At 38.0% G+C, this 72,089-nt stretch overlaps 1 protein-coding gene across 1 annotated transcript; it reads right to left on the bottom strand.

Moving 5' to 3' along the window:
• Window positions 1-18,944: 18,944 nt before the first annotated feature.
• On the bottom strand, window positions 18,945-43,501 carry Gm20903 (predicted gene, 20903). The gene is made up of 9 exons (XM_030251607.1): window positions 43,384-43,501; window positions 37,982-38,048; window positions 37,292-37,326; window positions 30,214-30,280; window positions 29,603-29,637; window positions 22,338-22,455; window positions 21,472-21,571; window positions 19,334-19,432; window positions 18,945-18,974 (listed from the first exon to the last, which is right to left on the bottom strand). The coding sequence occupies exons 1-9, from the start codon at window positions 43,499-43,501 to the stop codon at window positions 18,945-18,947; spliced, it is 669 nt and encodes a 222-aa protein (XP_030107467.1).
• Between the last annotated feature and the right edge of the window lie 28,588 nt (window positions 43,502-72,089).

Below are 72,089 nucleotides of genomic sequence, written 5' to 3'. Positions count from 1 at the left end.
CAAAAGCAATCCTTAGAGGCACTTACAAAAAAGCTATATTAAGGGAAAGCACACAGATCCATTTACCGACTAAAGCAAGGACATTGGAACATTCATTATACAGGTTACCATGAATACAGGAGACTAAGTTTCCGTGAAGTTTTCGCCTCGGGACCATGTCTAGGCTTTTCGGCCTGTCAGGTGGGTCACTACTGGTGTGTTTGTAGCAGTAGCTGAAATCAAGGCATTTGGAGGAAAATGGATGGAAGGAGAGTCTTTTGTTAGGTGAGTTAACACAGATTTGGAATAAGGTAATTAACATAGTTTTGCTCTCATACGGGTTTGAGGCCATTTTTATATAATTTCGTGCATGTGTGAGGTTGAGTGATAGTATTCTCTTGCAGAAAGAGAGAAAACCTAATATATTACTTATCATAATGAACATAAAGGGGAGTTAGCAATTGCTGTATTATTGCTGTGATCAACCACTATTACCAAGGCAACTAGTAGAAGGAAAGCTTTTTTTGTCTTATCATTCCAGAGGGATAAGACTTTATCATGATGCCACAACTCTTCCCTGCAGCAAAGCTGGTGCTCCAGAACTCCTCCCACATACAGAGATATCTTGACTACTAGGAGGTCTGTCATAGCCAAGCTCACAGATGAGATACCGCTTGCCACAATACTGTGCCTACCTGGGACCTCAAGGGGCCCAGTGAAAGCAAACCATATCTGTCTTGCCCTGGTAGAGATACATTTTCCTTCTGGCCGAAAACTCGGCCTGGGCCAGAGCCACTGCTCCAGATCCAGTCCCACAACCATCGACAACTTTGATTCCTGGAAGCTCCACCACAACCAGTTCACAATCAGCTCGTTGGAGGAACAGGATCCAGTCAGAAACAATAAGGCCAGTAAAAATCTGAGATAAACAAATGGTGAGAGGCAAATATAAAAATTGCAAAAGACCCAAAAAACACTGAAAGTTTAAAAAAATCAAGAAAACCAAAAAAAGAAAATATATATATATATATACATACATATATATATATATATATATGTATATGTATATGTATATGTATATGTATATGTATATATATATATATGACCCTAAAGCCCTAACAAAATATACCAAATTTCTAAAAAATAAAATAAAATAAACAATGACAAACAAACAAACAAAACAAAAGCCTTAAAAAATAGAAATTAAAAAAAAAAATCCTAAAATCCTTTAAAAGCCCTAAAAGACCCTAATACCCTAAAATACTTTAAAATTCAAAAGAAATCAAGAAACATCCATCCCTCTCCAAATATAGACCTCAAGAAAACCCTAAAATCCCAAAAAATCCAGAAATATTTTTAAATCATAAAAAACTAAAACCCTACATAAAATCCCTGTCATTCAAGCCCCCCATCCTAAAAACTCTAAAATACTTAAAACTCCCTAAAAGACTCCTAAAATCTTAAAAAAGAAAACCCTAAAACACTTTAGAATCTTTAACCAAACACTAAAAGAGACCTAAAAAGCTTTTAAAATAACCTAAAATACTTTATATTTATCTATCTACCTATCTACCTTTCTACCTATCATCTACCTACCTACCTACCTAACTACCTACCTACCTACCTATCTTATCTATGTATCTTATCTTATCTTATCTTATCTATCTATATCTATCTATCTATCTATCTATCTGTCTGTCTATCTATCTATCTATCTATCTATCTATCTATCTATCTATCTATCTATCTATCTACCTACCTACCTATCTATCTATCTATATACTTTTTACGGTTTTTCAAGACAGTGTTTCTCTGTGTAATTCTGCCTGTCCTGGAAATCACTTTTTAGACAAGGCTGGCCTTGAAATCAGAAATCTGCCTGCCTCTGCCTGCCATATGCTGGGATTAAAGCCATTGGACATCACAGAAAGGAGACCTGAAAATACTTAAACAAACAAACAAAACAAAAAATAAAACAAAAATACAAAACAAAACAAAACAAAACAAACAAACAAACAAAAAAACAGGAACTCTAAAAAGACCATTAAAAATTCTAAAAACACTTTAAAAATGCCCTAAAATTCCCCAAAATCTCAAGAACCCTAAAAAGACCTTAAAAATTGTAAAAGCAAAAAATAAAAAACAAAAAAAAAAACAAAAAACAAAACAAACAACAACAACAACAACAACAACAACAACAACATGTCTTTAAAAAGTTGCCTGAAACACTGAGGAAACCCTAAAATTATTTTTTATATGAAAGAACCTTAAAAAAAAATCCTAAAAGACATAATTAAAACTTTACAAACCCTAAAGAAAAATCTAAAATTCTAAAGAGAACTCAAGAAGTCTTACTAAAAAAACAAATGAAACAAAGAAACAAAATATAAAACAAACTAATGAAAAAAAAAAAACCTAAAACTCTAAAATAACCTTAAAAAAAATAGAACCCCAAAAAAGACACTAAAAACCGCAATGCCCAAAAACCCTGTGTACTGTGGCATGAGAATAGGCACACACGAATATATTAAATGAACAAATGAATTTGAATAAATAAATACAAATATTTTGACTTTAGGCCATGTTTCTGCTATAAGCATTAAAGTTGGCAAAATCAGAGCTGGCAAGAAGGCTCAGCAAGTCAAATTTCTTTTTTTGCTCCCTGGCATCTGGATTTCAAGGACTGAATCCATATGGGAGAAAGGTAGAATTTCACTGAGTTATTCTTATACACAATAAACAAGCAAAAATAATCAATCTGTAATAATTAAGGCCAAATGTTGGCTATTGCATTAACTGTGGTGGAATTAGAACTGGTTATGCTATAAATGTTGCTGAATTCCAAATTGGTTGATGAATGAGTTTTACTGGGATTCCTTACAGGAATAAGTGTGAGGGGTTACTTACAGGAGCAGAAATGACTCAGGGACAGCTGCACCACCAAACCCACCCCACTATGGTCCACAAAAACGGGAACCTGGAGAATAGAGCAGACAGCTCAACAGGTTGGAGAGAATCCTTTCAATGTAGCTCAGTGGATCTAAACCTCTTCCAGGCAAGGTAGCTCCAGCTCCCTCTTGTTTCTGCTTCTTTCAGACAACTAGTCTCAACTTCACCAAGACTCTGTAAGACCCCCAAAGCTGGGCCTCCACTCAAGTCCCAGGATGAGCTGCCCAGCACCCCAAAGACTCAAGAGAAAACCACACCTAATGCAAACTGCAAGAGGTTTTATTATCAGGTAGCTGAGGAGGAACTCCTTCTGCCATGCAGGGCAGGGGAGTTTGACCCTGAGCAGTAACATTACAGGACTTTAACAGCTAGCTGAGGAATTGGAAGAAGTTGGAAGGAGAGTTGGCTATAGGTGGAGGTATAGTGGGGGAGTAGTCTGCACCTCCTCTCTATATCCATATCTTTGTAGGTCTTCCTACAATTATCGCATCTCTGGCTGTAAGGCACAGAAACAAAAAGCCTTTTGCTGGCAATAGAATACAAAGAGCTTCTTTCTGATGTTTATTTAGAGATCAAGGGAAAAAAAAAAGGTTGGGAAATGTCCAGGGGCTCTTCCTTCCAGGGATAAATGCTATAAGACAGGGTCTCACATACCCTACTCCTTCTAGTAAATAGTTCTAATATTAGAACTAGGAAAATTAAACCTCTGGCCCAGCTGTCAAATAAAGCCAACATGAGGTCACATCTTCAGAATTTGTTACATTGAGAGCCCCAGAAGCGCTTTAATGAGACTAAAGAGTTTCTCACCAGAGGTGGGATGGAGGGAGGAGGTTCAGTTCCTGAGCCAAGGCCAGTTAGTGCAAGCAGGGCTGGGTCAGTGGGCCTCGGTGGGGCCAATAGGAGGAGCCAGACACAGGCTGGAGGAGCAGCAGCAGAGCTTGTCACAAGCACCAGTTAGGGTCCTTTTCGTCTGGGTTTATGGTTGTTAGAAAGGTGGTGTCAGGCCAGGATAGGATGCTCTATTTGAAATTGATGTGGTCCCATTGTGGTTCCTGGTACCTATGTATTGTTTGTTTGTTTGTTTGTGTGTGTGTGTCTGTGTGTGTGTCTGTGTGTCTGTGTGTCTTTGTTTGATTTTTTTTCAGCAATTCCCAGGAATCATTTTTGATCAGTTATAGGGCCTTCAAGTGAGCTGGCAGGGGTTGGGAAAAAGGAACACCAGGTCAAACATTCTCCCTTCTTCATTAGGTCTCCCATGGAGGAGTTCAAAGGGTGTAAGTATAAATTTCCCTGGGAACAAGGCGAAGGTTAGGAGTGTTGTCCAATCTTTTCTGCTGGTCTCTAAAGCCAATCTAGTTAAGGTTTACTTTAATGTTCTCTTTATCTGCTCTACCTGTCCTGAAATCTGGGGTCTATAAGCAATTGTCTTATCTGAGCAACGAAGGAGGGGATGTTGTCTGATGAAATTACCTTAGGGATGTCAAATATTGGGAAAATTTCCTCTAATATCTTCTTTACCATGACATTGGTGGTCTCCTTCTTAGTGTGGAAGGCTTCCATTCACCCTGAAAAAGTGTCTAAAAAAAACTAATAAATATTTATTACTGTACTTGGCTGGATTAACGTCAGTAAAATTTATTGCCCAGTATGCCCCTAGCAGGTCACCTCTTAGCTGCTTTCCCGGGGCGAAGCCTGAATTTTAACTGTTAGCAACAGAGTATTCTCGGAAGACTGACAAGGGAATAAAACACCCAGTTCTAAGAGCCTTTTGAGGTGAGGTCTGATGCCCTTGAAGGCCTCTTTGTTCATGGGGTATTATCATATCCCAATAGGAGTCGCACCAGCTTTGAGCATCACAACGATGGGGGCACCCTTTTTGTCATTTTTATACCTGCAGTCTCGGGCCAGGCTTGAGGATATCTCTCTAACCAGTTCCCTTCTAGAACTTTTCTCTAACAGGTTTGAGGCTCACTTTATCTATATTAGTTTTCTGATTTTCAAGCTAAAATTATAGAGATGGTGGAATCCAAGAGACTGAAGTTCCTTCTGAAAAGAAACTTATGTGGGCTTTTATTTTGATAGTAAGTCAATCCCCAACAATGGGGTGGAGCATTCAGGAATGATGAGAAAGTAATGAGTTACTTGGCTTCTTCTTAAATCAACTTTATTATCAGTGGTCCAAGAGTATGGATTCTGACAAGTAGCCACTATTACTACAGTTTTCTTGTTCTTCAATTTCCCCAGTGGCTCTTTCAGGACTAAAAATTCTGCTCTGGTATCAACAAGGAAATATGTTGTGGTCGCCTCCACAGTTAGGATTACCCTAGGCTCGGGGAGGGGGGCCTGAGGCCCATCTGCCCTAGGCATTGTCATCTGGGTTAAGGACCTTGGGAGGACTGATATCTATTTTTTTTTGGGGGGGGCGGTCTTTTGCCCAGTGTCCATTTTTTTTTATTGGTCCTTATCTAGAGGTGGTTGCGAAGGTCCTCTGGAGTTTTGACATCTTCTTGGTGCTGTGTTACCCAGGTACACTGTCTGCCTACATCCTCCTCCCTTTCTATAATATTCCTTATCACCTGGAATTATGTCTAAAACCCTAGTTAAATTTCTTACAGCCTTCTATCTCGTATAATTTATCTTTTTTCAGACTCTCTCTTTACTCTTTCTCTTTTTTCTTCTCCAGTCTCTCTCTTATAGTACACTTTCTCTGTCTCCTTAACCAGATCTTTCAAAGATAATATTTGCAGACTCTATAGACACTGTAACCTTTTAATGTCAGAAGCAGACTGGCCAATGAAAGCCATGTCCATCTCTGCCTGCTGGCCCTCTGATGTAGGGTCAAAGTGAGTGTAAGGCCTGTATGGTTCTAAGAGGTGCTCAAAAAAACACTGCTGGGTGCTACTTTTCCTCTTGTAGGATCCCTCTTACCTTGGCCAAATTAGAGGGGCACCTGCCAGCTCCTTTCAGCCCTGTTACTAGAGCCCAGAGGAAAACTGTCAACTGCCCCCTACTGTGAGGACTTTCAGGGTCCCAGTCAGGACTTGTCAATGGCAAGCCTGCATCTATTTCATTCAGAAGATGTGACAGCCATTCATTGACCCCTAGCATGTTCTTTCTGGCCTCCAGCAGTATCTTTTTTTTCTCCTCTGTGGTGAAAAGAATGCTCAAATTCTGTTGACAGTTATCCCTAGTGGGCTGATGAGAGAACATGAGAGATTACATTAGATGAGTATGGCTAGAGGGATTTCCAGAAAAGGGGGCATGATATGCCTTCAAATTATAGGATCAGTAGAGGAAAATGGCCAGTACTAAAGGGACTGCAGTTGTCTGGGTTCTGATGGAGGAGGGCCGTAAGTATATAAAGGCAGCACTGTGCAGTCTGTTTCCTCTAGGTTCCGAGCTCAACAGCCTCAGGTTCCAGCTGCTGGTCCCACCCCCACATCTCCAGCGGCACCTCAGACATGTTGAGAGGTCTGGGAGGGGACGAGTTGGGGATATGGTGGTAGGGTGTTATGCCATTGTGGAGGTTCTTCTAACTCTGGATATATCTTTGTGGGAGCCAGGGTTGCAGTTCAGACTCCACTATTTTTATCTCAGTTTTTTTTTTTCTCTGAGTGGCAGAGAGTTAGGTCTCAGGAGTCTGGCTTTTTCCACTGAACTCAAGGTTTCAACAAGGATGGGGGGGATCCTTGGCTAAATTTTTTTAGATGAGATTCTATGGCACTTGATTTGGTTGAGACCCTGGTCCCCTCTGCCTAAACAACATTTTTAAGGGCAGAAATCACAATCAAATCAAGAGTGTCCTCTGGTGTTAAACCAACACCAAAAGCGTGCCATTCCCTAGAGCAGAAAGTTCTTCAAAATCTCTTTCTGACATCTACAGACGGGTTGTGAATCCTAGTCTTAATTTCAGTCCAAATCACAAGACTCATACGAGGGGAGTGCTAAGAGTCTGTCTCATTGTCAGAGTCACATTCAGGGAGACAAACAAGATATACACACAATAAATTACGATAACTGCAACCAGTACCCAATCAGACAGCCGAGTAAGCACACTCTTAACTTTGCACCCAGTAACAGAAACAGATGACTGAGTGAGCACACTCTCACTTGGCACCCAGTAACAGAAATGGATTGCTGAGTGAGCACCTTTCAATTGGCACACAGTAACAGAAACAGATGGTTGAGTGAGCACCACTCAATTAGCACCTAGTAACAGAAACAGACGGGTGAGTGAGCACAGTCTCAATTGGCTCCCCGATGGGAAATACCCAGGCATCCCTGGAGCTCCCTCAGACCTTCTGGGATGTCTCCCAGGTTGGCAGGCAGTTACTCCTGACACGTCTGTCAGTAACACTCCCCTCCATCCCAGACAGGGAATTTGTTGCTCTCATGTGCACAGGCTACTGTAAACTAAGAATACAAAATTCAAAAAAAGCCTGCAGACAAAGACATAGACAAAGACATAGACAAAGGCAGGATCTTACCTCTCAGCGGGGATTTCTGAGAACTGGGGTAGGCCACAAATCTCAGCAAATGAGCACCCACATGTAAGACCACCAAAAGCTGGGCCTCCACTCAAGTCCTAGGATGAGCTGGCCAGCACCCCAAAGACTCAAGAGAAAACCCCCCCTGATGCCAAATTCAAGAGTTTTTACTAAATCTAGCTGAGGACAAACTCCTTCTGCCTTGCAGGGCAGAGGAGTTTGACCCTGAGCAGTAAGAACAGGGGGTTTTAACAGCTAGATGAAGAATTGGGAGGAGTTGGGAGAAGAGTTCGGAGGAGATGGGGAGAGTTGGGAGGAGTTGGGAGTAAACTTGGCTATGGGTGGGGAGTAGTCTGCATATCCTCTCTATCTCCATATCCCTATAGGTCTTCCTACAATTATCACATCTCTGGCTGTAAGGCACAGAAACAAAAAGGCTTTTTGCTGGCTATAGAGAACAAAGAGCTTCTTTCTGAATGTATTTTAGAGATTAGGGAAAACAAGGTTGGGGATTGTCCAGGGTTTTACCTTCCAGGGAGAAATGCTCTAAGCCTTGGCCTCATATTTCTCTTTTGTACCTCATCTTTCTGCATATGAGAGGGACTCTCAGCTTTTATTCCTTTCTCTGGCAGGGAGAAGCCTACTGACTTTTGTCAGTTTGAGGGACTCCTTGAAGCTCTTTGAAGGTGTTTGCCTTCCTGCTTAAAGAGCTTCCTGGATTTCTTTTGAGTTGTTTATCTCTCTGCTTAAGGAGCTTCCTGTAGGGTGGAAGGTTTCAATCCTCTGAAGATACTATTATACAAATGTATATTAAGGGCTTTTGGAGTTATAGTAGTAATAAATTCAATGTTTCTTGTATTGTACAGTTAATAATTTTATGTCACAAAATAATATTATACTAATAATTATTTAAACTGTGTCTTATACTGCTAATATGGTTTCACATATACATGGGAGTTTGGTAGCCTCAGGACTCTGTCCAGGTAGCTGGATCATGTTAATGAATTTTACACTCAGATTGCCATTCATTTTATTTTTAGTTGCCAATTTCAAGGGCACACCATTTACTTTGCGACTACCAGTACTTTAGATTTTTTTTTTTTATTTTCATGACAGGGTTTCTGTGTATACCCCCAGCTGTCCTGAAACACACTTTGAACAGCAGCCTGGCCTCGAACTCAAAAATCTGCCTGCCTCTGCCTCCAAAGTGCTGGGATTAAAGTCGAGTGCCACCACCACCTGGCTAGTACTTTAGATTTCTAAATGGTCCCCTCTGGTAAGTTGGAACAGGAAGAAAATTGTACAGCTAGTCCCCAAAACACACAATCCTGATTAGGTGAGAAAAAGTATAATCGAGGCTGTGTACCCAACATATCCAGTATAGCCCACAAAGGGCATGGTACCTGATACCTGCATTGACATTTTTTTTTCGGTCCTGTCAGAGATTAGAGAAACTAGACAAGGATTAGATGTTTTGTTCAAAGTGGTTTGGGAATCCACACCATTGAATTTCCCAAGTGACTGCATTAAAGAATGTTTGGCCCAGGCATGTGGGGCTTCCAGCTGAAGTTTAAATCACCCTTCCATTAGGTAGGTCAGTTTTCCCCAACAACTTAAGTATTAGTTCAATTTTGGTTTTGGTTTTGTCCAGGATCTCATTATGTAGGTCAGAGTAATCTGGAACACACTGTGTAAACCAGGCTAGCCTCAAAATCACAGAGGATTCTGACTCTGGAGTGCTTAGGTTTAAACACATGTGCTATTACCACTCCTAGTCCCAATAATTGAAGTTTTAGTGAGTCAAGATTTGTAGCAGGACCGGGGAACCTTGTCTCATACAAAGGATTACAGGAATCCAGTTCTTTTTTTTTTTTTTTATCTATCCAGGCCATAGTTCTTCCATGTTAGTTTTTTCACATGCATGGACAAAATACACCCTTAGCTACTGGACTCTAGTGTCTACCAGGATGCCGCACATGCACACTGTAGTGAAGTCTGCTTGGCAGTCCAAGAGCCCTGGAAGCACTCATGAGTCAAAGAGTTTCAAAATGAACTCAACTCCTGGAGCTTTGGCATTCTCATAACCCACATATTCATACCCTATCCCCTTGTTAGTCTGGTGTACAGATCCATGTGCTCTCTTTTAGTAATATCTTATTATAAGTGCCTTTTAAGATTGATTTCTGACATAGCTAAGCCTTTGCCAGTGTTCCAATGTCCTAGAAAGTCCTTGAGCTGACCATGGGTTTGGAATTCAATGTTGCCTATTCAGTGACATTCAGAATTGCCTTTGGTATTACACTATCACTTAGAATAAAAGCCAAATCACTCCCACATACAGGAATTTACAATGGTTTAGGCAGTAGATCTGGCTGTGGTTTTAGGGTAATGAGATGGTTAGCTAGAGCCAAACTCCCTAATTAGAAATATGACTTGGGTGTGAAAGCCATTGCCCTAGGAGTGTAAGACCTCACACCTGGCTTCTAAGACTTTAGGTGACCTTAGATAGGGCTGACTTTGTCTCAGTTGTTTTATTGACCAGTTCCTGCCTGTCTTTGTGTTTACATTCCTCTGTTTTGTGTAAGAGCCATTAAGCACCCAGTAACCTCATTTGTACTTTGCCAATGTGTCACCTAACTTCCCTATTTTCTTGTGTATAAAAAGTTTGATGCTCAATTTGACAAATGACATTCAGATAGTACACAATCTCACGTGTTCATCTTTCTGTCATTCGCAGACTCTTTGCCCATCTCGGACTAGTGACTCTTTCCATGCAGAAAGAGGGACCCAGAGGGTCTGTGGCAACAGGACCAAAAACAGATTTCTTGCTATGGGAGCAATGAGAAATGGGCTAATTTTTATTTCCTCATGAAAAGAATGGAAGATCTGGATGTCACTTAATGCATGATAGAAACTCTCTTGACATTTAACACAGACCCTGTGATCGTGCCCTTTCCAATCTGCCAGCCAGTATTCTGTCAGGGGTTTCTTAAGTTAGTGATATTGAAATTAGAATGTTTCCAGGTCCCTAGTTGACAGTCTGATGCAGAAGGCTCCTTTTGAAGGAGCACCATTTTTGCACTTGTAGTGCCAGGTTGTTCATAAGATGTGCTTCCAGTAGGAAATGTAAAAATGGGCTTTAGATGTTGGGAGCCGCCCCCACATTCGCCGTCACAAGATGGCGCTGACATCCTGTGTTCTAAGTGGTAAACAAATAATCTGCGCATGTGCCAAGGGTATTTTACGACTACTTGTACTCTGCCTTTCCCGTGAACGTCAGCTCGGCCATGGGCTGCAGCCAATCAGGGAGTGATGCGTCCTAGGCGAAATATAACTCTCCTAAATAGGGAAGGGGTTTCAGTTTCATTATTGGGGTGGCTTTCGCTTTTGGGGCTGGTGGTTTCCGCCATTCTCTCTCGCTGGCATCTCTCTGGCTCTGCGCGCCCTGCGCTCTCTCGCTGCCTTAAGATGTAAACAATAGAGCGTGCTCTGCGCTTTGGCGCGCCGGAGCTCTGGCTCCTAAAGATGTAAGATTATTGAAGGGGCTTTCGCTTTTGGGGCTGGGGGTTTGCGCTCCTAGCTCCTGAAGATGTAAGCAATAAAGTTTTGCCGCAGAAGATTCTGGTCTGTTGTGTTCTTCCTGGCCGGGCGTGCGAACGCTATTAAGAATTGGTGCCGAAACCCGGGACGAGAGAAATCCGGGACGAGAAAAAATCCGGGAAGAAAAAACCCGGGAGGAAACTCGGGACGGGAGTTTCACCGGCGCAAGGAAGATCCCTCATTCCAGAACCAGAACTGCGGGTCGCGGTAATAAAGGTTCCCGTAAAGCAGACTGTTGAGAAGGATTCAACTGCATGAATTCAGAACTTTTCAGCTGGGGAACGGCGGTAACCCGTAAGTATAGCTTTACAAGGTACGCCTGGCCTTGAACTTTCTAAGGAAATTCAAGACAGTTTATCAGAAGTAAAGTGGAAAATAGCTTTATAAGATATGTTTGGCCTTGAACTTTCTCTAGTGTTAGAAGCCCTTTTGTTCCTTTTCACATGTTATCAGGTGATTAAGATAGGGCTGAAAATTCTGGATGAAATTCAGGACAATCTATCAGAAGTAAAGCGGGGAGAGAGAATAGGAGCAAAGAGAAAATATGGTACACAAAATAAGTATACAGGCCTTTCCAAGGGTCTTGAACCCAAGGAAAAGTTAAGGTCAGGTAAGAATACCTGGGGAGAGATTAGAAGGAAGGAGAAGGAAAAAGAAAAGAAAAAAGATCAATTAGAGGAGCCAGTTCTTAGTAGTTCTGAATCAGATGAAAAGGCTATTAGGGCCTGGAAGGCGCTCTCCCGAGCAGGTGAAGCCACTGGACAATAATGACAGAGGCAGGCTCTTGCAGCCTACAAGGTCTTATTGTCCACCCTGGAGTTGTAGATCAGGATTGTAAAGGGGAACTTCAGGTTCTCTGTTCTTGTCCTCAAGTTGTCTTTTCTATATCACAAAGGGACAGAATAGCTCAACTAATAATTTTGCCAAGCCTACATGGCTGTTTTTTCTTCCTCTGGTATTCCTAGAGCTGCAAGAGGGATTAGTTCTACTGGAAATGATTCTGATTACTTAATAATGCCTTTAGATTGTTGTCAAATTTTATCTACTCACGTAGGGGTAAACCCTCGTGGCGTCAGGCCATTACAGGTCTGACAAATGGATGTCACGCATATTTCCTCCTTTGAGAGAAATCAATATTTACATGTTTAGATAAAAAGAGATCACCTCCATACCTTAAATGATTTTCAAAAGCTGTTGGGAGATATTAATTGGCTCAGACCTTTTTTAAAGATTCCTTCTGCTGAGTTAAGGCCTTTGTTTGGTATTTTAGAAGGAGATCCTCATATCTCCTCCCCTAGGACTCTTACTCTAGCTGCTAACCAGGCCTTACAAAAGGTGGAAAAAGCCTTACAGAATGCACAATTACAACGTATTGAGGATTCGCAGCCTTTCAGTTTGTGTGTCTTTAAGACAGCACAATTGCCAACCGCAATTTTGTGGCAGAATGGGCCATTGTTGTGGATCCATCCAAACGTATCCCCAGCTAAAAAATGGGATTGTGGTATATACTGATGGATCAAAAACTGGCATAGGTGCCTATGTGGCTAATGGTAAAGTGGTATCCAAACAATATAATGGAAATTCACCTCAAGTGGTAGAATGTTTAGTGGTTTTAGAAGTTTTAAAAACCTTTTTAGAACCCCTTAATATTGTGTCAGATTCCTGTTATGTGGTTAATGCAGTAAATCTTTTAGAAGTGGCTGGAGTGATTAAGCCTTCCAGTAGAGTTGCCAATATTTTTCAGCAGATACAATTAGTTTTGTTATCTAGAAGATTTCCTGTTTATATTACTCATGTTAGAGCCCATTCAGGCCTACCTGGCCCCATGGCTCTGGGAAATGATTTGGCAGATAAGGCCACTAAAGTGGTGGCTGCTGCCCTATCATCCCCGGTAGAGGCTGCAAGAAATTTTCATAACAATTTTCATGTGACGGCTGAAACATTACTCAGTCGTTTCTCCTTGACAAGAAAAGAAGCCCGTGACATTGTTACTCAATGTCAAAGCTGCTGTGAGTTCTTGCCAGTTCCTCATGTGGGAATTAACCCACGCGGTATTCGACCTCTACAGGTCTGGCAAATGGATGTTACACATGTTTCTTCCTTTGGAAAACTTCAATATCTCCATGTGTCCATTGACACATGTTCTGGCATCATGTTTGCTTCTCTGTTAACCGGAGAAAAAGCCTCACATGTGATTCAACATTGCCTTGAGGCATGGAGTGCTTGGGGGAAACCCAAACTCCTTAAGACTGATAATGGACCAGCTTATACGTCTCAAAAATTCCAGCAATTCTGCCGTCAGATGGACGTAACCCACCTGACTGGACTTCCATACAACCCTCAAGGACAGGGTATTGTTGAGCGTGCGCATCGCACCCTCAAAGCCTATCTTATAAAACAAAAGAGGGGAATTGAAGAGATTTTACCCCGAGCACCAAGAGTGTCTGTGTCTATGGCACTCTTTACACTCAATTTTTTAAATATTGATGCTCATGGCCATACTGCGGCTGAACGTCATTGTACAGAGCCAGATAGGCCCAATGAGATGGTTAAATGGAAAAATGTCCTTGATAATAAATGGTATGGCCCGGATCCTATTTTGATAAGATCCAGGGGAGCTATCTGTGTTTTCCCACAGAATGAAGACAACCCATTTTGGATACCAGAAAGACTCACCCGAAAAATCCAGACTGACCAAGGGAATACTAATGTCCCTCGTCTTGGTGATGTCCAGGGCGTCAATAATAAAGAGAGAGCAGCGTTGGGGGATAATGTCGACATTTCCACTCCCAATGACGGTGATGTATAATGCTCAAGTATTCTCCTGCTTTTTTACCACTAACTAGGAACTGGGTGTAGCCTTGATTCAGACAGCCTTGGCTCTGTCTGGACAGGTCCAGACGACTGACACCATTAACACTTTGTCAGCCTCAGTGACTACAGTCATAGATAAACAGGCCTCAGCTAATCTCAAGATACAGTGAGGTCTCATGCTGGTTAATCAACTCATAGATCTTGTCTAGGAACAACTAGATGTATTATGGCAAATAGCTCAGCTGGGGTGTAAACAAAAGTTTCCGGGATTGTGTGTTACTTCCATTCAGTATGTTAAATTTACTAGGGCAGCTAATTTGTCAAAAAGTCTTTTTCAGTATATGTTACAGAATTGGACGGCTGAATTTGAACAGATCCTTCGGGAATTGAGACTTCAGGTCAACTCCACGCGCTTGGACCTGTCCCTGACCAAAGGATTACCCAATTGGATCTCCTCAGCATTTTCTTTTTTTAAAGAATGGGTGGGATTGATATTATTTGGAGATACACTTTGCTGTGGATTAGTGTTGCTTCTTTGATTGGTCTGTAAGCTTAAGGCCCAAACTAGGAGAGACAAGGTGGTTATTGCCCAGGCGCTTGCAGCTCTAGAACATGGTGCTCCCCCTGATATATGGTTATCTATGCTTAGGCAATAGGTCGCTGGCCACTCAGCTCTTATATCCCATGAGGCTAGTCTCATTGCACGGGATAGAGTGAGTGTGCTTCAGCAGCCCGAGAGAGTTGCACGGCTAAGCACTGCAATAGAAGGGCTCTGCGGCATAAAATGAGCCTATTCTAGGGAGACATGTCATCTTTCAAGAAGGTTGAGTGTTCAAGTGTCCTTCCCCCAGGAAAAAACAACACGGGACCAGACCAGGACCCCTCTGGGTGATGAGCCTGGGAGGAGGTTATGTGTACGGCTCCTTTACCTACACACTGGGGATTTGACCTCTATCTCCACTCTCATTAATATGGGTGGCCTATTTGCTCTTATTAAAAGGAAAGGGGGAGATGTTGGGAGCCGCCCCCACATTCGCCGTCACAAGATGGCGCTGACATCCTGTGTTCTAAGTGGTAAACAAATAATCTGCGCATGTGCCAAGGGTATTTTACGACTACTTGTACTCTGCCTTTCCCGTGAACGTCAGCTCGGCCATGGGCTGCAGCCAATCAGGGAGTGATGCGTCCTAGGTGAAATATAACTCTCCTAAATAGGGAAGGGGTTTCAGTTTCATTATTGGGGTGGCTTTCGCTTTTGGGGCTGGGGGTTTCCGCCATTCTCTCTCGCTGGCATCTCTCTGGCTCTGCGCGCCCTGCGCTCTCTCGCTGCCTTAAGATGTAAACAATAGAGCGCGCTCTGCGCTTTGGCGCGCCGGAGCTCTGGCTCCTAAAGATGTAAGATTATTGAAGGGGCTTTCGCTTTTGGGGCTGGGGGTTTGCGCTCCTAGCTCCTGAAGATGTAAGCAATAAAGTTTTGCCGCAGAAGATTCTGGTCTGTTGTGTTCTTCCTGGCCGGGCGTGCGAACGCTATTAAGATTTAGGGGTACATCTGGCCAGAGTTGAAGGATGTTCACATATATAGTTATCATTTAGCCTGTATGCCCACTCTGAGTGCTACCACTGACTCAATGAAGTTGATCAGCCATAATCTAGGTTTGCAGAGACATATAAAATTATTGACACTGGTTGTCCTAGGTTAGAGAATAGTAACTTTTGGATCATTTGTCCCTGTCCTAAGGGATGGCTCTGGTCGTCTTGTCATTCCACTGTTGGGGAAAACTGCATATCAAAAAATAATGTCTCCCATGTTGGTAGATGGAGTATGTGATTTTTTTTATACTTGAAAAGTGGATGTGACAAATGAAGCTGGGTCCAAGTAAATCCTTATCCCAAATGAGTCAGACAAATACAGTAGATAACAGAATTAGCAGGCTGGGCCCACAAAGCAGGGGAAGATCAGTCCAAGCAAGTAGTTAAAAAAAAAATCTGTTCATGCTGTAGGCAGCCAGCACCTAAAAGATGGTGCTGGTCTCCGGTACACCATCGCAGTAAACAACACCACTGAGCAGGTGCTAGACCAAATCTGGCACCAACCCCTCCTGAGTGGGTGCATGCAAATTAACATGTCTGCAGACTGACCAACCCTAGCAGGACGCATAGCCCTCCCCAGTGCTGGGGTGTATTTAAGCAGTCCTCCCTGGGTTCCTGGGGTTCCTGTAGCATTGAGGCATTCCTGCTCTTAAGCTGTTGAAAAGAATTCAACTGTGTTGAATTCTCTTTACCAGGAAGAGGTAGGCGAAACATCACCCCAGCAATTGTGTTCCTCTTTTCTTGCCTTTGGGAGGGCCTCAGCAAACCTAGCCCTTTCTGAGCTTCCTAAAACTTGGAAGTTTTATTTGCTTCTGAGTTGTAGGATCCTCCATCCTCCTTATAGGAAAAAATGTATGAGAATTTTGCTTCCTATAAAAACCCAGCAATGTTATATGTGTAGTTTTTTTTTTTATTTTGTTTTGTTTTAATCTCATGTCTGTCCCCAGCTGCAGATAGTTTTTGTTTGAAATTCTAGTGATTCTTGAGAGTGAATAAAAGAAAGAGCTCCTGAGAGGACCTAGGGCAGATGCTGCTCCTGCTGCACCTGCTTTTGTTATCACAGGATTAAATGAGCAATGCTCTTGTCAATGGAGCAAGTTTGTGGATTTATTTGTGTCAAAGGGCACTGATGGACATACATTGTTGCAAGGAGAAAAACAAGTGCATAATTTAGCATTCTTAGTGATTAGGTAAGGTAAGGTTATCTGAATTTATCTGAAGGCCAAGCCAAATGAAATGTTGTTTTGATTCCTTTTTGGGAATACAAAAATCCATGTCTCAAACTAATATTTATAGATTTTGTCAGTTGCTTTTAATGTGTTAGTGTTATGAAATATTACATGGCAAGGGAATACATTTGCTGGACCCATGCATGTTGTGACCTTCAGAAATTACACCACGGAACAGACCTGGTATAAAGGGAATGATTGGGAGAGGGTAGAGGAGTGAGGGAATGGGGGAGGTATAGAGGCATAGAGGCAGAAACAAAACCATTAGGTCAGAAAAATGTGGGGCAAAGAACAGATAGAGGGCTAGCTGAAAACAAAGAGAGAGACAGAGCTATAGAAACAAGAACAATGGGAACAGAGAGGTTGGGCCTAGAACAGAGAGAGGGGGCTAATCAGTCCTTTTATCCTGCCTTGAAGTTAGCAGTTTAGTTTCTTTCAAGAAAGAAATATACTTTCTATGAATTTTGTAAGTTAACAGGAAATATTTTCATCTCTGAGAGCAATGTTAATTTTAAAGTGTTTATAGGAAATTTTTGTGGGACTACATTCTTAAGAACAATATAAGCCAGGTATGTTGTCACATACCTGTAATAATACCTACATGGAATGCTGAGATCACCTGGAACCTAAACATTCTAGAACTTCTTGGACAATACACAACATACTATGTGCCTATTTCAAAAATGAAATGAAGTGAAATAAAATCAACCCAATGTACCTTCTTTATTTGTATCTCTTACCTTTGGAAACTTATAAGATAATGAATCAAAAAATAAATAAATTTCAATTATCTGTATGAATGAAAACAATTTTAAATGTTAAGAAGGTTAAAAAAATCACTACAGTGATGGGGAGGAAAGAGCCTGGGTGGGAAATGGGACAAGAAGGTGAACATGATCTGGTATTATGTGTGTGGGGAACATAACTGAAGTGCTGAGGAAAAGCAAAAAGAATGGAAACAGGCAACTTTTTGAGGTAGGAGGTGAGAAAACCCTCGGTTATATCAGAGACCTGGGAGGTGAGAGACCCTAAGGACTCAAAGGGAGGGACCTTAGAAGAAATGCCCTACAGTGGGGAGAGGGAACTTGTAGAGTCCTCCTCCAGTGGAGGGACAGGACATCAAGTGGAAAGATTGAGTTACCATCCCACAGTAAAAAGCTCTAACCAGAATTGTTCCTGTCTGAAAGAACTGCAAGGAAAAAACATGGAGAAAAGCCTAAAGAAAAGGAGATCCAGTGACAAGACCAAATTGTGATAAAGCTCAAGGAGAGGCATCAAGGCCTGACACTATTACTGATGCTATTCTGTGCTCACAAAAAATGGGCTTATCATGACTGCTCTCTGAAAGACCAAACCAGCAGGTGAAAGAGTCAGATGCTCAAATTTATATGCAACAAATAGACAGAAGCTGGGAACCCCTGTGGATGAATTGGGGAAAAGCTGGAAGAAGCTGAGGAAGAGGTCTACCCGGTAGGAGGACCAACAATCTCAAATAACCTGGACCTCCCAGGATGTCTCAGACACTGTGCCAGCAACCAGGCTTCATACACCAGATGATATAAAGCCACCAACACATATACAGAAAAGGACTGCCAGGTCTGGACTCAGTCAGATGAGGTCCATCTAATCCTCAAGGGACTTCAGGCCCCAGGGAGCAGGGAGGTCTGGTGGAGAGGGGACAGGATGGTGGGGACATACTCTTGGAGATGGGGATTGTGGGCTTGGGGCCCTGGGAGCATGGGGGCATATAGGCAGGAGATATGGGGTGTGGAACATTAAGAGGGGGAACTAGGAGAAGAATAAAATCTCGACTTTAAAAAAAGTATAAGAATAAATTTTAAATAATTCAACTATATTAGTGTGTGGAATTTCAGTCCACGGGACTATATACCATTCACATATTCATTTAGATTTCCTTTGGAAGTTAATATAAAGATGCACTTACACTTAAACAAGAAAATGATTAAAGATATTTAAAAATAAAGAAGTTCTATTTTAACTCTAAAGGTATAACTGCTAGTTAACTTTGTAATCACATCACTGGGATTAACTTCCTTCTCAGAATCATCAGAATAACAAGGATTAAAGAAACTTTAAAACTCTGTTTCATAGGAAACAAAAAAGTTAGAGATTTTTTTATTTGTTTTATATATATACCAGCAAGTGAAAATTTTTCATGCTTCATTTTTCTGAAGATGGGAAAGTAGAAGAGTACTTCAGATTATTCTCCATGATGGCTCTTTCAAACATAGACATTTTTTTTTCTCAGTTCACCATCTACACCAAAAAGCATATCTTAGTTCTTGGTCCCCAAGTTCATCAAAACCTAAAACAGAAAAGTACCTCTTATTAAATAAATTCCCAAGGATACAAATATGAAAGATTCTGTGCAGATGATGTATAGGGTAAAGGTTAAGGTCAGGATTAGGATTAGGGTTAGTGTTAGGGTTATGTTTAATAAAGCAGGATAATTATAGTGTTATTAAAGTATGAGGTACATCTGAGGTCAAATTCCCATTTTATTATTTTATATCTTTAATAATTCATACAAAGCCATTAGGATTTTATGGATAATAGCAGTCATTTCAGTAAGAAATAATTCAAAATAATAAGTAGTTAAAACTTTATGATTATTAAAACATATTTAGATTCCTAAGGTCATTTTATGGACCATGTGCAACATACCTCCATGGACTTCTCATGCATTTCTTTAACTGCTTCCAGGGTCTGGTTCTGACTACATTTGGACAGTTTCAATGCTTGTTGTTCTTTTTGACAACTATTCTACAAATGTAAAAGGAAAACATTAGTATAACAATTCTGTTTATTTTTGTTGTTACTGCCATGCAACATGCATGGTAGTCTAACAATAAAACACTAAATGTATATCTAATACTAAAACATTTATGTGAGCAAAAATAATTCTATATGAAAGTTAAAAGGAATAGTTTTCCAACTGATTTAAAATTTTAACAACTATTTTGACTAAATATATATATATATTTACAATAATATGAAATAACATTATGCTACCAATTGTGGGGTAGGAATTTTTTTTAATGTGAAAGAGTTTTTCATAATGCACAGACTGGCCTTAGCCTCCCAAGTTCTTATGTTTATAGGCATGCACCATGTATACATGAACTCGGTAAAATCCTAGTCTTGGAAGCTTAGATTGGTTTTCTCTAGATTCCAATCTCAAGCAACATATAGAAGTAGTAACATAAAGTTCTCATTGTATTCTTTAGGGTTGCGCACAACCATGATAATTTGCATTTAAAAAAAATTAAGACAAGCCCTTTACACCTTTTCACCTTGGGCTACTACAATCCTGTTTTGCCCTTTATTCACTGTGATCAATTTTTTACCTCACATTTGCACTCAAATCATCATAATTAAGTAAAATTACCTCTAATTTGCAATGCTTATCTTTAAAAAAAGTGCACCTGCATACATTTGGAGACAAAGGGTTAATATTGGGTGTCATCTTTGATTTCACAGTACTGTTTCAGAGACAGAATCTCACTAAACCTAGAGCTCATCATTTATGCTACACCTGGTGGCTACAAAGATCTGGAGATCTTCTTTTCTCTGAACTAAATCTGAGATTGGTTGTTTTAAAATGCTCACAACCACACCAACTTTTTTTTGTTGTTGTGGTGGTGGTTTGTTTTTAGTGTTGCTAGTTTGTTGTTGTTTATTTTGTTGTTGTTGGTGGTGGTGTGGGCATTCATCCCAATGCAGGGAATATAAGCTAGGGTCTCCATGCCTACACGGGAGAAAGATTACCAATTAAACCATCTTCCAGCCCTGTAAATCAATCTTATTGGGCCCACATGCAGCATATGACACATTTAGGGATCTTTTCTTCTTTAAAACTTTCCTTCACTCATGGTAGTTTTCTTTCTACCAGTGGTTCTCTTCCTTTACTGGCTCCCTCTCACCAGCTGCCATATGCAGAATTACAAATTTTGAAGTACCCTGCTGTTCTGTCTTTAGACTCCTTATTTACAGGGATGATCACTTTCCCTTGAAATGTCATCCAGAGTCCAATGTTTAAAAACTGTCTTCAATTGGAGTATTTATTATTTATCTTTAGTTCCTATCTCTTTCCAGAACTGACTCATAATGGCAGGTTCCTCAATGCCTTCTGAGGCAAGAATGAATTTGCTGTTCCTTTCAAATTGAATACTTTCCAAACTATTAACCAGTAAATAAAATAAAATGGTTAATATGATTATCGTTGTCTCAGATCTTACTTGGAAACCAGGTGATGACTCTACAGGTAGAGTAATGGAGACGTGATCTAAAATTGTTTGCTGATATTCTTCCACAGGAAAATTCTTCCAGGGCTGTTGAGATTGTTTGTTTCCATCCTCTGTTGTTACTAAATCTTTACTAAATTTAGGACTGTAAGAACTGATTTACCAAATTGAGTTGGTTTTTTAATATAAACAACAGAGTCCAGGTGAAACCAATAAATAAGCTTTCTCTCTTCTTTGAACTCTGATATATTGTGGTTTTTTTGTTTTTTTTTTGTTTTTTGTTTTTTTTTTTTTTGTAGTCACTGGTAATCATCTCTTGATCTTTCTGCAAATGTCTGCCTCTTGAAAATTTATGATCTGGTATACCATAAAATGCCTAGTCGTTTTCATTGATATAGTATGCAATCAATAGTTTATATCTCAGTAAGACTAGAACAGAAGCAAGGATAGATAGATAATGGAACTTAATTTAGTTTCATATGCTCAACTCAAGGCTAGTTGTTCCATTCCTACTTAGTAATACTAGGTTAAATATTAAGTTTTTTTTATGGTACCAACCACTGATTTTTCTTTTTCTTCATTGAATTTCTGTACATCCATATCAGACTTCTGAAATGTAGTTATATACTGCTCACAAAATTTGTTGTTGATGTTCTTCCTGTAAAGCACAGTAACAAAAGCAGGCACATTTCATACCAATATGAAAATGAACACTCAGAACAAATTCAATTGAACATTTCATACTATAAAAAGAAAAATAGCAGTATAAAATATCTAATGGGAAATCATTATAGATTTTTCTGCTAACATATTATCAGAGAGGTTTTCATTTACGTTTTAGCTTTTCAAAATTAAAGAAATATAAACACACACAACACACACGTAACACACACACACACACACACACACACATATATATATATATATATATATATATATATACATGTACAAAATTTAATTATATTTCAATGTGGTTTTTTTTCATTATTTTCTACCAAATATAAGTTCTAATTTATTTTTCATACATTGCCTTAGTAAAGACAGTGCAAAACATGTCAACTAAAATATACAAATTGTCTGCATATGTAATTGTAGTTGTTCCTTTTGAATATTGTTAAACATAATAATCCATAAATTACATTCCTAAGACTATGTGCAAGACTTCTGTATTTCCACAATGAATGTAAATTAAAATTTAAATCTCATTAACATTGACTTAAAGCAGAAAATAAAATTTTCATAGATTTCTATGAATTAGATTTAGTTTGCTTGAAGGCATGATGTTATAGGGTTAACTGTTTAGACAAAATCAAAGCCACACATTTTTAATAAAGAATCAGACATGATATAATTTTTTTTAAACTTCAGCCACATATAATTTTTAAAATGATACACATTTGACCCTACAAATATAACAACTCTACCTCTCTCGTTCGTTCGTTTTGCAAAATCTTTCTAATTTCTGGTTGCTGCCTTTGAAAGATTCTTTGACATAAGTTTCCATCCATTTTCTCTTTATGTGAAGCGTCTTATAAATGTCATCTATATTAAAAATAAAGAGTCATTTTGAAGAAAAATTAGATGATTCCATGTATTCAAGTAAAAATAGATATAGATAAATTTCATTCAATAATGCTATGGAAACTTAAAATTAAATGATAGATATCACAAACATGCTTCATACTTTAGAATACTTAGGGTTTGGTATGTTCAGATGAAGGATGTTCAACCTGTAAAGTCTACAGAAATGTTCCACAACATAGAAAAAAACAGTCCATGTATTTTAGATAAGAAATATCTAATCTTATCTGAATTTTAATTTCTGTAAGGAAAATAATTTTGAGCTTCAAGAACAGTTTTCAAAAGAACAAATGCACAAAACAAAGGATCAAAAGTATACTTAATTCTTCATAAGGAAACACTTTTAATAAAGGCTAATTCTTTTCCAAATCTAAAAAAGATGATGCAACTGAAAGAACAAACTTGACTGTGGAACTGTTAGACCCATTGTTTAAAATATTCAATTAAAATAAGAGGGCAACCGGTCATATTGGTTCCCATGTTAATCCTAGTATTCTGGAGGAAAAGGCAGAGAGATATTTGTGTGTTCCAGGTTAACCTGGTCAACATACTGAGTTCCAGGACAGACAGAGCTACAAATGAGACCCTGTCAGAATCAAACCTGCGTTTGATTCCTAGCACCTACATAATGTGCACAAATATCTCCAACTCCAGTTCCAGGGGATGTGATGCCCTGTTCTAAATTCTGCATGCACCAGGTACATATGTATATGACTCACAGACATACTTATAGGCAAAATACCTATATAAATAAAAATAGATAAAAATGTTAAAATCTATGTTTAAAACAATGATCTCCAAGTTTTTTTTTAATCAAAATAAAATTATTTCTAAAGTGAATTGGTAATTATATTTCAGAACATATCCTTTAAAAAAACACTTGAAGAAAATTATGGTAGGAACTTTTGATCAGTAACTGCTGCAGTTCATGAAAATTGTAATGCTTCAGAAAATGTTTAGTACCTTTCTAGCATGCACAGTTAGCTTTCAGTAACTAGGATGAAGCTATATTTCGGTGTACATGTTTAATATTCTCACCATACATAGTACTAGACAAAATCAGATTATTAAATGATTATTCTGCCTCCTCTAAATAGAGCAAATCCTTCAGTTGAAAAAAAATAATTTGGTAAAATGGGTAACTTGAAAGAAGCAAAATATTATTTTTTAAAAATATAATATTGTTTCATGGGGGTAGAGATATGGCTCAGCAGTTAAGAGTACTTCCTGTTCTTTGCAAAGGACATAGGTTTGGTGTCTAGTACTCATATGGTGGCTCACAACTATCTGACTCCAGTTCCAGGTATCTGAAATAATCAACTGATATCTGAACAACAGGTACACATGTGGTGCACATATATAACTGTAAGCAAAACACTAATACACATAAATAAGTCCAAAAATAGGTATTAGGAGCATTGTTTAGTAAGCCATGTAAAGATGTTTTTATTTGTGTGTATGATCCTAGTATTGGAAGCTTAAGCAGGAGATTTCCAGTGTAAAGACTGCATAGGTTAAATAGGAAAATGCAGGCCAGCCTGAACTACATAATGACACCATATCTCAAAGACAAGTTACTGTCTTCTGAGAAAGCTCACTTAGCATTCAGTTACATATAATTTAAAACAGATACTTTAGAATCTGAGTATCATTCTCTCATTGTTTAGTAAGTTGTCTAACACTTACAGTTACATAATTCATTTCATAAAAAGAAAAAGAAAAACAATGAAGGGATTGGAGAGATGATTCAGCAGTTAAGAGCACTGGTTCCCTTCCAGCTTTCTGAGATTGGAGTACCAAAACCCACAAGGTGGCTCACTACCTATAACTTCAGTTTCAGGGGATTCAAGGCCTTCATCTGGCTTCCTCAGGTACAAGACACACTAGTTGTGCACATACACACGTGAAAGAAAGAAAAAAAAAACAATAACCATAACATAAAATTTAAAAATAAGTTATAAGGGTTACATTAAAGAATTCAGTTTTGCACTGTGCCATATAAAGAAGGAAGCACAGAAGACTCCTAGAAAAGAAACTGACAATATAAAATTAGCACTGGATCAATGAAAATATGTTTCATGTACAGAATTTTGTATACATATCACTTAGCTATGAGTACATGGAACTGTGAAATTGTTTACATCTATTTTTTTTTCCTTTTAAAATTCCTTCAAAGCTGTTACAAAAAAGCCTCAGTAGTCAAGAGGGCCTACTGTGAAAAGAGGAGGTTCACAAAGTACTTTTTTTTTTGTTTTTTAAGGTAAGTAATGTTACTTCATGCTTATCAAAGGATAATTCATCAAAGATGAACTCACAATTCTGAATATCTATGCTCCAAATACAAGGGCAACCAAATTCATAAAGAAATTTTACTAGAACTCAAAGTACATATTGTACCCCATATAATAATAGTGAGAAACTTCAACACCCCACTCTGAGCAACGCAGAGGTCCTGGAAAAAAGAAATGAAAAAGAGACACTGTGAAACTAATGAGAAGTTATGAAACAATCGGATTCATCAGATACATATATATGTATCTGTCACACACACACAGACACACACATCCAAACATGCACACATATATTGAAGCAAATTCACACACAGTTCTCACTAGATGAAGAGAAATTATTTGAAAAAAAATCAACAAACCTTCATGATAATAGTCTTGGATAGATTAAGAATTTTAAGCACATACCTAAATATAGAAGCAAACCAGAAGCCAACATCAAATTAAATGGAAAGAAACTTGATGCAATCCCACTAAAATAAGACAAGACAGGACTAGACAAGGCTTCTTACTCTTTCCCTACCAATTCACTATAGTACTACAAGTTCTAGACAGAGCAACTAGAAAACAAAAATTGGTCAAAGGAATAAAAATTGGAAAGGAATAAATCAAAATATCACTATTAGCAGATAATAAAATAGTATACTTAAGTGACCACAAAAATTCCATCAGAGAACCCATAAACCTGAAAAACAACTTCAGCAAAGTGGCTAGATATACAATTAACTCAAACAAAACAGTACCTTTCTTCTACTCAAAAGATAAACAGGATGAAAGGCAATTATGGAAACAACACCTTTCAAAAGTCACAAATTATAGTTCCTTGATGTGACTCAAACCAAGCAGGTGAAAGATTTCTATGACAAGAACTTCAAGTCTCTGAAGAAAGAAACTGAAAAATCTCAGAAGATGGAAAGGTCTCCCATGGTCATAGATTAAGTTAGTAAAAATGGCTGTCTTCCCAAAAGCAATCTACAGATTCCATGCACTCTCCATCAAAATTTAAACTCAATTCTTCGTAGAGACAGAAAGAGCAATATGCAAAACCATTCGGAATATCAAAACTCCAGAATATCCCAAAACTATTCTCAACAATAAAAGAACTTCAGGGGGAATCATCCCTGACCTTAAGCTGTATTATGCAGAAATAGTGATAAAAATGTATGGTAATGGTACAGAGACAATGCCTTCATGAAATGGAGAGATCTAAAATATATCATCCTGTGTGATCTCAAAGGAAAAAAAACATGGTATGCACTCACTGATAAGTGGATATTATCCTAAAAGCTCAGAATACCCAAAATGTAATTCACAGACCACATGAAGCTGAAGAAGAAGGAAGACAAAAGTGTAGGTGTTTCAGTCCTTCTTAGAATGGGGAACATACTATTCCTGATAGGAAATGTGGAGATCAGGGCAGAGACTTAAGGAATGACCATCCAGATTCTGTCCAACCTTTGGATCCATCCCATATACAGAAACCAGGCACAGTCACTATTGTGGATACCAACAAGTGCTTGCTGATAGGAGCATAATATGACTGTCTCCTGAGAGGCTCTGCCAGGGCTTGGCAAAAACAGAGGCTGATGCTCACAGCCAACAATCAGACTGATCATGGGGTCCCCAGGGGAGCAGTTAGAGGAAGAACTGAAGGAGCTGAAGGGGTTTGCAACCTTACAGGAAGAACAACAATATGAACCGAGCAGACAGACCAGAGCACTCAGGGACTAAGCCACCAAACAAAGAGGGGCACCCATGACTCTAGCGGCATATAGAGCAGAGGATGGTATTGTCAGACATCAGTGGGAGGAGAGGTCCTTGGTCCTGTGAAAGCTCCATGCCCCAGTGTAGGCAAATGCCAGGGTAGGGAGGTGGAGTATGTGGGTGAGGGAACAGGCTCATAGAAACAAAGCAAGTGTCAAATGGAATAGGGATACCTGGGATTAAACCAGGAAATGGCTGATATTTGAAATGTAAATAAATACACACACACTCACACACACACACACACACACACACACACACACACACAGATGGCTTTAACTGTGTCTTCAGGTGGGTTTACATCTAATCACAGGATGATCTAAATTTTTCCCATTCCTGCTAGTTTTTTGATAAATTAGAGTAAATGTGTCTGCATCTCAATCTCCAAATAAAATCATAGTTGCTCTTATCACAACCAAGCTCCTCAACCTTTTTCATCACAATACAAATCTAAGACAAATCTTAAATATAAAATTCTTCCTGGCTGGACAAATATTTTACTGCTACAGCAAGAAGCTCTGGTTTCAATCTTCAGGAATGAAAAATAAAAACCCCCAAAATTTAGATATAAAAAATAAAGAAGGCATGATTCCTCGGGCCCCATTACATTTCTGAGGCTGAGGACTTCAGGTACAAGGCCAGTCCAGGCTGCAATTGAGGTTTCAGACAATCCTGAGATATAGAGCTAGAGGTTACTTTCCTAAACCAAAACAACAAATAAATAAAGACAGCCTGGTCTGAATTATGTCTGAATTCCCAGCACTTCTGAGGCTGAGAGAAGCCTCTAGTATTTGAGGCAGTTTGGAACCTATTATTTCGGCAATGTGGCATTTTCACAACACGTTAAAATGTAGACTGGTCTTCAGTTTCTTTTTAATAAATTCCTGGTGGGAAGCAGTTGCACAGAAGAGGGTTTTGTCTGTTTCATCCACTAAGTGAAGTCCAGTTTACTCACACCTCACATCCCCAGTCCCCAAGAATACTTTCAGGGTCTCCATTTCCTTGGCCTTCCTGATTTCTGCTAGGAGCTAGTCTGTTCAAACTCTTGCACTTACAGTGAAGTTCTCAGTTTTTCTCAGCAGAGGCCTAAGTGGGAAAGGTCGATTGTGAACCTGGAAGTAGCAACTTCCTGAGTCCAGTGAGGGTCACCTAATCTCATTACTCCTGAAGAAACACCTCCAAATCTCCACCTTCATCCCCACCCAGACCCCTAGCTGAACCAGGATTAACCAACAGACAATTGACTACCTCCACTGAGACTTCATCCTACCATGATTCCTCAAGAATTTTGCTTCCTCAAGAAATCTTTGTAGCCACCATACTGGGTAACAGGGTTTGAACAGCAGGAAAATAATCTCAGCCAAGCCCATTGCTGATTGGCTGTGTTTGCACATGAGTACTAAGGGTAAGAGAGGCTCTTTCAGTCATCTGTGATTAAAGTTTCAAAAAGCGGGTAGTATTTTAACTTCCACTACTACCCAGAGGCTTTCCATTTTCTAAGTTTGCAATACTAACTTGAAAGTTAAAATAAAATGAACTCCAAAGACGACTCTCCTACTTTGTTTCAGATGAAGGGACTGTTCTGTGTAACTCTAAATTGTTTTTTTTTGTTTGTTTGTTTGTTTGTTTTGTTTTTTTGTTTCTTTTTTTTTTTGGTTTTTTTTTAAACTAAAGTGTTTTTGCATGTTTGTATTTATATAACATGTATGACTAGTTCCCCTAGAAACTAGAATAGGATGCCAAAATCCCTGGATCTAGAATTAAAAATGATTTTGAGAATTATGTGGGTTCTAGGAACTAAACCTTGGTTCTGTACAAAAGCAACAAGTGTTCTTAATTTCTAAGCCATCTTTCCATTCCTATCCTGTGTGTGTTTTAAGGTGTGCTGGACCATTTCTCACGATAGATGTTTAATTTTACTATATAATGGAGAGTATAAAAAATGACTTTGTTAATGTTGTCTATTTCCAGAAACAGAAAAACAAACAAACAAACAAACAAAACAGCAACAAAAAAACCATAATTTTAATGGATTGTGTAAATCATAAATAGTTTCAGGATAAAAATGGAGTGTATACATTTCAGTATATGGGTGCATAAGGAGGCCAGATATAGACATCTGTTTTATTCTCAATTATATTCCAAATTTCTTTTTCATTTTCAGTTTTTTTTTTCAAGTCAGGGTTTATCTGTATAGCTCTGGTTAACCAGGAACTCACCCTGTATACCAGGGTGGCATCAAAATCAAAAATCTCCCTGCCTCTGCCTCCCAACGTCTGGGATTAAGGCATGTGCCACCACTGACTGACCCAACTTAAAACTTGAGATAGGTTCTCTCTGAATATGCAGCTAACCAATGCCACTACCTCGGCTAGCCAGCAAGCTGTCTCCACCTACTCAGCACTGGTTGGCAGCCTGCATTTTAGAAGTGGATTCTAGGCCCCCACTTTTATTTTCAAGAAAAACATTTTACTAAAACAGCCATCTCTCTAGCCACTCTTCAAGGTTTGTTCTGTTGCTATAGACACTGCAATTTTTTGTTTGTTTGTTTTTTGTTTGTTTGGTTTCTTTTTCTATTTCTCTAATCATGCCTAAGTTTAGGCTCCTAAAATGCTTAGTGGTGGTTTTGCTTGTTTCCTTACAACAGCAAATTGGTTTTCTTGCTCACTTTACAATTTGCAGCTAATTTGGCACACTGGACGAACTGACATTTCATTTACTAGTCTTATTGCTGTGTTTTGTTTCTTTGGTGCTTTTTTTTTTTTTTTTTTTAATTTGCTGGGTTTGTTTTTTTTTGCTGGTTTTTTGTTTTTGTTTTTGTTTTCACCACTGAAGATGAAATTTATAACTTTTAATGGTGCTTTACCACTGAGCTACATCTTTAGTTAATCTTTAGTTTTGAATGTTGGATGAGAAGTTATCTGTGTGTATTTTTTAACGAAAACTATAATTTCTGTGAAGCCTACAATTATCCCCCTATGCTATAGGTTCTATAGAGATCTGTTTCCCTCGTTTGGCCTCTTCAAGAAACAGGGAAATATTTCTAAAACACATACCTCCAGATTTATCCAACATACTGCCTACTTCATGTCTGTGAAGACAGAACAATAAAAAATTAAAGCAAGAAATATAGTAGACTGGTAGGCCATTTTTTTTTACCACACACAAAACTTTACACAGAACCTTCTTTAATTTTTTATAATAAATATATAATGTTTGGTTTGGAACAAATGTCATATGCATATAAAATATATGGTGGACTACCAACTTGAACTTGGATTATTTACTTTTAACAATTCATACGTTTACACCCCACAAGGAGTTTATTCATAACTCTCCCACAATTGCCAAGACCCTTTTTTCCCCCAGATAGTCCCCTACTTATTTTTATGATGTTTCTCCTTTTCTTTGAGTGTGTCAAAGATCACATGCAGGTGGTCCTATTGTATGAGTTCCTATGTGTTTGTGATCACAAAGTCTAAAGGATCCCAAGCTGGGCTTGAACTTAACATATATCAGCATCTGACATTGAAATGCTGATCTTCCTGAATCTAGTTTTCCAGTGAAGGTAACACAAACACTACTTTTGAAGTACTCTATTGAACTGGCAAAAAAAAAAAGAAAGAAAAAAAAAGAGAAAAAAAGAAAAATGAATTGAAAATATTACCCCATGTCTTCATCTCCTTTTACTTGAGGCGATATATTTTCATCTTTACCAATTGCTGGATTATTTACTGTATTGACAATAGAAAATGTAAACATTTGAAAGTATGCAATATTAGTAATAGTTAATAAAGTACTATCAATTTGAATTTCTTTGGAAAAACTGCCCATTTTGAGTTTTTGAAACAGATTTTAAAAATTAAGTAAAATTAAGTACATCCAGGAAATCTAGGACACAAGGAGAAGAAAAAACATAAGGATAACAGGTATAGATGAGAAGTAAGATTTCCAAATTATAGGGCCAGTGAATATCTTCAACAAAACTATAAAAGAAACCTTTCCTAACCTAATGAAAGAGATGTCCATGAACATACAAGAAGCATGCAGAACTCCAAATAGTTTGGACCAGAAAAACAACAACAAAAACAAAAATCCCTGCCATCATATATTAATCAAAGCACCAAATGAACAAAACAAAGAAAGAATATTAAAAGCAGTAAGGTAAAATGGTCAAGTAACATATACAGGAATTCCTATCAGAATTACACCTAACTTCTCCCCAGAGACTATGAAAGCCATAAGATCCACGGTAGATATCATACAGACACTAAGAGAGCAGAAATAAGAGCCAAAGCTATAATATGCAGCAAAACTATTTTACCATAGATTGAGAAAACAAGGTATTCCGTGAAAAAACAATATTTACACAATATCTTTGAACAAACCAAACCCTTCAAGGGATAATAAAGGGAAAACTCCAATATAAGGAGGGAAATCATGCTAGCAAAAGCAAGATATTAATCTTGAAGTAAACCTAAAAGAAGATAGCTACATGAACAAAATTCCAACAAAAATAACAGGAAGAAACAAAGACTTTGCCTTAGTATCTCTTAATATCACCATATTCTATTCACCAATTAGAAAGAAATAGACAAACAGACTGGATGTGTAAGCAAGACCCAGCATACCAGAAACAAACCTCAGGGACAAAGACAGACATTTCCTCACAGTAAAAGGCTGGAAAACAATTTTCTAAGCAAATGTTCCAAAGAAACAAATTTGGAGTAGCCATTCTAATATCAAATAAATTTGACTTTCAACCCAATGTTATCAAAAAAGACAAGGAGTGACACTTCATATTCATCAAAGTTAAAATTTACCAAGATGAATTTTCAATTCTAAACATTTATAGTCCAAATGCAATGGCATCCATATTCATATAAGAAACTTTAGTACAGCTCAAAATGCACATTGCACCACACACAATAATAGCAGAAGACTTCAACAACCCTCCTCATCAATGGAAAGATCCTGGAAAGAAAAATTAAAAAAAGACACAGTTAAACTAACAGAAGTTATGAAACAAATACATTAGTTGATATCTATAGAACATTTTATTCTAGAACAAAAATTGTCCATTCTGCTCAGCACCTCATGACGCCTTCTCCAAAATTAACAATATAATCAGTCACAAAACATGCCTCAACAGATATAAAAATATCCAAATAATCTCATACATCCTATCTAATCACCAAGGACTAAGGCTGATCTGAAATAATAATATAAATAATTGAAAACCCATGTACACGTAGAAGGTGAACAAAAATCCAGTCAGTGATAAATCAGGTAGGGAAGAAATAAAAAAAAAAATAAATGTAAGACTTTTTAGAGTTTAAAAAAAATGAAGTTACTACATACCGAAAGTTGTGGAACACAACTAAAGCAGTGTTAAAGGGAATCTCATAGCTCTGAATGCCTCTAAATAGAAACTGGAGAGAAGATACAGTAGTAGGTTGACAGCACACCTAAAACCCCTTGAATAACAGGAAGGAAATTCACCCAAGAGGAGTTGAAGGCAGGAACTAATCACACTCAGGGCTGAAATCAAACAAGTGGAAACAAAGGAACTATAACATAAAATCAAACAAACTAGGAGCTGGACCTTTGAGAAAGTCAACAAGATAGATAAAACATAAGCCAGACTAATTACAGGGCACAGGGAATATATCAACATTAACAAAACCAGTAATGAAAAGGGAGACATAACAACAGATACTTAGTAAATCCAAAAAAATCATCAGATCCTACTATATAAGCCTGTAACTTAGCAAAAGTGGAAAATCTGGATGAATTGGACAATTATCTAGACAGATGTCAGGTACTAAATTTCAATCAGGTTGAGATAAACCCTGTAAACTCTCCCATAATCCCCAAAGAAATAGAAGCAGTCATTAAGAGCTCCCCCCTCAAAAAAAAAAAAAAAAAAAAAAGCCCCGTATCTGATGGGTTTAGTACAGATTTCTATCAGGCTTTCAATGAAACACCAATACCAACAATCTTCAATCTATTATGCAAAAACAAAAGAAAATGAACACTACTTAATTTGTTCTATGAAGCCACATTTACTCTTATACCCAAACCATACAAAAACCCAATGAAGACAGGATACTTCAGACCAATTTAACTTATAAATATTGATGCAAAAGTACTCAATAACATCCTGTTAAACACAATCCAAGAACACATCAAAATGATCATCGTTCATGATCAAGCGGCTTCATCCCAGGGATACAGGAATGGTTCAATATATGGGAATCCATCAATGTAATCCAATATGTAAAGAATCTCAAGGAAAAAAACACAGTATTATCTCATTAGACGCTGAGGAATCATTTAAAAAAAATCAACACACCTTCATGATGAAGTCTTGGATAGATTCAGAAAGCAAGGCCCATAACTAAACATAGTAGCAAACCAGGATCCAACATCAAAATAAATGGAGAGAAACTCGATGCAATCCCACTAATATATGACAAGGCTTCCCACTCTCTCCCTACCTATTCACTATAGTACTGGAAGTTCTAGCCAGATTAAATAGACAACAAAAAGAGGTCAAAAAGTTAAAAATTGGAAAAGAACAAATGAAAATATCACTATTAATAGGTAATAAGATAGTATATTTAGTGACCCCAAAAAAATCCTCTACAGAACCCTTAAGCCTGAGAAACAACTTTAGCAAAGTGATTGGATATACAATTAACTCAAATAGATCAGTAGCCTTCCTCTACTCAAAGGATAAACAGGCTGAAAAGGAAGTTATGGAAGCAACACTCTTCACAATAGTCTCATATTTTAATACCTTGGTGTGACACGAAAAAAGCAAGTCAAAGTTCTGTAGGACAAGAACTTCATGTCTCTGAAGATAGAATTGAAATTCTCAGAAGATGGAAAGATCTCCCATGGCCATAGATTGGTGTCCCAAATAATTTAGTAAAAATGTCTATCTTGCCATAAGTAAGCTCTGATTCCATGCCCTCTCCATCAATATTCAAACTTAATTCTTTATAAAGATAGAAAGAGCAATATGCAAAATCATTTGGAATAACGAAAATCCAGGATATTGTAAAACTATTCACAACAATAAAAGAACTTCAGGGGGAATCATCCCTGACCTCAAGCTGTATTATAGAGAAATAGTGATAAAAATGTATAGTGACCATAAAGAAAAAATGACTTCAGGAAGTTCACACGCAAACGGATATGTCTAAAGTATATCATCCTGTATGAGGTAACACAATCCCAAAGGAAAAAAATATGGTATGCACTCACTGATAAGTGGATATTATCCTAAAAGTTCAGAATACCCAAAATGTAATTCACAGACCACATAAACCTTAAGAAGGAAGAAAAAAGTGTGCATGTTTCCGTCCTTCTCAGAATGGGGAACAAAATACTACTGGGAGGAAATATGGAGACAAAGTGCAGGGCAGAGACTGAAGGAACGACCATTCAGAATCTGCCCCACCTGTGGATCCATCCCGTATATAAACACCAGACCCTGTCACTATTGTGGATACCAACAAATGATTGCTGAAAGGAGCCTAATAAGGCTGTGTCCTTAGGGGCTCTGCCAGAGGTTGGCAAAAACAGAGGCTCATGCTCACAGCCAACAATCAGACTGATTATGGGGTCCACAGTGGAGGAGTTAGAGGAAGGACTGAAGGAGCTGAAGGGGTTTGTAATCTTACAGGAAGAACAATAATATGAACCAAGCAGACCGCCCCCTCCCCCCAGAGCACTCAGGGACGAAGCCAGCAAACAAAGAGGGGGACCATGGCTCCAGCTAAATACATAGCAGAGGATGTCCTTGTCAAACATCAGTGAGAGGAGAGGTCCTTGGTCATGTGAAGTTTGGTGTCCCAGTGTAGGCAAATACCAGAGCAGGGACATGGGTGTTGGTGGGTGGGGGAACATGCTCATAGAAGCAGAGGGAGGGTGGAATGGTAAAGGGAATTTCTGGGGTGAAACCAGGAAATGACTAATATTTGAAATGTAAATAAACACACACACACACACACACACACACACACACACACCTAATATGATGGCTTTAACTGTGACTTCAAGTGGGTTTATATGCAATCACAGGATGATCTAAATTTTGGTCCCATTGTTGCTAGGGTTTTGATAAATTAGAGTAAATGTGTTTGCATCTCAATCTCCAAATGAAATCATGGTTGCTTTTATCATAACCAAGCTCCTCAATTTTTTTCATCATAATACAAATCTAAAGCAGATCTAAAATATAAAGTTTTTCTGGCTGGACAAATATTTTACTGCTACAGCAAGAAGCTCTGGTTTCAATCTTCAACAAGGAAAAAAGGAATAAAAAACAAACAAACAAACAAACAAACAAACAAACAAAAATTTAAATATAAAAAATAAAGAACACATATTTCCTCAGGCCCAGGTACATTTGTAAGGCTGGGGACTTCTGTTTCAAGGCCAGTCAAAGCTGCAGGTGAGGTTTCAGACAATCCTGAGATATAGAGTTAGAGCTTACTGTCCTAAACCAAAACAACAAATAAATAACAACAACCTGGCCTGAATTATGTCTGAAGTCCCAGCACTTCTGAGGCTGAGAGGAGCCTCTGTATTTTGAGGCAATTGGAGCCTATACATAGAAATTTCGGGAATCTGCCATTTTAACAACAGGTAGAGGTAAATGAAGACTGGTTTTCAGTTCGTTTTTAATGAATTCCTGGCAGGCAGCAGTAGCTAAAAGAAGGTTTTAGTCTGTTGGCTCCACTAACTGACTTCCAATTTACTCACTCCTCACCTCCCCAAGCCCCAAGAAGACTTCCAGGGTCTCCAATTCCCTGGCCTTCCTGCTTTCTGTTAGAAAATAATTCTGTTCAAACCCCTGCCCTTAGCGAAGTTCTCTGTTTTTCTCAGCAGAGACCTAAGTGGGAAAAGTTGATTGTGAGCCTGGAAGCAGTACCTTCCTGAGTCCAGTGAGGGTCACCTCCTCTCCTTACTCCTAAAGTAACACCTCCACCCCTCCACCTTCTTCCCCACACAGGCCCCCAGCTCAAACAGTATTAATCATCTTTCAACAGACAATTGACTACCTCTACTGAGACTTCTCCCTACCATGCTTCCACAAGAACTCGGCTTGATGACTACCACAAAGCATACTGGGTAACAGGTTTGGATAGCGGGAAAACAATCTCAGCCAAGGCCCTTGCTGATTGGCAGTGTTTGCACATGTGTACTAAGGGTGAGAAAGGCTCAATCAGTCGTCTGTCATTGAAGAGCAAAAAGGAGGTAGTATTTTAGCTGCCACTACTACCCAGAGGCTTTCCATTTTCCAAGTTTACAATACTAACTTGAAAGCTAAAATAAAACGGACCCCAAACAAGACTCTCCTACTTTGTTTCAGATGAAGGTGCTGTTGTTTGTAATTTTCAATTGTTTTATTTATTTAAGTAATTTGTTTTTGCATGTTTGTGTTTATAAACATGCATGTGTGGTGCACATAGAAACTAGAAGAGAATTCGAAAACCCATGGATATAGAATTAAAAATGGTTTTGAGCCATTGTGTGGGTCCTAGGAACTAAAACTTGGTTCTGTCCAAGAACAACAAGTGCTCTTAATTTCTAAGCCATCTTTCCATCCCTGTCCTTTGTGTCTTTTAAGGTGTGCTGATCATTTTTCTTGAAAGATGTTTATTTGTACTATACAGTGGAGATTACAAAATTATAACACTTTCTTAATATTGACAATTTGCTCATAGAGAAAAAACAAAAAGACAAAAACCATCATTTTAATGGATTGTGTAAATCAGATAAAGAGTATTGTAAAAAACTGATGCATATACATTCCAGTATAAGTATGCATAAGAGGGCGACAAATAGACATTTGCTGCATTCTCAATCACATTCCAACTTCCTTTTTTTTTTTTTTTTTTTTTTTTTTTTCAAGGCAGGGTTGTAGTCCTGGACCTCACCCTGGTTACCAACTGCTGGGATTATGGCATGAACCACCTCTGACTGCCCAAATTTAAAACATGAGACAGGTTCTCTCTGAATCTGCAGCTCACCAATGCCACTAGCCTGGCTAGCCAGCAAGCTGTCTCCAACTACTTTTCACTGGGTCGCAGCCTGCATTTTTAAAGCCGATTTAAGACCCCCTCCTTAATTTATATACTTTCAAATAAAGCACATTACCAAAACAGCCATCTCTCTAGCCCCTCTGAGAGGTTTGTTCTCTTGTGGTAGCCACTGTATATTTTTTTTTCTTCTCTAATCATGCCTAAGTTTAGGCTCCTAAAATGCTTATTGCTGGTTTTGCTTGTTTCCTTACAAGAGCAAACTGGGTTTCTTGCTCATTTTACAATTTGCAGTTAATTTGGCAAACTGGACAACCTAACATTTCATTTGCAAGACTTATAACTGTGTTTTGCTTGTTTGGTAGGATTTTTGTTAATTTGGTGCATTTGTTGGTTTGTTTGGGGTTTTTATTGTTATTGTTTTGTTTTGTTTCTTTGTTTGTTTTTGTTTGTTTATTTTTGACACTGAAGATGAAACTCATCACTTTTAAATGGTGATTTACCACTGAGCTACATCTTCAGCTAATCTTGCATTCTGAATGTTTGCTGAGAAGTTATCTCATATGTGTTTTAAAGGAAACTACAATTACTGTGAACCCAAAATTATCCCCTTTTGCTATACAGTCTAGAAATCTGATGCCCTCTTCTGACCTCTTTAAAAAACAGGCAAATACCTCCAAAAACACATACCTTCAGATTTATCCAACATACTGTCTACTTCATCTCTGTGAAGAAAGGAAAATAAAAAAATTAATGCAAGAAATATAGTGGACTGGTAGGCATTTTTCTTACCCACACAAAACTTTAAAAAGAACTTTCTTTTAATTATTTATAATAAATATATAATGTTTGGTTAAGAACAAATGTCATATATATATATATATATACACATATATATATACATATGTATATGTATGTGTATATATATATGTATGTATGTATGTATATATATATATATATATATATATATATATATATATATATATATATGTATATATTACATGGTGGAGTATCAAAGTGATCTTGTATCCTTTACTTTTACCAATTCATACATTTACACCCACAGTAGTTTATTCATTACTCTCCCACTCTTGCTGAGACCCTTCTTCTTGCCAGATGGTCCCCCTCTTATTTTCATGATTTTTCTCCTTTTCTTTGTGTGTATATCTTGGAAGATTTCAGGCAGGTGGTCATATTATACTAGTTGCTATGTGTTTGTTATCACAAGGTCTGAAGGACCTCAAGCTGGGCTTGAACTCAACATATAGCAGTGTCTGATTTGTATTGCTCTCTTCCTGAATCTACTTCTCCAGTGAAGGTAATACAAACACTACTTATGAAGTAATCTATTGAGCTGGCAAAAAATATTGAAAATGTTACCCCATATCTTCATCTGCTTCTGCTTGAGGCGATATATTCTCATTTTTATCAAATGCTGGGCTCTTTACTGTATTAACAATAGAAAACAGAAACATTTGAAAGGATTCTATATAAGTAATAGTTAATAAAGTACTATCGATTTGAATTTATCTGGAAAAACTCTCCATGTAAATTTTTGGAAGAGATTTTAGAAAGGAAATATTTACACCGAGAAAATCCAGGACACAAGGAGATGACAAAACTTAAGGATAATAGGTATCAATGACAAGTAAGTTTTTCAAATTTAGGGACAGTGAATATATTCAACAAAATTATAGAAGAAAACTTCCCTAACCTAAAGAAAGAGTTGCCTATGAATATACAAGTAGCCTACAAAACTCCAAATAGTTTGGACCACAAGAGAAATTTCTTCCATCATATAGAAATCAAAACTCCAAATGCATAATAAAAAAAAAAGAAAAGAAAAAGAAGAATATTAAAAGCACTAAGGGAAAATGGTCAAGTGACTTATAAAGGAAATCCTATCAAAACTATACCTAACTTATCCCCAGAGATTATGAAAGCCATAATATCCAGGGCAGATGTCATACAGACCCTAAGGGAAAAGAAATGCCAGACAAGGCTACTAGACGCATCAAAAATTTTTACAATAGATTGAGAAAACAAGGTATTCTGTGAAAAAAAACCGATATCTACACAATATGCTCGAACAAATCCAGCCCATCAAGTGGGTAATAATGGGAAAACTCCAATATAAGGAGGGAAATTACACTCTAGAAAAACCAAGAAATTGATCTTGAAGCAAACCTAAAAGAAGAAAGCTACATGAATCACATTCCAACTCTAACAACAAAAATAACAGGAAGCAACAACTACTTTTCCTTAATATCTCATAATATCAGCGGACACAATTCACCAATAAAAAGACATAGAATAACAGACAGGATGTGTAAGCAAGACCAAGCATACTAGAAACAAATCTCAGGGACAAATACAGATATTACCTTAGAGTAAAAGGCTGGAAAACAATTATCCAAGGAAATGTTACAAAGAAACAAGTTGGAGTAGCCATTCTAATATCAAATAAATTCGACTTTCAACCCAAAGTTATCAAAAAAAAAAAAGAGGAGGGACACTTCATATTCATCAATGTTAAAATTTGCCAAAATGAATTCCCAATTCTGAACATTTATACGCCAAATGCAATGTCATCCACACTCATAAAAGAAACTTTAGTAAAGCTCAAAAACACACATGAATAGAGCATTAAAAGAAACCTTGACTAAATTAGTTTTAGAGACCTGCAGAAAAGATTATGCAGCTCTTTTTCCCTTCACCTTGTTCTGAGTATGGAACACCACAGGGAAATTTAAACTTACACCATTCAAACTCCTCAACTGGGGACCCCCCCCCCCTTTAACAGAAGCAGGTGGAATGTTTGACCCTCATGTTTCTTTTTCAGAACTCCCACTAGCTCACTTGAAGGACCTACAACTGGTCAGAAAAGATGCCTTGGAAATGTTGAAACACAATAAAAAACTTAAACAAAAACAAAAAAACAAAAAAACATACGAACCAGAAACCATCTTGGTGCCACATAAATTTCAAACAGGAGTACCTGTCCTGGTCTGGTGCCACCATTCTGGCAAACTTGAACTCAGATCAAAAGGACTTTCCCTGATGATTCTCACAAGCCCTGCTGCCACACCTCCAGCATGTGCCCAGTTCTGGCATCCAGCCTGCCATGGCCCACTGGCCTGGCACTGCTCACACACAGTGGGCACTGCACAGGAACCTCCCTCCCTCCCTCCTCCCAATGGCAAGAGGCTCTTTTGTCTCATTCAATGGGCTTCTGAGGTTCTCAATCTTACATATCCTAAAGCTGTGACCTCATGTTGGCTTTGTTTGGCAGCTGGGCCAGAGGTTTAATTTTCTAACTTATAAGATCAGAACTATGTACTAGAAGGAGTGGGAAATGTGAGACCACAACTTAGAGCGTTTCTCCCTGGAAGGTAAAGCACCTGGACATTCTCCAAGATTGTTTTCCCTGATTTATAAAAATACAGCCAGAAAGAGACTCTATGTTCTCTACAGCCACCAAAAATCCTTTTGGTTTCTGAGCCTTACAGCTAGAGATTCAAAATTGGAGTTTTGACAAGGACATCTGGGCAGAGAAGAACACTCCTCCCATCTCTTCCCAACTCCTCCAAACTCTCCTCCCAACTCATCCCAATTCCTCAGCTAGCTAATAAAAACCTTCTTCTGTCACATCTCAGAGTCATACGCCCCTGCCCTGCACAGTGGAAGGAGTTTGTCCTTAGCTAGCTGATAATAAAAACTCTTGCAGTTTGCATCAGGTGTCGATTTCTCTCAAGTCATTGGGGTGCTGGCCAGCTCATCCCGGGACTTTACTGGACTTGAGAGGAGGTCCATCTTCGGGGTCTTACACATGGAGACCTAATACCAAAACTCTTCAAACTAATATGCAAAATCAAAAGAGAAGGAACACTATTTAATTTGTTCTATGAAGTCAGATTACAATTATATTCAAACCATACAAAAACACAATGAAGAAAGGAAACTTCAGACCATTTTCCCTTATGAATTTCGAAGCAAAACTACTCAATAAAATCACTGCAAACCAAATAAAAGAATACATCAAAACGATCATCCATCATGGTCAAGTAGACTTCATCCCTGTAATGCAGGGATGGTTTAATATATGGAAATTTGTCAACTTAATCCACTATAGAAACAAACTCAAAGACGAAAACAACATGATCACCTCATTAGATGCTGAGAAAGCATTTGACAAAACACAACACCCATTCATAATAAAAGTCCAGGAAAGGTCAGGAATTCAAGGCCCATATCTAAACATAAAAAAAAAAAATACAATAGACAGCAAACGAGTAGGAAACATTAAACTAAATGAAACAATCTCATTAAAATCAGGGACTAGACAAGGCTGCCCACTTTCTTTATACCTATTGAATATAGTAGTTGAAGTCCTAACCAGAGCAATTAGACAACAATAGGAAAACAAATGAATACAAATTGGAAAGGAAGAAGTCAAAATATCACTATTTCCAGAATATATGATAGCATGTATCAGTGACCCAAAAATGCACCAGAGAAATCGTAACCATATATATGACTTCAGTGCAGTAGGTGAATATAAAATTAACTCAAACATATCAGTGGCCTTTCTCTACTCAAAGGAAAAAGAGGATGAGAAAGAAATTTGGGAAAACTCACCCTTCACAATACTCACAAATAATATAAAATAGCTTGGTGTGACTCTAACTTAGAAAGTGAAAGATATATATGATAAAAACTTCATGTCTCTGAAGAAAGAAATGAAACAAGATCTCAGAACATGGAAAGAACTCCCATGCTCATGGATTGGAAGGATTAATATAGTAAAAATGGCTGTTCTGCCAAAAGTAGTTTATAGATTCAATATAATCCCCATCAAAATTTCAACTCAATTCTTTACTGAGTTAGAAAGGGCAATTTACAAATTCTCCTGGAATTTGAAAAAAACAAACAAGCAACAACAACAACAACAACAAAAAACCAACAACAACAACAACAACAAAAAACAAAAACCTGGTATAGGAAAAACTATTCCCAACAATAAAAGAACCTCTTGTGGAATCACCATGCCTGACCTCAAAGTGCACTACAAAGCAATTGTGATAAACACTACATGGTACAGGTATAGTGGTACACAGGTAGATAAATGAAATAGAACTGAAGTCAGAGAAATAAACCTTTAGTCACTTGATCTTTGACAAAGGATCTAAAACCATCTAGTGGAAAGGAGACAGCATTTTCAACAAATGGTGTTGGTTCAATTGGCAGTTAGCATGTAGGAGAATGTAAATTGATCTATTCTCATCCCCTGTGCAATGCTCAAGTCTAAGTCGATCAAGGGACTGCACATAAAACCAGAGACACTGAAACTTATAGAGGAGAAAGTGGGGAATAGCCTGGAATACATGGGCAAAGGGGGGATATTCTTGAAAAAAAATACTACCAATGTCTTGTGCTATAAGATTAAAAATGGACAAATGGGACCTCATAAAACTGATAAGGTTATACCCAGAAGTTCAAACTTGTAATAAGGAAACATGCTTCACTTTGTCCATAGCAGCCTTTTGTATAATAACAAGAAGCTGAAATGAACCCAGATGACTCTCTTTAGAGGAATGTATATAGAAAATATGGCACATTTACTAAATGAATTACTACACAGCTATTAAAAACAATGAATTCATGAAATTTTTATACAAATGGATGGATCTGGATGATATCTTCCTAAGAGATTTAACCCAATCACAAAAAACACACATGATATTCACACATTGATGAGTGGATATTATCCCTGAAGCTCAGAATAACCAAGGTAAAATGTGCAAAACCCATGAAACTGAAGAAGGAAGACCAAAGTGTGGATATGCCGTTCCTTCTTAGAATGGGGATCCAAATAATCATGGAGGGAGTTACAGAGACAAAGATTGGAGCTGAGAATAAAAGAATACAGAGACTGCCTCACTTGGGGATCCATCCCATATACAACCACCAAATCTACTGAAGATGCCAACAAGGGATTGGGTGCAGGAGAATGATATAGTTGTCTCCTGAGAGGATCTGCTAATGCCTGACAAATAAAAAAGTGGATGTTCACAGACATCCTTTGGACTTAGCACAGGGTCCCCAATTATGGAGCTGGAGAAAATACCTAAGGAGCTTAAGGAGTTTGCAGGCCCCTAGAAGAAAAAACAACATGAACTAACAAGTACCCCACAATTCCATGGGATTAAACCACCAATCAATGAAAACAAATAATGGGATATATGATTCCAGCTTCTTATGTAGCAGAGGATGGACTAGTCAGGCATCAATGGGAGGAGAGACACTTGTTCCTGTAAAGATCCTATGCCCCAGTATGGGGGAATACCTGGGTTAGGAATTGGTAGATGATGTGTTGGGGAGATGGGGGAGAGGGGAGAGGACAGGAGATTTTTTGGAGTGGAAACTAGAAACGGGGATAATATTTGAAATGTAAATAAGGAAAAGTTATAATAGAAAAAGAAAGGAAATAATGTATTTGCAAGTTTTATGAAATAAATTCATGTTTGGCAAACATATTATACGAACAATGTTCATGTCTTTTCTTGAGGTGAAATCAAGAAAGTTCTTCTCTCTCAACATATGCTGATATAGTTCCAAGAGTAGGTTTATGTGCTGCAAAACCTTGTATATAGGAATAGAGAGATATAGGTAAAATTAGAAATGAAGTATATGTAAACTCTTAACAAAGACTTCTTCCATTTCAGGTGACTAGGTAAAGTCTAATGAACTGCAGGACACAATTAATACTGGAAATGTGATACCTTCCGAAAGAGCCTCCTCTGAAACTTTTATGTCATCGTCCTCATCATCAAAGTCCAAAAGTAATAAGTAACCTTCCTTTGGTATCACCTTCAATTTCTTAAGAGCCATTCTTCTCATAAGAACTCAGTAGTCTTCTTAGTTTAAAAAAAAACAATAAAAATAAAAAGGAAAAAAAAGAACTTAGTTACCTGATTAAAAATTATCATTTAAATAATTAAAAATAACAAAAAATCAAATAATTATTTTAGCTCAATGAAAGATCACTTAAGATTTACTTAACATGTATATTTTTAATCAATTGCCTTTATCAGAGAGTTCTGTGTACATATTCAATATGGTGATGCATATATATATATACTTACCCGTACCATTTCCTCCGTGTATCCCATTTATCATGTCCCTCTCCCTCACAACTTGTTTTAAAAACTTCTTTAACTCACTTCTTTAAAAACCTCCTTTAGAACCTAAATTATTAGTCTGCCATTTCTCAGTTTAAAGAGAGACAAAAACTGGCCAACCTTCAACATATGAGTCCTCCCCTCCTCCCAAAAAACGATGAGCAACATCCTTTAACCTTTGAGGTATCTGAATTTTGGTCCTATCTCCCACAGAATATTTTTAAACAAAACATCAGCAATTCTGTTTACCAGTTTATCTCAGTCTAACGTAAACTCACAGTTCTATCCAGAAAGATAAAGAACATGGTAACTGTATATTCATATCAAAAAGATCCACCACTAAGTCTACAAAAAAACATGAACTACCACCACCACCCACACAGAAAGACCTTATATTGGAGAAATTAGGGATTTGGGGAGGCCGAGGATTTCAAACATCTGAAGATTGTAAGTTCAAGGCCAGGCCAAGCCGGGCCAGCTGAAACTACAAAGATAGATCCCATCCTACAGAAACTAAACTGAGAGAAAAAGCTGAACTTGGTGGTGCAAGTCTTTAATCCCAATACATGGGAGACTGAGACAGAAAGATCTGTGGTCAGAATCCATCCCCAATGACTTATGAATCTCTTACAATTATCTCCTCTTCTTCTTTTCATTCATCTTCCTATGCCATTCTACTGTCTGCAATGTTCATACAGTCTATACCAAAGGAACACACCATAGAGAAGACAATGAGGAGGGAGGAATCCTCAGTGTGTTTCTAAGGGATCCTGAATATCACACAGGACAATCGCCAAGGCATCTCACCAATGGCTCCCTGTTCCCTGACCCACAGTCCTGCAGCTGGTTCTCTGATCCTATCCCCAGGCCCCAAGCTTTTCTCTTCCAAGGGTTCCCAATTCTCTATGGCCCTGACCTGTTCGATCCTCTTCCATGAATATGGTCCTCCACCTTCCATTCACCCTCAGATTCCACAGAAAATGGCGATCAGGAGGCTTTTCCTCACATAGTGGCCTCTTGGGCCTGAGATTCCCCACCCTGTCACACCTCGATTAACTGTCCAACAACCCTGATCAGGGCAGACTATCACTTACAGCTCATCTAAGAGGAGAACACCTTCCAAACCGCACCCTTCTGTGCTTAGCTCCTCAATGGCAAAAAAAAAAAAAAAACGTTGTCAGGGGCCACACCCAGACAGAAGCCTCAGAGGATCCTTTGTGATGCCAGCTGGAGCAAATAGGTCTCACCAAAGGACTGTGCTGATTGGCTGAATACACCCTGCGCATGCGTTCACGGAATACCAAGTACTTTGAAGGGAGATTTTAGAAGGTGGGAGTAATCTACTGGCTTTAAGACAAATGATTTCCAGTTTGTTGGTTGACAAGTGCTTACAAACTTGAAAATCCAGAACAAATATGTAACATATGAAATACAGCAAATGGCTCTACTTAATTTCAGCTGTAGAGGCTCTTGTAAGCATTTTTGGTTTTTTATTTATTTATGTGCATAAACATTTAATAATGTGGACTTCTGCATGTACACACGCACACCAGAAGAGTCTATGCTGCCCTAAGAGTTCAGAAGGGAACATGCAGATTTCCTACAACCCCTGGTACTCTCCTTTCTCTACTTTCTTAGTCCTCAGCTTGATAGAAGAGTGTGCTAGGCAGTGCAGGCCCTCTCTCTCTCACTTATGTGCTTGGCCACTCAGGCCCACTCTCTCACTTAGGAGTTAGGCTGGGCAGGTCCTCTCTCTCTCTCTCTCTCTCTCTCTCTCTCTCTCTCTCTCTCTCTCTCTCTCTCTCTCTCTCTCTCTCTCTTAGGTGCTAGGCTTCACATGTCCTCTCTCTCTCTTATGTGCTAGACTGCCCAGGGCCCTTCTCTCTCTTATGTGCTAGGCTTCCCAGGACCTCCCTCTCACTTAGATGTTAGTCCTTGCAGGCCCTCTTTTTCACTTATGTGCTAGGCTGGGCAGGGCCTCTCTCTCACTTATATGCTGGGCTGCCCAGGTCCCCTCTCTCACTTATGTGCTAGGCTGAGCAGCCCCTCTCTCTCACTTATGCCTCTGTTGCCTACAGACGCTGCAAGAGAGCACTGTTTCTCTGAAACTGTGACTGTGCATATGTTATGAGCCACAATGTGGGTGCTTTGTGCCTGGTCCTCTGCATAGAATAGGTGCTTTTATTATTATTATTATTATTATTATTATTATTATTATTATTATTATTATTAAATTTCAAGACAGGGTTTTTCAGTGTAGCACTGTCTGTCCTGGAACTTACACCAGGCTGATTTTGAACTCAAAAATCCTTGTCCTCTGCCTCCCAAGTGCTGTGATTGAAGGCATGAACCACCACTGCCTAACCAAAAGTTGCCCTTAACAGCTAGTTTTTCCATTTTTTCAACTAGTCTAGTGTGTATTTCATGTACCCAAGAGCATTCCGCCCATTAACTTGCAGTGTTTTCCTACTTGTGCATTAGATTTCCAAGGCTGGTTTGGTGGAAAGAAATGAAAGGAAGTAGTTAGACACTTTAATAATAATAATAATAATAATAATAATAATAATAATAATAATAATAGAAACATTTTAATGTGTTTAAGTCTATCATTTTTAAAATGTATGAGTCCTCTTTTTATGGGTTCACCTTCATGAAAGAAGGGGTCATCAGATCACTTTATATATGGTAGTAAGCCACCATGTTGTTGCTGGGAATTGAACTCAGGAACTGTAAAATAATAGCCGGTTCTCATAACTGCTGAGCAATCCCACCAGTTCTAGAAATATATTTTGATTTAATTTTTATTGCATTATGATAAGAAAATATACATAATTTCAATTTATCTGAATTTGTTAACATCTAAAAACATATTTTGAGTAAACAGACTTACATCACATTCTTCTTTTTATTTTGTACCCCACTCCTCCAGCTGATGCCCACTCAAAACCTATCAACCTTCCATTTTTTATCATGTTCCTTAATATTTATAAAATATTGTAACAATAAAAATGAATATTAAAAATGTTGTTTGATAGAAAACAACAATCAATTTATATATTTGTCTGCAGCAATACTGAAAATTATTTTTTCTCATAAATTTTAAATAACTGCAAATATATTAACTGTATGATATATTAAAATAATATATCACTATTAGTTTTTTTGGTGAACATAAATAGTCTTTTGGTTTGTTTGTTGTTTGTTTGTTTGTTTGTTTGTTGTGTTTTTAGGAGATCTTAAAATTCTTGACTTACAGATTATGCTAACAGGACCCTGAAGTTGTCTTGTGTGAGGATAGTCCAGTGACTGGCAAATACAGAAGTGGATGCTCACAATCATCTATTGGATGGAACACAGGACTCCCAATGGAGGAGCTAGAGAAAGTACCCAAGGAACTGAGATGGTTTGAAACCCTAAATAAGAACAACAATATTAACTAACCAGTACCTCCAGAGCTCATGTCTCTAGTTGAATGTGTAGCAGGAGATGGCCTGGTAGGCCATCTGTGGGGAGAGAGGCCTATGGTTTTGTGAAGGTTATATGCCTCAGCTCAGGGTACTGCTAGGGAATGTAGGTGGGAGTAGGTATGTTGGGGATCAAGGAGAGGTAAGGGGGGAGGCGGGAGGGGACTTTTGGAATGTAAACGAAGAAAGTATATAATAATTGTAAAATTAAAAAAAAATCTTGGCTTACTGTGATACAAAAAAAAAGAAAAGAAAAAAAGAAGAACAATTTATGGACACTGGATTTCATTGTAATAAGGCTGTACTTGAATGTCCCTCACATCACCAAAGTATTTTACCTCCATAGTACTAAGGGTAGAGTTGTTATATCTGCTGTGGCAAGGAATGAACTGTAGGCATGATTTTTGGATACTAATTTCCTGCTATGTTCAAAGCTATTTGATTTGAGTGATTGTTGTCATTCTCAGGCCACATGTAACAGGGTACATTCACTTATGGAATGGGTGTTTATTAAGATGGTCTATCCATGAAGTCATTGATCAACTGTTTCAATGAAGAATTGTTCTGCTTGGAGAGTGTCACAGAAGTTAGTTGATGATAGAATTCAGTTTTATTGGATGTGATGTTTTTTCAAAAGCATTCACCTTAGAATAATAGTAACTTATAAAGTCCTCTTCAGAATTTATACAATAATAATAAATATCAAGCAAAGCCTTTAGTCTCACTCTTTGCTGTTCTCTTATAAGCCACCTCCCAAATTAATTGTCTACATTTATTTTGGTTTATAAAGAGTTTTGAAAAATTTAAGCTGTTCTGAAAACCATAGTATAGTGTAAAAATATCAAATAAACAATCCTACTAATACAGAGGCTGAGATAGGGGAACCATGTTTTCAAGACCATTATGTGGCACACAGCAATACAGTGTTATGTATAAACAAGAAGAAAGACTATATGGATTATACAATATTGGACTTATTAATCCTATTTACCAAATTAGGAACAACATAATGAAAAACGGACAATTTCTAATTCCTCATATTTTTGAATTTCATTCAATTAGGTTATGATGGTAATATTAATTTTCATATTAATAGATATTAAGGTAAAGTGATTGTTACTTTCTATTAGTTTTATTCTTAGAGGTGGAAGCATGTTTTTGTGGATTTGTTGTAAGATTACTTTCTTTTTTCTTCTATGGTGTAGTTTCACTCCTTGTGTTGTTGTATTCCACCTATTATTCTTTGTAGGGCTGGATTTAAGGAAAGATTATGTGTAAAATTGGCTTTGTCGTTGTATATATTGTTTTCTCCATCTATGGTGATTGAGAGTTTTGTTAGGTATAGGAGCCTAGGCTGGCATTCATGTTCTCTAGAGGTGGAATAGATGCTGGGATTAATATCTTTTTTTATGAAAATACATCCATGAGTTGAGAGAGGAGGACTTCCACTGGCCTTTGTACCCTAGTGCCATGTTCTAGGTGCTGCTAGTGAATGGGGAAATAAGTGACACCCCAGTGACAACAGAAACCACCTCTTTCAGAATCCAACCTAAGAATGTCAGGCAGAGTTTATTTTGGCTGACTCATGGTAAACAGATCTTATATAGAGAGGGTGGGACTCATGTATCACTTGAGAAAATGCTTTTAAGTTTAGTCTTATATATTTTACAGAGAAGGAAAAGAGAGAAATAACTTCATGAAGGATAACACCCAAGAAAGCAAATGATCAAGGCATCTTTATAGCAACACACAAATCTGCCCAACAGTAGTGTTTACTAGTGGTTTGTTGGTGTTAAAAAGCCATGGAGGCTACTGGACCATAGAGGGGCTGGAGAAAGTCAGATTGCTTTTTGTGATTGTTTTATTTTATTTTAACATTTCCCTTTTGAATTCAGGCAGTCTCATTTTAGATTTTTCCTGCTGCTAAGACCACTAGTGTTCTCTGGTACATTCAACCTTACTGATCTCCAGGCGACTAAACTTGTCAGGATCAGAGTGGAAACTGGATATTTTACAACCAATTATCTGGTCCACTTGCCTACCTCTGGTTATCCCAGTTTCTCCACCTAAATTTGATACTGATAATTTCCTCAGTATGCAGCCTGCCATGATTCACAGACAGGTACAACAACTGCTTCTGACTCAGTATTAAATTCAAGTCCTTTCTCTTCTTCAGGAATGTTAATATTTGACGATATACAAATGCATTTATCTGAGGTAGAATGGGCTATGCTAACCCATGGAAGAAGACACTCTACAGTGTTGTAATGCTGGCCATCTACAAGCTAACCACCTGACTAGTTTAACTGGTTAACTATAACTCCTTTCCTTTGTGTATACATTGTGTAACCTGGACTGTAACAGTGAAAAATATACTCTGGGAGATATTGCCTTTTGGATTATAATTGATTTAGATTGCTTCTTCACTGTTGAATCAGGAACTGCTACAGAAAAATAAAATATTTTCTATGTTATTTTTTGTTTTGGGGTTGTTTGTTTTCTTTGTTTTTTTAACATACAATTTCTCTGCATAACCCTGGCTGTCCTCAAGATCAATCTGTACATCAGGTTTACCACAAACTCACCTGCCTTTGTGTCCCAAGTTCTGGGTTTAAAACACACACCACCACCATCCAGCTCAGCGTGAAAGTTCTTAATTTTAGTGAGGATCAATTATTTCTCTTAGAATGAATATTTCTTCCATGAAATCTAGCACTCTTAACTCTCTTAATCATACATATACTCCAATTTTCCTAAATTTTTTTTGTTCTTACCTGCCCTTGTGAATTATTTTACATACAGTATGAAGTTGAGATTGAGTGTGAGGCTGACTCTTTTACCTATTATGTGTCACTGCTCTCGGGTGAAACAAAACATACAGCACAAATTATATATATGCATAATTTTATAAAACTATGGTGTATATATTATATATAATTTATTTTATATGTAATATATTTTATCATTTATAATATTTTGTTATATAATATACTGTAAATGTAGTTTAAATATACTTTAAAGTGAATTACAGGGTGTGATCCAACAATAGCTGTCTACCAACTGATATTCTAAGAACCTCATAGTTATTCAGTCAATGAGGTGGATTGTCTCAGGTAGTCTCCAGTGTATTATGGAATACTGAAAATGGCCTGTATTGACAGTGAAGAAATGGGCTTCCCAATGAGGGCAAACAGGCAAAGAAAACAAACTTTCTTCTTCCATGTCTTTCATATAGGTTGCAGAACATTTATATAAGTGTGTGCCAGGTTTAAAGTGACTTTTCCCACTTGAAAGATTCAGATTCAAAATGGATCTTGCCATTTCAAATTACTAAGAAAAAAATCCATTAATGTCTTGCCCAGTCATTTGGATTTTAGTTAATTTTTGATGCAGTAAAGTTCAAACCCAAGAACACTGATCACATTGTCCAATTTGCTCCCCATCATTTATTGACATTTATAGCCTTCCTTCATTGAATTGCTTGTGTGTTTTGTTAAAAGTTACTTGGCAATTTGTATACATATGTCCAGACTGAGCTGATTGACTTTTTGTTGTTATTATTTAACTCTTAAACAATTATAGATAAGCCCTCATATCTATTATACAATATTTTTCTATTTTATTCATTCTTGTTATTCTCTGCATTGTGAAGAAAGAGATGGCTCAATTCTTATCAGTACATGTTAAACTTCCCGTTCTGTTTATAGCACCAAATATAGTTTAACAAAAAAACTGTCTAATGTCAGGCAGTGTGGGAACAGGTCTTCAATCCCAGCATTTGGGGGGTGGGGGCATAGGCAGGCGAATTTCTGAGTTTGAGGCCACCTTGGTCTACAGAGTGAGTTTTTGGAAAGCCAGGGGTAAACAAACAAACTTTTCTAGAAAACAAAACAAAACAAAACAAAACAAAAGAACAAAAAAAAAAAAACAAGAATAAACCTACTTGTGTCTCTAAGTCTTCTGGTCTCTTTGGATTCTGAATACATATCACACACACACACACACACACACATGCACCCTCACACACAGAAAAACACCGTTCAGATTTTAAAATACATTATCTGACTCACTAAGAAATAAAACTACATCTGTGTTCCTGTTGCCAGAAAACCTTTAATCATAATACAAATTTAGTTGAACATGAATGATTTTATACAGGAGAGAATCCTGTTTAACTGTATTGAATGTGGGAGACCATTCCTTCAAAAATGTCACCTCATTAAGCACCAGCTGACCCACATTGCTGACCATCCCTATACATGTAACCTGTGTGAGAAAATGTTTAACAGATGATCAAGGCTTCTCAGACACCAGAATGTACTTAGTCAGAAAACTCAGACAGAATGGCCAAGCTAAGGAAAATTAGCATATTGCAGGGACAGAATGTAAAGAAGGTTTAAAATCTAGAAAATTTGGGAGAGTTATGTTTCATATCATAAAAAAAGATACAATAGAATTCTACGTTGTTTCCCACTGTCTTTCATTATCTGTGTTATCCACACATTTTTTTTTGTATTAGTAATAAAAGAAATGAGTATTTGTTTGACATTTGTATCAATACCTATGTTTTTGTTAGACATCTGTGTCCATAGCAATGTTTTCTTAGACACTATCCTCTGGTTTCAGGTACCATGGACTATGATTTAATTCTTCACTTTTCTCAGAAGAGATGTAAAATGCTATTATGGCCCTTGAAGTCAGAAAGAATTAATATTCATGGCATAGTTTCAGTGGCTATAATGTTGACCGTCATAGAATACCAAAACAAAGATTCAGGTAAATTTATGAACAAGATGATAAGACTGTGTCTTCCTTCAGTGTAAGCATGGTAGTTGTCACCTCAGTTTCTCCCTTGACATTGTCTATTTTCAAGAAGCTTGGGGAACACAAGAAGACCTGAAAGCCAGCACAAACCTAAGAAAGTTGTAAGCATTTGAAGTCCACTTACAGATCTCACTGTCCATACTAGTTATCCATCTCTGTGGAAGTAAAAGAGAGCAGTAAAGTGACTTTGATTATTTTGGCTTTTATTACACACACTGGAATTTTTAAATGATTGCATACCACTCCTGTGCCTAAAGGGATGTACAATTTGTGATTTCTTAATTTTAAATGAGTATAGCAGTTTTCTCTATAGAAAAGTTTGAGCATTAATTTATTGATAAGGTCAGTGCATGGGAGCTTCTGTACCCTCTCCAACATGGTATGCATCTGATACTCGAGGGTCTCATCCACTAGTAGTCTGGCAGAGAAACACATGTGGCTTATACATTTGGTTCCAATTAGAAGCAGGGTAGATTGAATCCCAGGTTTATGTAGAAATAACAACTGCTTGGTCAGGAGGATACTTCTTAAGATGGCCGTGTAGTCAGAGAAGTGAATCCTGGCTTGTGAGCTCATGAAAGACAAATTATATTTTGCTAGCTACTTTAAGCAACATAGTAGGTTCACACACCAAGACACACAGACACAGACACAAACACCAATACGAATTCACTGTAGGATCTCAGATAATAAAATTCTCCTTAATAATAATTGTTGAGATGAGTTTTCTCTAACACCAGAAAATAATCTGTCCTGGAGCTGATTTTTTAAATTAGTTAATCAATCAACATCCCAAACCTAGTATTCCTTCTCTTCTCTGCTCCCTGACTTCTCCTCCACTCCTGCTACCCCAATCCACTCTTCCTCAATTTTTCTTCAGAAAAGAGATCTTCCATGATAACTTCTAGTTTTGGCTATTGTAGTTGCACATCCACTCATATTGATGATAGACAAGGCCTGGCAGAATTTCATTCCATTGGCTATGGAAATAGAGCTAAGTGGAAGACAGGCTATGTGAACAAATCTTAACAAAAATTTACTCTCATTAACCATAAAGTCTTTTTTATTTCTATTTTTATTTATTAGGTATTTTCCTCGTTTACATTTCCAATGCTATCCCAAAAGTTGCCCATACCATCCCCCCACTCCCCTACCCACCCACTCCCCCTTTTTGGCCCTGGCGTCCCCCTGTACTGGAGCATATAAAGTTTGCAAGTCCAAAGGGCCTCTCTTTCCTGTGATGGCTCACTAGGCCATCTTTTGATACATATGCAGCTAGAGACAAGAGCTCTGGGGTACTGATTAGTTCATATTGTTGTTCCACCTATAGGGTTGCAGTTCCCTTTAGCCCCTTGAGTACTTTCTCTAGCTCCTGCATTGGGGGCCGTTTGACCCATTCCAATAGGTAGCTGTGAGCATCCACTTCTGTGTTTGCTAGGCCTCGGCATAGTCTCACAAGAGACAGCTATATCTGGATCCTTTCAGCAAAATCTTGCTAGTGTATGCAATGGTGTCAGCGTTTGGAAGCTAATTATGGGATGTATCCCTGGATATGGCAATCACTAGGTGCTCCATCTTTCCGTCACAGCTCCAAATTTTGTCTCTGTAACTCCTTCCATGGGTGTTTTGTTAACTATATTACAAGTACAGCTTTACATTTTTCTCTTTAATATTTTTACATTTTCTACATCTTCCAAGCCTGGTGGACAAAGTGCTCTTTTAGTCAAATTGTATTAATTCATACCAATATTGTCCAGGGAAGTTTCTTGGTAAGCCCTTTAGAGCATCAGTTTCTTGCTTTCAGCTGTTCCTTCATCATGAGGAATAAAGTATAAACACAGTACATACCCACAGTTTCTGTCATCGATGAGGACTTGGTCTGTGAAAGATACTATGCAGATTCTTAGCCTCTGAACTTGGCAATGGTTTACAGATGCTGATGTGAGCAAAATGAGGAACTAAAGGACAACTTTGTTAGGTCTCAGGTCTTCTTGTGCACACTGTTAACAGATAATAATATGGGGAATGAGATCTAGTTTTTTAGTGCAGAGTCATTTGCCCCTGGTCAATATTAAAAGTTTTAAACATTTCTTGAATATCATTTACTGAAATTGAATAAATTTTAAATTTAAATTATGTAATTATAACAAAAAGAAAAACAACAGCAATTAATTAATTAATAATAATAATAATAATAATAATAATAATAGTAAACAATAATACAGTGAGACTGATGAGCCTTCAGTGACAGGACTTGAGTGTCTATGATAGAATTTGAGTCAGGCATTGTGTACTCACACATTAATTATGAGGATCTTGCTTAATTTTGTGTACATAGAACTGGATTATCACATGGATCTTTTCCCCCTCTTATATTCTGAGCATGTGAAGAAAAGTGATGTTTCTCTTTCTTATACAATTAAACAGATTCCATAAAAGCTTATCTTCTCCCACTTCTAAATAAGCATTTTCGTTTAATTTATTGCCATGTTGTATGCTTTAACTGTTTGGTAGTTGTCTGTTAATTTTTGGTTTATCTTACATATAAAGCAAGTTTGATAAAAATTTGGTACGGAATTTTATGCATTTTATAATTGTAAAAATATTATTTTCACTCAACTCAAAGTGCTCTGTGGTTATAAATTGGCCTCTCAGTTAGTAATACACAACACAAATTCAATTCCACTTAACCCTTCTGAAAATGAACTTGCATGGTATTGTCTGATTTGAAGCTAATAAATCTATTTAACTAAACCAGAGACATTTGTGTTAGGAAGGAAACTACTACTGTCTGTAGTTTAGAAAATGGAAAAGTTACTTCTACAGTAAAAGAAAGAAAGGAGGGCCTGCCTTCAGCAATTGTGGGAAGTCTGTGTTGCATGTGCATTTTTCAGTTCAGCAGCATCTAGGGCACTCAGAATACACAGAGATTTCTTCATATGTGGTGAGAAAAAACAAATCTACAGGAATCCCAGGCAAGTGCTTCAAGCGAAGTCTTAGTCGAGCGAAAGTAGATGTAAAACCTCCCTTCTGCATGGGAGGTTGGTAGGAAACAAACAAGCTCCAAATCCTATAAATGTAGTCTCTCTGAAACTTCCAGTAGGAGGTCTGCTTGTTTTTATATGATTTTATACATTTTAATGTACTTACATTATAGGTACATGTGTTTGATAAAGTACATATGTGTGTAACTGTGCACAAACCACTGCACATGTGTAGAGATTGCAGGACAGTGTGGAAGAGACAATCCTCTTCTTCTACCATGTATATTATTTCAGAGATGAAGTTCAGGTACGCGGTCTTGAGTGGCTAGTAACCTTACTTGAGTGGCTAGTGGGCCACCTCATACATTCCTTGAGCTTTAATTCTTTACATCCTCTGAAGATTGTCTGTTCATTCATCATGTCAAAACCCACAGAGACTATGAAGGTGGTCATGCTGCAAACCAGCATGAGTATAGAAAATGAAGCAACCAAGTTTAAATGAGCCATTGATATTTCTTATCATCCTATCACTCCCATAGGTCGAAGTGGTTAAAACTCTCACCCAAGGCCTTCTACTATCAGTTGCATTGAACTAAAAGTGTCTGTAGCAGTATCTGTATGCACAGCGCCTGCAAGGTCTGAGATAGAAAGAGCCCAAGCAATGAGAGGGAAGGGCGTGCATGCCACTATCTTTATCTCAGAAGTTATTTCTAGTTTGTAGCTTGGAAAGGAAAACATTCAAATTTCCACTAGGGTATCACTGGGTATGCAAACCATGCTTAAATCTAAGTCTCTAGTTCAGCATTGCCTGGCAAATGAAAATCAAACTGGAAAATAATCTTGGAGGTCCTTTATATAATAAGGTATTGGCAGGGTTCTTTAAAGAATACCTTAAGGGTCCTTTGTTTATATATTATGGTTTGCAGTCTTTTTTGTTTTTATGGGATTTCTGAGTGTTTGTGAACATATATGTCTCTGTGTCTACATGTATATTTCTTGTGCTTTTTCTTTGCCTCTTTTTCATTATGTTTGCTTTGTTCTGTTCTGGTTCATTTGTTTATTTTGTATCTTATTCTTCATTATTATTGTCATTAGTATCATTAATAGTATCATTATTATTTAGATGCCTGTTGGTATTTTAATAAAGGGAGAAAGAAAAAGTGTGAATTTGGGTGGGTCGAGAAGTGGAGAGGTTGTAGAAGGATTTGGGGGGACAGTAATCTGAATCTATTGAATGAAAAACTGTATTTTCAATGAAAAGTGTCTTCCCAGAAATTTTGATCTTACTATTAGTACAAAGGAATCAAAAACTTATTTTTTAAAGAATCATATTGTATACAGAGGAAAAAAATGAGAGCTTTTCCAACTGAGAAATGTTTCATTTTGCAAGTATGGTAAGGACCCTAGAGGTAATAATCAAGAACACAGAGCACAACACAAAGCAGAAAAAAGTACAAAGCACACACAAATATACAGGCAGGAATCAAATTAGTCAATTTATTGACCTTTTTAATGGAGCACAAATCCTCATCCATTCTCCATTCGGACAAAACAGATTTGCTGTTGTCTCCAATGACTTTGAGTAGGAATTCATCCAGTAACCTTTCTCATCTATTTCATTAGAGCTGACTCATCCCTGCCAAGATTCCAGGACAGGAAAAATAGACTCCATCATCCACTTGGGTATGTGTGTTTCCAAGTTCCTTCATATATATTCTTCCTTATGCTTGGTGAACCCCTACATTAAATTATTTTTTCCTACCTCATAACTATAATTTCCTACTGTTATAAATCCTAACATACATACCTGACATAAAGATAGTATTAGACAACTCCAGATGATCACATGATTAGACAACTAAAATAGATCACATCTATCCTAGTACAGTTCTGGAAGGCAGAAAGTGTAAAAATCAAGGAGCTGGCTAGTCTTACTAGTATTTCCTGGCACTGTGAATGGCAACCTATAAGTTCTAAGTCCTTGTGACACTTTCATGGGAGTTGTCTAGGACTATCTTTATGTCAGGTATTTATGTTAGGATTTATAACAGTAGGAAATTACAGTTATGAAGTAGGAAAAAAATAATTCTATGTAAGGGCTCACCAAGCATGAGGAAGAATATATATGAAGGAACTGTAGCATTAGAAAGGTTGAGAACCACTCTCTGGATGCTTGAAAACAGAAAGCATAATGGAGTCATAGGCTGGTCTTGGCATCAGTCTGATATCTGCTTCAGACTAATATCTTGCTTCCTTTTGTTTCTTGTGACCATGAGGGGAATAACCTAGATAGTATAGTCAAAGGAACAATCTGAGGACATGTTCAGAATCCATTTTGTGAAAATATGTGCTGTTGTATCATTTGGACAGGGCTGTCTTTGGAACCAGTGCATGCACATGAGTGCTTTGGTGCTTTGCTCTTTCTTTCTTTCTTTCTTTCTTTCTTTCTTTCTTTCTTTCTTTCTTTCTTTCTTTCTTTCTTTCTTTCTTTCTTTCTTCCTTTCTTTCTTTCTTTCTTATTTTTTTTTGAGGCAGGTTTTCTCTGTGTAGGCTTGGCTGTTGTAGAACTCATTCTGAAAACCTGGTTGGCCTTGAACTCATAAATTTGCCTGCCTCTGCCTACCAAGTCCAGGGAATAAAGGCTTGCAACACCACACCCAGCTTCTTTGATTTTTTTTATTCTGCTATTAACTTATTGTTCCCAAGGTTTTTTATTTTATTATTTTATTTTATTAGATATTTTCTATATTTACATTTTAAATGTTATCCCATTTCAAGTTTTCCCCTCTAAAAACCCAATAACATGTCCCTCCTCCCCCTACTGACCAACCTAAGCACTCCTGCTTCCCTGTCATGCCATTCCCTTACACTGAGGTATAGAGTCTCTCAGGAGCAGGATCCCCTCCTCTCACTGTGTCCAACTAGGCCATCATTTGCTACATATTCGGTGGCAGCGATGGGCCCCTCACTTTGCATTATTTGGTTGGTCTTTTTTTTTAATTACATATATTTTAACTTACATTTCAAATGTTGTATTCTTTCCCAGTTTCCCACTCCTCCAGAAACCCCCTATCACATCCCCTGTCCCCCTGCTTCAATGAGGGTGTTCCTTCACCTGTGCACCCTCTCCCACCTCACAGTGTGGTGGCTAACAAGTTTGTATCTCTGTATCCTTATCATTCAACACCATATTGGGGATCCTGCAGCTTATAGGGAAAAGATGTCCAGATTCTGAGAACTGCAGGGTACCATCCAATACATCAATCTCAAGCCACATGTGGGTACATCTTCCTAAAAAACGTGTCGTCCTGTTAATAGCTTTCAGTTGGATCTTTAAGTACCTCAGCCAAGATTGAGGTGACTGCTCCCTGCATAATCACTGCCCACTTCATTTTGGGGAGCATCTGTGCCAGGAAGTCAGGGTAGATATCCACATAGTTGATGCGGATTTCAGTGGCCTGCAGGCACAGATGGAAGTCATGCATGTCCAAGCCTTACACATTTGAGCTTAGGAGATAGTATGTGAGCAGTTTCATGTTGTCATTTTGGATTTCTGCATAGGACATATTGTCTTTCATTAATTTTGGGATTTATTTACATTTTAAATGATAGCTCCTTTCCCATTTTCCATTCAACAAATCCCCAACCCATCCACCATCTCCTCCCTTTCCTTTGAAAAAAGGCTTAGTTTGTATTATATTTCTATATTGCACTCCATCACTGAGTGAAATCAAGACAGGACACATGTAGGAGTATAGGCAGGGTACATGGAGAAAGGCTGCTTATTGGATTGCTTTCTCAGCACAGTTTTCTCAGCTTTTTTTCTTACAAAATTTAAAAGCTTTTTTTTTAACTTTTATTTTAATAACATACCCACAAACACACACACGCACACACACCCACACACACACACACACACACACACAAGACATAAGATCACTAAAGAACAAGCGAAATGATTGTAAAGCAATGTCCTAAATGTATTTCATTATCTCCAGTGCCACATTTATAAGTCAATTCTAGAGGCCTTATGTCTAATCATATTTGGCAAATGGATATAACCCATTATGCAGAATTTGGAAAACTAAAATATGAACATGTTTGTATCGATACTTGTTCAGGATTTCTTTTTGCTTTTTTCTGCTTCTCTGCATAAAGGAAAGGTTTCTAAAAACGTAATTGATCATTGCCCACAAGCATTTAATGCAATAGGATTGCCTAAACATATCAAAACAGATAATGGGCCATCCTATTCTAGTAAAAATTTTATTTCATTCTTTAAGGAATTTGGAATCAAACATAAAACTTGAATTCATTATAAGCCCATGGCAAACGGAATAGTTCAATGTGCTCATCAGACCTTAAAGAATTGGCCTTTTATGACAAAACAGTGGCAGTTATATCCCCCAAGGTCACCAAAGGCGCATCTTGCCTTTACTTTATTTGATCTAAATTTTTTGCAAACTGATATTAAAGGTCAGTCTGCAGCAGATCACCACTGGCATCCAGTTACTTCTAATTCTTATGCATTGATAAAATGAAAGGACACACTAACTAAGGAATGTAAGGGTCCAGATCCGATTCGAATCTGGGGAAGGGGCTCGGTTTGCATTTTTTCATAAGAACATGGAGCACAGAGGCTGCCCAAGAGATTAATTTGTTAGCTGAACACAGATCCTGAATCTTCTTATAAGTATCACTCTGAGAACTAAAATTCCTCTTTTGCATAGAATTTAGTTGGGGACTCAGCCTCCCAGAAAAGCTGTTTTCTTGCTACTCTCAGAGCTTTGCAATTTGCAACTGAATAAAGTATCTGGACTTCCCCAAAAGAAGCTTTGCATTGCTACTTTCTCATTGTCTGGGTCTCTTTTTCTTAAGCAGGTCAATCAATATCCTCCAATCAGACTGCAGGGGGAGTGCATCCCTGCAAACAAAGGCTTAAGGTGGCAACTGCTATTTTCATTCTAAAGACATTCTACCATGCATTTTGGCTTTAGGTCTGATTTGAAAAATAGGTTTATTAGAAGGGCTAGGAAGGCAGATATTTCAAATATTAGAAGAGATTGGTTTTTATTCTGATAGATGGTCTTAGTCCCTTTGCTGGTCTCTGGTTCTCCATCCTTGCTGTTATTGCAAGCTCCCCTAATTTCCTCAGGCTGTGGGAATAACAGAGATGAGGAGGATGACCTCCAGCTCCTAATATAGCCTAAAAGCCACAAATTGTGATGTTACCAGTGGTATAATTCTTGTTGAGGCCTTGCTAAATCTGCTGTTGGCAATACTCCTTTAGGAGATGCACAGTACTGAGAACTGTGCATACTGATTCGTGATGATATGAATACAGTATGGGTACAGCTTCGGTGCAGATATTTACTGTATAATATCATGGGTATTCAGTGTTCTTTGTCTAATATCCACGTAGCAGTGAGTGCATACCATGTGTGTTCTTGTCTTAGGGAGAGATGTTCCACATGTATCTGTTAAATCCATTTGGTCCATGACTTCTATAAGTTTCACAGTGTCTCTGAGTTGAATGGTAGGGATATAAAGTAGGGAAAGAATTTGTTCAACCCATATTACATGAAAAAAATTAAATTAATATATACTTTTTTTAATCCAAAAAGCATGCCTATAGACCCATCTAATGTAGGGAGATCCTATTTGATGTTTCCTCTTCGTAGGTGACTCTAGATTTTCACAAGTTGGCATAAGATTACTAGCACACTCAGATTAACATAAACACATTTTCAGTCATGTCTAAAACCATCACACTAATCGACCGAGATATTCTCTGTACATTCCATGGGCTAAATGTCAGAAACATGTGTGTTTTACAGTGTGTCTCAGCTTTAAAGTGTAAATCCTGAAAGGAGGGCCATGGTCAACCTTCCTACTTCCTGCTTCTAGGCCACTATTTGCTGCTCTGTGGCACTACAAAGGCTTCTTTGTTAATCAGGTACCACTGTGCCATAGATATCTTGAAGTGACAGAGTGTACAAGCATCCATGGGACCTAGATGCTGATGAGAACACTCTTACACCATCTCCTGCCTTCACAACATACTTATTAAGATGGTGAAATATTGGGAAAGTCATGGTAGAACAAATTCTTTAAAGCCCAGTGCTGTTCTCAACAGTCATCTCCTGATTTTCTATATGGACCTCATATGTTACACTTTGAAGTCAACCCACAATCTCATGTTTCTTGTGCAAGTCATTAGAGTGTCAATTAAATCTAGACTTTGGGAATATATCAATAAGTCTGCATTATCTTCATATTCCCTGCCCTTAATTATGGTAACCTTGCCAAGAATAGATGTCTCACCATTCTCACTGACAGTTTACCTGGTAAATAGATAGTTGAGAAAAAGACATTCTTCTAAGGCCCAAATAGCCTAGTTAATCAGTATATGAGAAGAAGGGCTGACATCACTCAGCACAAAAGCTAAAGAGAGTCTCTTGTTTTGTGGAGAACTGAGAGAACAGCAGGGACAGGGGCCTTAATGATAGTCAGTCCAGACCTGGAGGCTGGGTCTAACAGCATCCAAAGGAATACAGGCCAATTTCCTCCAGCTTCCTGGAGGAGCACTGTTTCTCTTCAAAATGTGACAGGGAACAGGGATGGCACCCACAAGGGGGAAGAATGCAGTGTGTTCTAGACTTATTTTGAGCCATCAGGGTAATGATCCTCCCACATTTCCCTTGCTATTACAAATGATCAACCTCAATAGGGGTCATGTAAGCTCTGCTGACACCAGAATCTCTAATTGCAAAACCCTTACAGAAAAGACCAGTTTTCCTCCACTCTAAGGATAAAAAGCAAGGATTGGGCTCATATGGCTAAGCATTTTCTGACTAGCTTTGAGAGAACAGCGTGGTCCAAGGCCCAGATTTCAGATTTGGTGATTACTGACAGTTTAAAAATAAGTACCTGTAACGTTTGCTCTGTGGTACTGAAAAATATTGTCCCCAAATGTATGAACACAAAACGGTGAGCATGTAGCCTAAGGAGCAACATTTCCCTGATTTAACACCAGGCACTTGGCATTCATTCTATACACAGAAATACCCCCCGAGTCTCCAGACCACCCTCCTCAACTGTACATTACAAGCATTACAAGTTTTTGTTATAGCCCATAAGATACAAGTCTTCAAGAAAACACAATCAGACACAAGGCAGAAACAAGAACTCATGTATTGATCAAATTGCATTATCAATAAAAAAATGTCAGCAATGGGTTGACATTGCTTAGTGTCTGCATAAAATTGGTATAAATGGACCTAAAAGTTCTGTAACAGTTCAGGAGTACAAGAAAAACAAGATTATAATTTCTTAGTAATAAAGAGAGAAACACTTTATGTTAAAGTATTCAAAACCCTGTCTAAGGTAGATTTGTCACTCAATGGTAGTATTTGATTTGTAACTTCAAAAGCTGACCCGTCCAGCAGGTCCAGTTATTCGAGGGTCTCGACAGGACTTTCTCCTAAGAAATAAATGGGGTGTAGAGAGAGATGAGGATATTGTGCGAACAAAGATATGGAAATGTTCTGAATTACATCAGGACCCCAATGTATTAGCCATGACCAAGGTTTAAATGCACAAGCAAAAGGGGAAGTGCCTTTCAGCAGGAGAAATGGGGCAGAAGCAATGCACCTCAGCAGGAGGGATGGGGCAGCAGGGTGGGGGGGGGAGAGGAAGTACTTCTCAGCAGAAAGGAAGGGGCAGCGGAAATTTTTCTTTTGGCGACTACTGGTTGAAGCATGAACTTGGCGTTATCAGGGTACATCTTTAGGTCAGGACATCCAGCACTGACTTAGGGTTGGAACAATCTGTAGTTGTTCTCGGAGCAGTGAGTCTGTGGCCTGCTTTTAACCCTCTTTTCTTATCGGGGGGGGGGGGGAGAGACCCAATTCAGAGAGCAGGACAATAGCGTTGCAGTAATAGCTCCCAACAAAAAGCATAGATGCACTCCCCACCACCAGAAAATTAAAAAAACAAAACAATACAAAACAAAACAAAAACAAACAAACAAACAAACAAACAAGCAAAAAAAGCAAAAGATACTCCAATGCACTGTATCTGCTTTGTTGTGAGTAAATCCACAAACATGAATGGATAGCAACACAGGAAGGAATTATGCACAGCAAGGCACATACACACACACACACACACACACACACACACACACACACACACACACACACAAAAGTAAAAAGAAACAGTCCAGTCAAGAAGCTATTGAAGAGAGTCCTTTAAAATTTATGATAAAGAAGATGAAGTGTATTTCTTCACAATTGATGATTTCTGGTGGAGGGCAAGGAAGATTCATTTTTATAGCTTGTGTTTGATATTTTCTAGGTTCTTCTTTTTATACTCCAAAACACTAGATAGGACAGAAATAAAGGTAGAGAGAGGAATTAGAAAATCTCTGAATCTAATTTTTTTCGTAGTGCTTCTTCTTTAACTATGGATATGAAAAAACCACAACCAACTTGCGTAACCAACCACCAAACACCAGACAAAATGTACTAGCTTTGACACTCAATCTTGTGCAAAGTTAATGCAGCAGGAGTTTTTCACTAATGTATGTTGTATGTAAATATAGTATTCCACCAAACTTAGTAACTCTGTATTCCATACTTCCTGCATTCAGCTGTTCACTATTTTAATATTAGTCATACCTATTCCATGCTGTGCCATGTGTTTTGATGCAATTAAGTTTCATCTGGGGACCTCATATGAAATGCAAATATTGTGTGTAAATCTCCCTTAGTGTTACTTCATAAACATGTTTCATCTATGGAGTAACAGTATTAATGCTTTCTGTTTGAAGTACACTTTCAGTGTGCATAAGTAGATACTCCTCTTTAGTATTTTATGATACACTAAATATAACATATAGTGTATACTTAGAAGATGAATCCAGTAAAGGATTTTTAAAACGTTGTGTGAGGGCTTTGTGATTTAAAAAAAAAAAGTGTTCTCAATAGTATTGGCTGAGATTCTGCAGTCTTGTGTGTGCTCTTTTCTAATGAATCATAATTAACGTTTATGCTGAGACTCGGGGAGGCAAGCTTATCAGTAGAAAGAAAGCCATTATCTTGGAATCTCTCCTTTTATAAGTACTCCTATAAGTATATAAATGTCTGGGTGGCCAATTAGACAGAATGATGTTACCCAGAGAGATGTAACCCAAATTCATAGGGCAACAATGTCTAGGTAACTGTCTGGCATTGAACAGTCACTCCACTGTTCTGAACAAACTGATTGTAACCAGTAGTTTAAGCACAGGCAGATAGCATAAGTGTAAGTATGCAAGCCTGTCTTGATTTCAATGTGATAAAGATCGGGGCCCAAAACTACAAAAGGAGGTAATGGGTTCTTTCTGTTTACAAGTCTCAGCTTGTAAATTGCATGATCTAGGAAAGTCAGGACAGAACTTGATTCAGAGCTGGTAAGTAGAGGCAGAAACTGAAGCAGAGATTATGGAAGAACTCTGGATTACTTTCCTCCAAGTCATAGGTATGCGAGGTCCTAGGGGATGCAAAACAGAAAAGAAAGAAAAAATAAGTACCAAACATATCACAATGGTTGACCTACATGCATACTTTAAAGTCTGCTCTTGATAATATTTGTATTCATTTGGAAATCAAGTTCTACATGGCAATTGGTAAACAGCATACTTTTCATTATTTCTATTGGATGGACATTTTTACCTGAAAGAGTGTATTTGTTGGATGTGAACATTCCTGGACTACATGGAGGTCCTAAGTTAGCTTGTATCAGATCCCCTGGAACAGGACTTACATGTGGCTGTGACACACAGGATGATCACTGGGAATTGAATCCCAGACCCTCTGCAAGAGCAGCCAATGATCTTATACTCTGAGTCATGTAAAGATCTCCACATTTCTGGAGAGAGAAGGAAGGTGTAGGAAGAGAACATTACTCAAAATGTCCAAATTCATCTAAGAATAAATTAATGCTTGCAAGGGTCTGTCAAGATACACAACAAAAACAAGAAAAAATTAGAAGGTGTGTAAAAATTGAAAAGAATGTTTGTTTCTGCTCTGTTGTGTGTTCTGACCAGGACTAAATGAACACACTAAATGAAGCTGCACTGAGAAGCATAAAGAAGGGAGGTACCACACTCTGACATGTACTAAGGTTGTTTCAACTGTATTTGTGTAATCCTTCAGGGGCTTCTTGTCAAAAATAAACCCCCTTTATCAAATCCCCAACAGTAAATTCTGTGTGTCTCAATTGGAGACTGGGCAGAAGATATGTGAGATGCACCAGGAATGATTAAACTTTATGTTCTCTTGCTCAGAAACCATTTTCAGGGATCCTATGAAATCCAAATGTCAGCTCCAGACTGCATAGTATCAGGTTTTTCTTGGCCAATTCAAAATTAGAGCCAATATCTAAAAAGATGACTTATCTGTTACACAAAGTTGCTGCTACCAAATAGGAGGTGGCTATGATTCCCAACACCAACACTGTGGATCTCTCTCTCTCTCTCTCTCTCTCTCTCTCTCTCTCTCTCTCTCTCTCTCTCTCTCTCTCTCTCTCTCTCTCTCTCTCTCTCTCTCTCTCTGTCTCACTCTCTGTTTCTGTCTGATTGTGTCTGTGTGTGTTTCTGTGTGTGTCTGTCTGTTTCTGTGAGTCTGAATGTGATTGAGTGTGTGTGTTATTATAATGTAGCCCATTCTTAAAATAAGAAAGGCACTTTCACTTTGTGTTTTTTTTTTTTTCTTTCCATTTTGGCCAAATTGTATTGATTAGCACTGGCTGACCTCAAATTGGCTATGTATGTATGGCTTTCTTAGAAGTCAAAAGAGATATGATATAAGACCCATAGTCCTCTGGTTAAAAGCTGGAATCACTGTGATACGCTTCCATTTTGTAATATTATAAGGGTTGAACTATATGAAGGTATGTAAGTAGTCTTCAAAATTAATTCCTAGGTGCCAGGGAATGGGGGCAAACACACATTTAATCCCAGGACTTATTATGCTGAGGCAGGAAAATCTCTAAATTCCTTGTCAGTCTCGTCTATAGAGCAAATTCCAGTTCAGCCAAAGATATTCCATGGAATGCAGCCTGGAAAAAAAAAACTTGAAATGAATAAACTTCATAGTTAAGTAATGAATAATTAAAAAAAAAAACGCTGCGAAAGATGAGTGAAATATGCAATTATCTAGACATATACCAAATCCATAAGATAAACCATCTAAACAGCACCTTAACACCTTAAGAAATAGAACCAATCATGATAATCTCCCACCAAAACAACCCTGGGACTAGATGGCTGTAGTGCAGAATTCTATCAGACCATCAAAGAAGAACTAATACCAATTCTCATGAAAGTGTTCCACAAATTAGAAACAGAAGGAACAATACCGAATTCATTCTATGAAGCCACAGTTACACTGCATATTCTCCTGTGGAGATGGAATGGTCACTGCCTAATGAGGAACTGGTCACTTCTTCCTTTCATACAGGACTTTGTTTGAGATTATTTTTTTGCTTCTACCATGGTTAATATTACAAATAGATTTTAAATACAGTTTTAACATATATGAATTTTTGCTTTAGAAAATATCATGTATATTTAACAGGCTTTTAACAATCATAACTTATATTCACAACATAAAAGCAAAAGAAGTTACAACCTATTTAATCAATGAGAGAAAATTAGAGACTATTCTAACCAAATTGAACCAGGAGGAAAATAAGAACTGTACTGAAAAACTGATTTTTAGTAATAAAAATAACAAAAATAATGATAATAATAATAATAATAATGAAATACATTAGAAATTAAAAAAATGAATACATATATTTTGCTAGTTTAAGTAAAAAATACTAATGAATAATAAGAAATATGTTCACCTGATTTCGAAATCCCAATCCTCTCATTCTATGAAAATTTTGGTTGGAATTTGAAAGATTAGCTTTGTGAATAGTTGTCCAGGAAATTGACAGATGCCCTTAGGTTATGTTGCTTTCAGTTGTTATGGAGACAATGCCTCAATTATACTCCTTTCTGTGGCTTGCAATTCTAGGTCCTCAGTCTGCCACTGCCTCCACCTCCACCTCCATTTCCGCCTCTGCTCTACCTCTGCCTCCTCCTTCTTCCCCCTTTCCTTGTCCATGTCCCTGTCCCTGTCCCAGTCCCTCTCCATGTCCCTGTCTCTCTCCCTGTCCCTGTCCCTGTCCCTGTCCCTGTCCCTGTCCCTGTCCCTGTCCCTCTCCCTCTCCCTCTCCCTGTCCCTGTCCCTCTCCCTCTCCAGCTCCCTCTCCCTCTAGCCTCCCCACTAGCACACAGATAACCCTCAGATTAGTTCAGTTTTAGTACTGATCTACTCCAGAATTTTTTTTTCCTTCATGTCTACTTCCTCCCTAGCTTGTTGTAAAGGTATTTAATTCAATTTGAATCTTCCACATAATAAGAAATTTATTCAAAATTCATAGGCCAACTATTGCTAAGTAAGTGTCTGGTGTTCATCAACCACTCCACTCTTCTAAAGGAAGTGTTTTGTAATCAGAATTTTAAGCACAGGCAGATATCTTTAGTGTTAGTGTAAAATTCTGTCTTGTGTTCAATGTGATAAAGATCAGGACCAAAACTGTTGGAAACCAGGCCTTACCTAACTTGAACTGTGTTTCACCTGGGAGGCAAACAGAGGCTGAAAAGAGAGGGGAACTATATAGGTGAGAGAAAAATGGAGCCAAGACAATTTTCTGATCTAGGCTCAAATATTTAATAAAAGTTTGCACTTATAAAGGGGGAAACCCATTCTCTGCCATGCCAAGTTTCTTGCTTTCCTGATACCAAGTTGTAAGCACAGCCTTTTAGCACTAAGTCACCAAATTCACAGATTGCAGTTAACTACAGAAAATCTTGGAGAACTAATTTGGCCTCATGGCAGATGGCAGGTAGTTTGACATCAAAGGAAACTAGCTGAGGAGCTGCACTGCAGGTGGCCCTGCCTCAATGGCATAAGGTCTGAACCTGCATATGTTGGAGGAGGTTATACTCCCCCCCGTTAATAATATTTTAAAAAGTGCTAAACTGAGGCATAAAATGTATTTATGCTCTATAGTCTTGCCTGGGAGTTATGGTGACTGGAGGCCACACCTCCCTTAGGAAATCTTAGATCTTCCTGAAGCATCAAATTCCATTATGGATGCTACGTGCAACTAGTTTGTGTTATATATCACACAAAACATGGCTCTGTGTTGTGTTATCAACAGTCATGGATTTTGGCATGTACCTCTGTCTTAGATTGGTATGGTTGTGAGATCTGGATGTCTGTCATTGAATGTCCAGTCCTCATTATCACACCTTATTCCCAATTCAGACCAAAGTCATAATATGTACTAGAATGAAGATCAATAACTGCCACCTTCACTGTTGGAGGCAAGGCTGTACATCTGCTACAGTCAGGCTGAAGGACTTGGATGACCTGCTTGAGAAACAAAGTTGGGACAGTGATAAGCAAGAGTATGAAAGTTTCTTTGAGGAAGTCCAGGTACCCCATTCAGTTGCAAATTAGCAATGATCAAGCTTAGTCTTAGAGATTCTGGTGTGGGGAGGTGGCTTTGAGAATTGCAGAAAGGCTGCAGCCTCTCTGGGAGTGGAGGCTGTGCTCCAAATTAAATTTGCTAGCTAATTAAGATTTTAGCTATCTTCCCTAATTCTTCTAATACTGGAATTATTAATAGACCAGTCCAATATTGAATTAGGATACCTGTTCACAGTGAAGTTAGAAGATGAATCACTATAACTCTATCTTGAGACTAATCTTTCTAAATCAGATTACACAGTCTCTACTGTTCTATATCCCATAATTCTTAAAAACCTTGAAGTAAAGCATCTTAGCTTGTCCAAACTGGGAAAATGATAAACAAAGGTAGGTCAAAAACATATACCCAATTCAGCTTTCTTGTCACTACAGTCAGGGCACTAAGCAAACACATCTGTTAGTGTGTCACAAAAATTAGCCTTCATATATCTGCAGCATTCTGTGAAGAGAACCTATTCTTGTCCCTTTCCCAATAAAGTAGCTACTTAGGATCAAGCCATATACCAATAAGTAGATTATTTTCATTTGACCTAGACATGATTATGTCTCCTATTTAAGATATTATCAGGCATTTTTAAGTTCTTTGACATCCAAATTTCAAAGTTCTTAAAGTGTGATTTAAATAATGTGCATGGGGATATAATTTATCTTGTCCTTTGTTTTTTTAAAAAGAAGAGTTTTTTAAAGTTCCACATTACCCTGTATTAGATAAATTAATAAATTGTTTACAAAACATTTCAAATGCTTTACTGTTATAGTCAGTATTAATATAACAAGGCCAGCGACTAATTACACTTTCAATTGTTTATCTTGAAGAGCGGATTTAACTAGAAAGCTTTAAAATGTATTAATAGTCCCCCTCTTCCTTTCTCTTTCTCACTTCCTCCATTTCCAGCAGCAGTCTTCTTGCCTCTGCAGGTATTTTACACATGAAGTGTCCAAGCAAAATGGCATGTACACAAACAACCATACCCAGCATCAAAGTTTATAAAATAAAATAAATGATGTGTAGACTATGATAATAATTTTTCTGGGAAAGGTAGTATAGGAGAGAGGAATCACTGTGTGTGGACTCACAAAGACACAAAGAACCCCCCAAATAGATCCAATTTACCACTCCTTAGAAACACAAACACCACAGGCAGGAGGAGGGATTTTGAATGAGGAACTCTTTCCTTGTCTTTCCAAGTGCTTTGGTGGATGAGCACAACTACAGGAAAAGGGTCTCACAGCAGGTAAACTCCCACCACCACCCCACACAAAGGCAAAGTCACCTTGGTCGAACCAGGAGCAGATCACCTGCCTCTGCAGGTTGTTTCTGTTTAGCTGCATTTGGAGAAAGCAGTTGGAGCAGTTCCTGCCTGCTCTTGAGAAGGGCTCTAAGGGTACAATGTATAGGTCTGTAGAATTGCAACAAGTTTGGACCCTAGAAAAGTAATGGGTTGCTGAAATGGTCCTGGACTGTGAATCTTAGGGTCTTGCTAGGGAATTTCTTAATCTACAGTGACATTTAGACATTGGAGCAAGCAGAGGTGCTTTGATCCTTATCTTAGGCACTCAAAGTTGTCCTGGAAGACAATCGTTGTGACTGTTTGTGAGGCTTTGCTGGAGGAGAGGGGATATTGACAGCCCTCTACACGATCTGCATGGCACACAACTAGAGCTTTCTTTCTTATGAAGCATAGAAGTGACTGAGGGCAAAACACCACAGGAGACAACTATATCAGCGTCCCTTAAGTAAAATCTTGCTGGTGTATGAAATAGTGTGCCTTGCAAATACTGAAGTGGGAGCTCACAGTCATCTATAGGATGGAATACAGGGCCCCCAATATAGGAGCTAAAGATAGTACCCAAAAACTGAAGGGGTCTGCAACCCTATAGGCTGAACAACAATATGAACTAACCAGTACCCACAGAACTTGTTCCTCTAGCTGCATATGTAGCAGAAGATTGCCTAGTCGGCTATCATTGGGAAGAGAGGCCCTTGGTCTAGCAAAATTTATATTCCACAGTTCAGGGGAATGCCAAGGCCAAGAAGTGGGAGTGAGTGGGTAGGTGAGCAGGGGGCAGGAGGTATAGGGGACTTTTGGGATAGCATTTGAAAGGTAAAAGAAGAACATATGTAATAAAAAATGTGTGGGAAAATAAAGAGACGAGGTCGTTTCTACAATTAGGAAAAGTCTCATTACTTTATCCCATTAAATGTGCACAATAAAAAAAAAGTGGCTAATGGCTTTGAACAGGATCCTTGCTGAGGACAGGATCTTATAAAGGGTTCCAGATAGACAACTCATTTACAGTTTTACAAGCTAGTACTTATAAACAATTGATCATTGGGAGCCTCAAGCTGAGACACCCGATCACTGGGCATAAGTGTTGAGATAATTTGAAGATATTTCCATTGTTTTGAATAATCTGTATGATATTGGATACATTTACTCTATGGAAGGAGTATGTGTGTGGAGTCCCTTGTGTCACTGAAGTAGGAGTTGTAAAACACCTGTGGCGATGATGCAAGTTCATATCTATGATGTGTTTGTGATGTCAGTATTTATAAAGGAGGAGGCATCTCTGAGATGCAATAACACATTTAAAAAAGAAAACCACAAGACAAAACGGAAAGGGAATATTGCTTTATGTTGTTGTATTTCTGTTTTGTGTGTGTTGTGTGTGTGTTTTGTTTTTTGTTTTTGTTTGTTTGTTTGTTTGTTTTCTTATTTGTGTGTATGGTCTGATTTTTGGATTTTTTCCAGACAGGAATTCTCTATATGCCCCTGGCTGTCCTGGAACTCACTCTGTAGACCATGCTGGCCTTGTACTCAGAAATCTGCCTACGTCTGCCTCCCAAGTGCTGGGATTAAAGCTGTGCACCACCAACACCCTGCAAATATTGCCATTTTTAGTGAGATATTTTTAATGTTTTTTTTTACTGATTTATGTAAGATATTTCAAATGGTGTGTCCATTTTTTTTCACGTTGTTGCATTATTCCTTTCAAAGTTTGTTGATTATTGCTAACGAATACAGGATTTAACATCAGGACACTGACATTCTTCTTTTTCATTTCATTCCTCTCCTTTTTTTCTGTTTAACTTATCTGGAAATGGATTTTTCTGTATAGTCCTAGCAATTCTGGGCCTTCTTGTGCAGTTCAGTCCTGAATTCAAATCTACTGGATTTTATCACCAAATCCTGAGATTAAACCCCTTTCTAAGCAGACATCAACATTTTTTAAAATTTTCTGTCTCACAATACTTCTTTAGAAGATGTCCTCATCACAGTTCCCAAGTAATGCCTTCAGACACTTCTAACTTTCTGTAGCAACCTTACCATATAGAGCCTATGTAAGGCATCCTGTTGGGTAGCATTCTGCCTTAAGCTGTCCACATCCAAAGTGTTTGTATTCTTCACAGTGGCCTGTGAGGGTAGTGTGATAAATCTGGG

The sequence above is a fragment of the Mus musculus genome, chromosome Y (assembly GCF_000001635.26).
Source record: "Mus musculus strain C57BL/6J chromosome Y, GRCm38.p6 C57BL/6J".
Classification (NCBI taxonomy): domain Eukaryota; kingdom Metazoa; phylum Chordata; class Mammalia; order Rodentia; family Muridae; genus Mus; species Mus musculus.
This window is presented reverse-complemented; position numbering and strand designations above follow the sequence as displayed.

Bases quoted from the DNA above. Each gene is read 5' to 3' on its own strand.
- Gm20903 (XM_030251607.1), bottom strand. From the start codon at position 43,501: ATGAGAAGAATGGCTCTTAAGAAATTGAAGGTGATACCAAAGGAAGGT. The intron at 29,638-30,213 runs GTAATATTTTCA...CTGTCTTCACAG, and splicing joins AAAGGAGATGAAGACATGGG to ACATGAAGTAGGCAGTATGT. The intron at 19,433-21,471 runs GTTGGTACCATA...TTACATTTGTAG, and splicing joins AAGAAAAAGAAAAATCAGTG to AATAGTTGTCAAAAAGAACA.